This window comes from Phoenix dactylifera, chromosome 18 (genome assembly GCF_051530095.1).
Source record: "Phoenix dactylifera cultivar Ajwa chromosome 18, Ajwa_hap1_PhDact_Kaust_v1.1, whole genome shotgun sequence".
NCBI lineage: Eukaryota > Viridiplantae > Streptophyta > Magnoliopsida > Arecales > Arecaceae > Phoenix > Phoenix dactylifera.
The window spans coordinates 18,467,011-18,539,099 of NC_143207.1; the positions used below are offsets into that span (position 1 = coordinate 18,467,011).

General features: G+C 37.1%; 5 protein-coding genes and 1 pseudogene across 6 annotated transcripts; 2 read left to right on the forward strand and 4 right to left on the reverse strand.

Annotated features, from left to right (window-relative positions):
• The first annotated feature begins 1,495 nt into the window (after nucleotides 1–1,495).
• Nucleotides 1,496–3,551, forward strand: LOC103711946 (xyloglucan endotransglucosylase/hydrolase protein 22-like). Its single transcript, XM_008798277.6, has 3 exons — nucleotides 1,496–1,840; nucleotides 1,947–2,140; nucleotides 3,008–3,551. Exons 1-3 carry the CDS (start codon nucleotides 1,577–1,579, stop codon nucleotides 3,390–3,392), a joined length of 843 nt encoding a protein of 280 aa, XP_008796499.1. The 5' UTR covers nucleotides 1,496–1,576; the 3' UTR covers nucleotides 3,393–3,551.
• A 598-nt stretch (nucleotides 3,552–4,149) lies between these two features.
• On the reverse strand, nucleotides 4,150–16,373 carry LOC103711945 (putative carbohydrate esterase At4g34215). Its single transcript, XM_008798276.6, has 2 exons — nucleotides 11,290–16,373; nucleotides 4,150–4,638 (listed from the first exon to the last, which is right to left on the reverse strand). Exons 1-2 carry the CDS (start codon nucleotides 11,863–11,865, stop codon nucleotides 4,432–4,434), a joined length of 783 nt encoding a protein of 260 aa, XP_008796498.4. The 5' UTR covers nucleotides 11,866–16,373; the 3' UTR covers nucleotides 4,150–4,431.
• LOC149750970 (uncharacterized) lies at nucleotides 6,492–8,182 on the forward strand. The gene has a single exon (XM_089928571.1). The coding sequence runs from the start codon at nucleotides 6,831–6,833 to the stop codon at nucleotides 7,890–7,892; it is 1,062 nt and encodes a 353-aa protein (XP_089784697.1). The 5' UTR covers nucleotides 6,492–6,830; the 3' UTR covers nucleotides 7,893–8,182.
• Nucleotides 16,374–23,853: 7,480 nt separating the features above from the next.
• On the reverse strand, nucleotides 23,854–37,469 carry LOC148699551 (uncharacterized). The gene is made up of 2 exons (XM_089928572.1): nucleotides 30,305–37,469; nucleotides 23,854–28,044 (listed from the first exon to the last, which is right to left on the reverse strand). The coding sequence occupies exon 2, from the start codon at nucleotides 24,555–24,557 to the stop codon at nucleotides 24,132–24,134; it is 426 nt and encodes a 141-aa protein (XP_089784698.1). The 5' UTR covers nucleotides 24,558–28,044; nucleotides 30,305–37,469; the 3' UTR covers nucleotides 23,854–24,131.
• Nucleotides 37,470–46,233: 8,764 nt separating this feature from the next.
• LOC149750971 (uncharacterized) lies at nucleotides 46,234–49,997 on the reverse strand (annotated as a pseudogene). The gene has a single exon (XR_016398976.1). The product of XR_016398976.1 is annotated as an uncharacterized LOC149750971 (transcript).
• Nucleotides 49,998–66,873: 16,876 nt separating this feature from the next.
• LOC148699552 (uncharacterized) lies at nucleotides 66,874–67,577 on the reverse strand. Its single transcript, XM_089928431.1, has one exon. The coding sequence runs from the start codon at nucleotides 67,575–67,577 to the stop codon at nucleotides 67,152–67,154; it is 426 nt and encodes a 141-aa protein (XP_089784557.1). The 3' UTR covers nucleotides 66,874–67,151.
• Between the last annotated feature and the right edge of the window lie 4,512 nt (nucleotides 67,578–72,089).

A 72,089-nucleotide genomic window follows, 5' to 3' on the forward strand; every position in this document is an offset into this window, starting at 1 on the left:
CGCGATGGAGGATAAAAAAGTAATTTCAAAATTTTATTTTATTTTTAATTAAAATAAATATGGTTTTTATTAGCGGTGTTAGAAGAACCGTTATATTAGGGATATTTGTGCAAAAACAGTATTTTATGAGGATATAGAAATAAATATAAATTTTAAGAAAGTATTCATGTAAATTTAAATTTCTAGAAGAATATTCATGAAAAAAACCCTAATAATTATAATTTTTAAAGGATTCGCCTCATTGTTCTGTACCCTAGATTGAGTTACAAGTTGCTTAGGAAGGTTGAGTCATAGCATTTCATAATTTTCATCCTACGATTATTATCTTAGAAGGGGACTCTATCATGGTTGCTGCATGGATCAATACCTTTTATGATATTTGGCAACTTAAAGATTCTATTTCTTTTGAAGATTTTCATATTTTTTGAAAAGATAATCAGCCAATGCTAAGTATCACGAGAATCTGTTGCCATCTGGACTTTTTTTATTTTCCATATGCTAATATTTCCGGATGTATGTATCTGAGAAATAATAATTGAGTCTTGCCTCCCATCTACACAAAAACAAAGGGTACAATAATGAAATCAGAAAAATGTGTGCATTAAATCTCTAAGTAAAGTTATTTGGTTTTGATATGAAAGACATTTATTTGAATCTCAGTTGCTTGTACAACCCAAATTTGCTTCTCGCCTCAAGAGGCAGGAGGCAGTACCATCCGGACCACTGTTTGGTGATAATAGCCTTAAGAACCTACATTGCTTCTGAGAAAACTCCACCTTTTCAACTCATTCTGGGATATTCTTTTTCCCCCTCTCTCTGCTTTGGAGGGGAATGGCTCCGTAGGTGCCCACTCTCCCATCATAGCCATCCCCTGGACCCAATTGAAGGATACGTCGCATTCTCTTTATTGTAGTGGATTAACATTAATTAGAGGAGCCAAACCAAACGCTAAAAAAGAACTGGAGGACCCATCAACATAAGGGCCCACTTTATTCTCTGGCCACCTATTGATTCGTGAGATTCATAAACTGATTAAAAAGATAGAGTTTTTTCAAGCAGCATATATATATCGGAAGGCAAACATGGCTGTGGATTGAGCTCCCTCCTTTATTGCACGGCATTCTAAAGATTTTTCATGAACCATAATAGATATTATTCCTTCTAGCTTGTATCATTTTCTTTCTCTTAACTTGGATGACTATAGTCATGTAAGAGCTATATAACATGTCGTTTTCACCAAATAATAAAAAAAGTCCATATCTTTCAGGATAGTCTCGTATGGGGTCTATTACTCTGGCAGTGTCTCGTAGATCAAAAAGAAATAACTGTTTAGAGCGCTTTGAAATGTATTATTTTTTTTATCTTTTTGGATGTGTCCAGTATAAATCCTCCGTGTACTAAAAAAAAAAAAAAAATCTTTTTCCGAAACCACTGCAGCCAGATGCACCTAAAAAAAAAAAAAGTTTTCCCCCTATATATAGAGCCCCTCCTTCCACCCTCTTTCCAAAGCACCACTTTATCTTTCTCTCGCTGAAAGCCAAAGTCTTCGCCGCTTCCACTCCCACGACTTGGAAACATGAGAGAACCATCCCTACTGCACGCCTCCCTGATCCTCACGACCCTCGTCGTGGCCGCGTCGGCGAACTTCCTCGCCGACGTCGACCTGACATGGGGTAGTGGGAGGGGAAAAATATTGGAAAACGGCAACCTCCTTCAGCTCTCCCTCGACAAGGCATCCGGCTCTGGATTCCAATCCAAACAAGAGTATTTGTTTGCAAGGATGGACATGAGGATGAAGCTTGTCCCTGGAAACTCCGCCGGCACCGTCACCACCTTATATGTAACTTGACTTCAATGAATTCGACACTCAGCTTCACTTATGGCCCACTTTTTTTGATTGGTTTTTGATATATATTGATGGATTGGTTGGTGTTTCTTTTGCATAGCTATCCTCGCAAGGATCGACTCATGATGAGATTGACTTCGAGTTCCTCGGCAATCTTAGTGGGCAGCCATACACGCTTCACACCAATATATACACACAGGGGAAGGGGGACAGGGAGCAGCAGTTCCATCTGTGGTTTGATCCCAGGATGGATTTCCATACCTACTCCATTCTCTGGAATCCGCAGCAGATATTGTTAAGTTTCATCCCTTTATAGCTTTTTTTTTTAAAAAAAAAATTGATGGAAAGAGGGGGTCCCAAATCTGTTCTTATAAACCAGCATCTGATCTTTTTATATATATAAATAATTTTTGCTAACAACCAGTATTTGTTCTGTTAAAGGGAAAAAAACATTCAAATAGTAGAAAATAATAAAGAACTCCATAGAAGTATGTGCTGGACCCCAGGCGTTTCAAATTACACACCCGCACACACATTCCTATTTCCCTTCCACATATTTTTTAATTCAAGGTTTAGAATAATAACCAATAAAAATAGCATCATTATAGCCATTGTTTGTGTCTTAAATGGATAGAATTGTTTGACTTCCGCCCATAAGACTTTTTTTTTTCTTTTTAAAAAAATTGTACATCTGTGATAGTTGAAGAAACTATACACTATTGAAAAGGCTTGAATGAAAATAGTAGCATTTTAATGTCTTTTCATTTAATTTTTTATGATAATAGTTAATATCGACCATCATTTTTTTCACAATACAAACTATTAGAAAACTCTCTCGTGAGAGCTGTGTTATATAATTCTCTCTCAAGTACTACTATCGATCATCCATCAGATCACCGCTCAGCTCACCAGGCTAACATGGTAAATCGATTGTGCCCGTCAGACCTGGCCTATTGTCGGCCGATGATTAACTTAAGAATCAAGTGGTGATCTATTGGGTTTTTATCTCTAGCTTCTTCTTTTTTTTCCTTTTTTTCCCAAATTACTTTCTTTTTTCCACCTGATATTAAAGTTATATCCCAACTTCCCAAGGTGATACAAAACGGTGGCCACTCCGTCTTATCCAAGATCTTGACTATTTTTTGGCCCATATTTTTTCAGGTTCTACGTGGATGGAACACCAATCAGAGTGTTTAGGAACATGGAAGCGAAGGGTGTACCCTACCCCAAGAACCAGCCGATGCGGCTCTACTCCAGCCTCTGGAACGCCGACGACTGGGCCACCATGGGCGGGCGCGTCAAGACGGACTGGAGCCAGGCCCCCTTCGTGGCCTCCTACCGGGGCTTCAGCGCCGACGCCTGCGTGTGGGCCGGGGGGAAGTCCACCTGCTCGGCCTCTAAGGGGACCTGGTGGGCCCAGTCTCTGGACTCTCCAGGGGCCCAGAAGCTCAAGTGGGTCCGCCAGAAGTACATGATCTACGACTACTGCAAGGACCCCAAACGCTTCCCACAAGGCTTCCCCCCTGAGTGCTCTCCGTCTACTTAATTAGCAGAGAATTAATTGAGGTTAATGATGGCTGCATCATTACCAATATGTGAGAGGGCATCCTGTTGAGAGGTTGTGTTGAAAGACACTGGGTGAAGATGTAACATGATCAAAAAATAATGGCTAGTTCATAACATGTGCATGTTTTCAATTATTTAATTATTCTCTCCACTTCTTATCCATCCACCAGTTTTCACAAAACCAAATGATTTTTTTTTATATTATGCAGCTGATATGTGATCCTTCTGTTGTCTTGTCATGCAAAATAGCAATAGCAATCTTCAGAGCAATGCATGCACAACCCAGAAACTATTTCATGCCGTGGTAATGTATACGAATCCACTGTCTTGTTCTGGAAAATAGCAGTATGAAATTTGACATCAACCATCTAATTTTCCCAGCACGAGATTCGTGTCTAGTGTATGCACCTCGTAGCCATCTAACCCTCCAAACGCAGTGGCAAGAAGTTGAGGAGATAAGTTTGGGTACGGTTGTTGGGCCGGTAGCACTGCTCCTCATTTTCTCTGCTTTAACTAGTGATCGTAATGATAGCAATGTCTCATCCATAGCCAAGCATTACTGGAAACATAAGATTGGTGAAGAGAGAATTTTTCTGAATTTTGCTTACTTTGCGTGGGGCACTCAGAACAGCACCACATATGTCCTGATCATGGAAATTATAGTTCCTTTCAAACTTAGCCTCTAGACATCAACCATCAACGTCCCATGACACTTTTCTTTAGTGGACAGCAATTAATAGCCGGCAAGGTGGATGCATTGATCCATTAATTGACAGGCCATTTCTAACATAGATTCTTCTTTACACAGCCACCAGCATTGGTATCAAAAGATTAAACACAAATTCTTCATGTGCTCTACTAATCATGATGAAGCAACATACTAAACTATAGGATATGAATAAAATCAGATTTGGAGTTATACGAGGCCGAGTCGATAAGTATGGTACAAGATTCCAACAAATGGAATATTAACAACCAACAACCAATGGTGTAAGCCTTATTTGGACTTGGTATCTCATCTAATTATAAGGTGCCAGAAAGTGCTTGATATATGCTTGGGCCAGCATATTGCCAAGCAAGACTTGTGCGTCGGTGGACAGGTGCAAGTGGTCCTCATTAAGTGGTAACCCTTTAGCATCCACACAAACAACATTGGGCATATCAATCCCCAGTTGAGCCTCTCTCACCTTCTCAATGTGATGCCCATCTCCTGATGCAATAGCAACCTGCAAGGACACACACACACACTTTATTATTCTCAACATGCCTTTAATCCTTAAAGAGAACTAGATAGATTGTGGTTCTAAATTGGGGTGAGCGGGTGCTTTAATCTTTGTGTGACCTTGGGTGGTCTCACGGGGATTTTCTCGAACGGTAGGAGGGCGGGAGACATGGCGGAGCCGGTGGTGGGAAGGAAGACTGGGTCGGTGGACGGCGTATCTACCCGGCCCAATCGGAGTCACGTGGGGGAAGGGGCGAAGGGGCCGTCGTGGTCGGCGGTGGCTAGAGGTGCCCCGATGCGGCCGCATTGGACGAATCTTCGCATCCCTGCTGCGGAGCTGGAGGCGTTGCAGAGGCGATACGATGATGTGGTGGAAGTTGAGGAGGATAAGCTGGAGGAGACCAGGAAGCCATGGATGGATTCGGCAGTGCTGATTCGGAGCCTGGGAAGGGTCGTCCCTGCCGAATGGGTGGTTAAGGAGCTTAGACGGGTTCTGAAGCTCTCTGATATCCCCGAGATCTTCCCACTGCTGGAAGGCTTCTATGTGGTTCGGTTTTCCTGTGAGGAACACAGGGAGATGGCACTGAGTTGGGGGCCATGGATGGTGGCAGGGCAGCTTCATGCCATGGAATGGTAGAGGCCAAACTTCACTCCGGGTGTAGGTGGGTTGAGCAAGGTGGTTGTCTGGCTTCGGATGCCCGGGCTGCCGCTGGATTTCTGGGAGAAGTCCATCATTCTTCAGATGGCGGCGAAGGCTGGTAGGCCGCTGGCGGTGGATGAGGCAACGGAGCAAGGCAAGAAACTGGGCTTTGCTAGGGTCAAGATCGAGGTGGACCTCAAAAATCCTTTGAGAGGTGGTACCTTTGTGAAGGGGAAGACACAGAGGATGGAAGAGAGGGTTTGGCAAGCGTTCATCTTTGAGAACCTTCCAAATCCGTGCTGCCGGTGTGGCAGAGTGGGCCATGGGGAAGGTTCATGTGTGTCTAAACCGATCGAGATTCCAGGGGAAAGGTGTGGTAAGGCAGTGATGGAGGAGAATCGAACTTCGGAAGTCTCCTCACAGGGAGGGGTCAGTGGGAACGGCCCTTCGGAGACCCCGGGGTACGGGCCGTGGATGGTTACCCATAGAGTCCGGCAAGCGTGGACTGGGAAAGGGAGTGAGAAACCAAGGATGCAGATGGCGGTGGAGGGCGGTCCCAAACCAGTGGGTACGCCCATCCGTGCGGAGGCTTCTTCGGTGGGTGGGGAGACGATCCCCTCTGGCTCTCCGGTGGACCTGGATGGATGGCAGAAGCCGTCCAAGGTGGCACGGCGGAAGTCACCGGACAAGGACAAAGGGGAATGCTCCAATGGCAACTCGGGAGGAGGGGTGAGTCAACCCGGGAATGTGTTTGGCGCGTTGTCCGAGTTGACCAGCATCCCGGAGTTGGCTGATCGGGGCCCGCATGCAGGAGATCGGGCCGGTATCCAGGGCACTTCGCGGCCCAACTCCCCTATGGGTGGGCGGGCGGAGAACACAGGCTTTGGGCCGCTTAGTTCAAAGCCGGGGTCAGGTGGGCCTGGCGATGGGCCGGCCTCCATTAACCGAGGCTTACCCAAGACGGATTCGGGGCGCGGACCGGGTTTGAGTCCGCTGAAGCGCGCCCGCAGCCCGTCTAAAAGGGATCGGTGTGCCGACTTTGTGTGCCCAGCAGGAGGCGTCTGGCCGGCCATGGGTTTTCGGAGACCAGTGGTGGGAGGGTACCGGAGGAGCCGGAGTTCACCTCCGCCGACGGTACCGATGTGTTCCCGACCTCCTAGGGCAGCGGTGGCGGCCGGCGGTGGGCGGGAAGCTAGCGGCGGACGACCTGCCGGCTGGAGGCTCTCCCGTGCCACCTCGGTTGGGGACCTCTCGGCAGTCTGGTCGGCGGTGGAGGCGACGGCAGGGGCGGTGCAACAGCCGGAAGGTCTGGAGACGGCCTTTCAAGCAGTGGGTGGTGCCGGCTTGAAAGGCAGCTGCGGTAGGGAGGAAGGTGGGACTACTGTGGACTCTGTGTGCCATTTGGCACGGGGACACAGTGCCCACAACCAAGTTTTGTCTCAGGTCTTGGCAGCGGTGCAAAGGGATGTCGCTGAGCCAATTCCCAAGGAAGGAGTGAATGTGGACAGTGGGGTCGGCTCTGGGAGGGAGAGCAGGGCAAATGAACCTGGTTGTCAATGAAGCTAATCCTTTGGAATTGTTGGGGGGCCGGAAAACCTTCTTTCGCCCCGGCTTTTCGGAGGTTGGTGCAGGTGCACAACCCTGATATCTGTGTTTTATCTGAGGCCCGATTAGCCGGGAGGAGTATTGTGAGAGCTAGGAGGGCACTTCCGCGATCTTGGGGATTCTATGCTGTGGAATCTCAGGGGTTGTCGGGAGGTATTATTGTAACTTGGAAATTAGATTGTGGTAATGTGGACATCTTTAATGTCAGTAGCCAGGAAGTGATTATGGTGATATCAGAAGGGGAGGGGAGGCCATGGATTTTTGGAGCTGTATATGCTAGTACTGACTTTAGGGCTCGGAGGACATTGTGGGAGGAGGCTTCCAAGTTGGTGGATCAGGGGCACCCAGTGTTGATTGCAGGAGATTTTAACTGTATAGACGATCCACAGGAGAAGATGGGTGGGAGGCAATTCTCATATCAGAGGAAGGTGAAGGAATTTCAGGAGTTTATTTCTACAAATGGGCTGATAGATCTGGGTTTCACAGGGCCCAGATTCACATGGTGCAACAATCAACAGGGTCCGGCTAGAGTGTGGGAGAGGCTTGACAGGGCTTTTGCCACGGCTGGCTGGATTCAGGAGTTCCCAGACTATCATGTCAAACACCTTTCGCAGATAGCTTCAGATCACTGTCCGATACTGGTGAGTACTGATAGACCCATTCCTTTTCATTGCCCTTTCAGGTTTGAGAGGTTATGGCTGTGTTACCCTCGGTCTTGGGGTGTTGTGAGTGAGGCTTGGTGCAAGCCTGTCTGGGGGGATGCTATGTATCGGGTTTCTCGCAGACTTGAGTTGACAAGGAGATATCTTCGGAGGTGGAATAGGGTGGAAGTAGGGAACATATTCCGTAGAATTGAGGAGTTAGAGGAGGCAATTGCAAATCTACAATCACGAGAGGCTTCGGGGGGAGGTTTATCACATGAGGAGTTGTCGGAATTGAGATCTTTCTTATCTATGCATGACTCCCTACTTCACCAACAAGAGATCTTCTGGAGGCAGAAATCGAGGGTTTAGTGGATTCAGGAAGGGGACAGAAATACCAAGTTCTTTCATCAGTCGACATTGATCAGAAGACAGCGGAACAGGATCAGATCTATCAGGGGCGAGGATGGCCAGACCACAGAGGATCCAGATATGATATGCAGGGCGTTTGAGCAGTTCTTCAGGGCCAGGTGGACAGAGCGGACAGGTAGTGGGATACATACTGAGCTACCCTTCCATCTGAGGGGGTATCCGATGAGGATGCTTTAGCACTGATCAGACCGGTATCAGGGCGGGAGATTCAGGAGGCGGTGTGGTCCCTAGAGGGGGACAAAGCACCTGGGCCGGATGGCTTTCCACCCGTGTTCTTTCGTAGGTATTGGTCGATTGTTGGCCACGATGTTATTGAGGACATCCAGCAGTTTTTTAGTACGGCCATGATGAGTCCGGAGTGGCAGAGGACTTTTATTACATTGATCCCCAAGAGCCAGGATGCTACTGTGCCTGGCCACTTTAGGCCAATCAGCCTATGTTCTACCCTGTATAAGGTCACGGCAAAGATCTTGGCAATTAGACTGAGAGGGATCTTACCCAGGATTATCAGCCCAGAGCAGGGTGCTTTCATAGGGGGGAGGAGTATATCAGATAATGTCCTAATTACCCAGGAGTTCATGTTTGATCTGGAGAGAGCTCCTATGCGGCGTTGCCTCATGGGGGTCAAACTTGACATGGAGAGGGCATATGACAGGATGTGCTGGAAGTTTCTTCGATATTCTTTACAGAGCTTTGGCTTCCATGAGATGTGGATTAGGTGGGTTATGGGCTGTGTGATGGGCCCCTCCTTCTCCATTCTGGTAAATGGCACACCTTCTCACTTCTTTAATACATCTATTGGCCTTCGCCAGGGATGTCCATTGTCCCCATTGCTATTCATCATTTGTGCAGATGCATTGTCCAGAGCTCTTCGATCTGCAGTGGGTTCACAGACTCTGGAGGTTTATAGGCCGGTGCAGAGGGCTATGCCGATTTTCCACTTGCTATTCGCTGATGACTGTTTACTGTTGGCTAGGGCGACGAGGCAGATTGCACATTCGACCCGGAGGATCCTCTATGCCTACTGTACTGCTTCTGGTCAACGGATCAACTTGGATAAATCGTCTATTCTTTTCAGTCCGAAGACCAAGGCTCAGATAAAGGCCGCTATCATGGAGACCATGGGAGTTGGTAAGCAGGAGGGCATTTTGACATACCTGGGTGTGCCGATACTTGGGCGACGTCTGCGTAGTGGAGATATCCTTTCTCTTGAGCATAGCATCAGACACAGGTTGGAAGGATGGCAGATGCATACATTATCTATGATGGGTAGAGTCACATTGGCACGGTCAGTCCTCAGTGCTATTCCGATATATCTTGTATCCCATGCTGTCCTCCCCGTATCTTCGTTGAGGTCAGTTGAGCGGCTTATCAGAGACTTTATCTGGAGGAGGCGTGGTGACAGAGGCTGTGCACATCTAGTGGCTTGGGAGGTGGTTTGTCAGCCGGTTAGACATGGTGGCTTGGGAGTGCCGTCCTTGGTGGCGCGACGGGAGGCTTCGGTTATGCGGTTGGCAGCTAGCCTCATGCTGGAGCCCGAGAGCATATGGTCCTCCCTGATGAGGGCTAAGAACGGTGCATTGACGGTTGGTGTTAGGGCGGGGCGGCTCCACTCCCCTATCTGGAGGGAGACCAGTGCTAGGGCTACATTAGTGCTTCCGGCGATCCGGTGGGCTATCGGGGATGGTGTGTCGGTGGATGTCCTTGAGGATAGCTGGGTGACTGAGCTACCGATTAGCAGGCTACCGGCCATGGTGGATACGGGTAGGCTGATGGGACATCGAGTTAGTGATTTGCTGGTCCCAGGGGAGGGGAGATGGGATGAGGTGTTCGTTCGGGAGACTTTTGGGGAGCACCTGGCGGAGAGAATTTTGGCCTTACCGATCCCGCTCCGGGCGGAGCCTGACAGATTGGTCTGGATTCCGACAGGCCGGTCGAGGGTGCGTGCCAGGGACATCCATGCGTGGACCAGTAGGGAGTCGGTGAGGCGGATTGATGGCGGATGGATATGGAGGATGAGGGTGCATCCCCGGGTGGCACTTTTTCTACGGAAGGTGGCCTGGGGTTGCCTTCCGACCAGGAGTATGTTGGCCAGACGAGGGATGAGGATGGGATCACTATGCGAGGTATGCTTGGATGCTGAGGAGACCATTGGCCACGTACTCCTCTGATGCCCTATAGCTGTGCAGTGCTGGAGATCGGCCTCGACGCTGCTCCCTCCTATGTGGGAGTCGGTGGAGGATATGCTCCGGTATTTGCGAGAGGCTACTCGGAGGCCGAGGGATGCTGAGACAGGATCCATTGTGGCTTACCTAGCCTATCACATATGGCTGGCTAGGAATGACCGTCTCTTCGAGGGCGGGCGGTTGTCCCCACGGGCTGTGATGGAGAGAGCACTGCGGCATGCAGCGGAGACAGCTATGTTGGCCATGTCGGCTCCACCTGGGAGGACTAGGGATATCTGGGGTACCTGCACTGCTGGTTCAGCGTCCAGGTTTAGTTTCTTCTCTTGGGTATCCCCACCCCCTGGCTATCTTAAGATGAACTTCGACGATGGTATGGCGGAGGATGGCGCATCTGGGGGCGTGGGTTTCGTGATCAGGGACCACCGGGGTACATTTATCGCTGCTGGAGGACGGAGTATTTTTGGCTGTTCGGTGGTGGGAGCAGAGTTGCAGGCTGCTTGGGAGGGCGTTTTGTTTGCGAGACGTGTTCTGGGGGCCGACAGACTTGTTCTCGAGGGTGATTGCTCTACAGTGATTGACTGGATACGAGGAGTGGACACATATGGGGATGGTCACCCTTTGATACGGGACACTCGCAGTTTGGTGCGGGAGCTGACTTCCTGTCAGATTGCCCATGCCTATCGAGAGGCGAACAGTGCAGCAGACTGGGTCGCCTCTTATGTTGCCCGGCACTCTGGGGAGGCCTTCTGGTCTAGTTTAGATGGCGTCCCACACGCTTTATTTTGTTTACTTTTCTTTGATATGTCTGGTTGTATTCACGTTAGAGGTATATGAAATGAAATACCGTTTTGACCAAAAAAAAAAAAAAAAAGAGAACTAGATGCCCTTAAATTATTTTACGAGACGTTATATTTTCAGAAATTATTTTTTTGGAAAAAATAATTTAGTAAGAAGAAATTTTTTTTTGCGAACCAAACAAGTTTTTAATTTTTTTTTTTAACATATTAGTTGATTAAACTAAATGCTCATCTATTCCATCCTTAAAATCATGTACATGTACAAATATGAAAACCATCGTTGGTCTCAAATATGAACCAGGTCCGAATGGGGAATATATAATATAGTGGATTAGTTCTGATGGAAGGACTTGCCTGGATGAACGGCAGCGATGGAGACTGGAGATCGCATCGGACGTCCCGGATCAGCCTCTCCATATTAGCTTTGTACGCGTTAGCCAAGTCCTCCGAGGCCGCGTCGCTCTCCCCCTGGTACCACAGGACCGCCTTGATCTCCGCTCCGCCGCCGCCCTCCGCCGCCTCCTTCGCCCTCCTCACCATCTCGTCGTACAGCCTCGATCCCTTCTCCCACTTCCTTATCTCCGTGCCCCCCACGGCACACGGCACCAGCCCTATGACGACCCCCTCCGCCCCCTCCACGGCGGCGGCGGCGGCGGGGAGGACGGCATTGGCGAAGGCCATGCCGGGGCCGACGCCGCACGTCTTGGAGGTGTCGATGTCGGCGTGGAGGGGCTCGCGGGCCTCCTCCCATCGGGATCCGGCGGAGAAGCGGAGGATGGAGGGGTTTGGGCGGCACTCCGGCGGGACGACGCCGTCCCAATGGCGGCTCTTCACGCCGCCCCGTCCGGACATGTTGCTCTGCCCGGAGAGGATAAAAAGCTGCTTCTTCCTCTCCGCCGCCGCAGCCGCTGCCATCGTGGACTCCGCCATTCTGGATCTGGATCTCGATCGATCGGGTCTTCGTCTCGACTCGTTTTGGCATCAATCGGTGGGCTGTTCCTTTCGGGAGATGGAAATGTTTCTGCTTCGAGATGTATAGAGATTTCTATGCGGGACAGGATATGTTGGTTGGGATGGAAATGACGTACAAGATGGAGTTGTGATGGTAGAATGGATGGCAAGATCTACCTCCGCATGCAAATCTTTATGCGGTAGATAAAACCATGCAAATATGGACAGATGAAAAACCTAACACAGCATAAACCATGCAAATTCGACACTATTTTCTTCATCAGAACCAAGCATATAGCGATATCTGGTACCAACAGTAATTAATGCAAATATTATTACAAAAATCCATTAGATATTACAAGTAAGCTTCTGAAAGCATCCATGTTAGACAACCACAAAAATAAACAAATCCCTAATGGAGTCAAAAAAACAAAAGAATATATCAAGTATATAAAAAGACTTATCAAATGCTATCTTCTGAAGAAGTCAAGCATCACTTATGCAAAGCATGAAAATTACAAAAACTTAAATCCCACAAAACAAACATAAATTAAGCAATAGCAACCAAAACCTTGAAAACTCAAATATTAACAGTGGAAACAAAATTCAATCATGCAAGTTGCCGTGGCAGCTAAACATACCAAACGGTAGGAAGTATCTCGATTTTTCAACCAGAAAGATAACCTTGTAAAGCGCAATAATGTATTACAAGTTCAAAAATACCCTGACAATATAACATAGCAAACGGCCGACACTACCCAATATTAAACTATGATTGAAAAAACCCTTTAACCATACCATCTACTATAGACAACACTACAAAGAGAGACCTAATTGAAATCAAACCTACCTATTTCAATGATAGCCAAACACACCAGACAAACCTACTACCCAACAATAAATAAACTTTAATACATATTTCTTGGTCTGTGATTAAAATCAAGATTTCTGATTCACAAATCACAATCTATTGGTTTTTTCTTGTGGTTACCTTTGTCTAAATGAAGATGTTTTCATCCGGCTTATGTATAAATGCAACTATCGATGCAATTTTTTTGGATGATATTGATGCAGTCATTTTGGCTTTTTCAAATGATAGATTAGCAATTAAAGAAAGCCTATCCAATTTGTATTATTGCAGTCTCCCATGATTCTTTTGGTCCTCTTTGCTGTATCAATTTTTGTACAATGTGGTAAATTAAAAGAATAATCAGAGGCACTGATTTCCTTCTTTTTATGGTTTTGAGTGATTCTTTTTCACAGAGTCCACTTGAAGACAAAACTCACAACTCTATATGGAATTTGAAATCATCTGTAGCATATATTAGTACTCATTGTTTGTATTGTTTTATATCAAATTAAACTTGCGCCTAGTTTGTCTATGTTGCAAGTCATTGAAATTTTAATACATGCCAATATCTAACTTCCTTATGCAATCTTTTTCTCTAAGCTTCTCTTTTTCTTTCACCGTATTCATTTTAGTTTTCTTTGACATTTGTGAGAAGTGAGAAATCACCTACGCTTCTTATCTTGCTCTATTTATATTTTGTAGATAAGTTCTCCTTATTTTGAGTTCATCAGATCAGAATGGAGCCACAACTGTCATGTCCTATACCCTACTTCGGTTATCTTTGAATTTCTGTTAGAATCTAGTCACTACTTTTAATTGTAGTGGTAAGAATATTATTAGTATTATAACTTAGGCCTAAACTAGTTGCATGTCAGAGTGTGTCACGTGGATCTCCTTGTAAGTAATAAGCAAGACATTTATATTAGAACAATTACATTGTCTATAAACGGTTAGTAAAAATGTCGTATTGCATATAGTGCACTATGAAATGGACTTATAAGTAGTAGGTGCCATCTTGTGCATCCGACTTTGTTTGTGTTTGAAGTGATGGAATTCTTCTAAACATGAAACCAACGTCTCTTTTTTTGATTGCCGTTTTTATAAAGCAGAGGAATCCATTCACACAGAAACTTGCATTTTTCTTCAAATAAAATCAAACACTATATAATATTATGAAGTTAAAATCCCTAGGTTCTAGAGTTAAAAATCTCTGAGATAGTTTTTCTCTGTTTATCAGGAAAAAGAAATGGTACTTGCACTTCACGGCTAATACTTAATGAAGTTTGACAGTAGCTTCATTCAAAGTAGCATAGGTGACCCAATCTCATCATTGTAGCCGTCTATTTTGATAATCCAATGTCATATGAAAATGAATTTTAAGAATGCTATCAAAGACAACCTACCTTTTAGTAAGCTTAGTAAGCTAGTGTTTGAGAAAGCATCGACAACTAGCCTAGAGTTAGCACTTTGTCATTGTGTATAACAAACCTTCAGTCAAAAGCATTCCCCATGCAAGCCTTTATAATTTTTGGAGTTAAGGAAACCCTACATTCTTTTTCTAATCTCTTGCAATAGATTACTGCATCTAAAGCTTGACGCATGATTATTGAAATTTGGTTCCATTCTTTGAGTTTGTTGTCATTAATTAAGTCTTGTGATTGCTATATTTATTATCTGAACTTTTATTATTAGCTCATAAACTGGCAATTCTTAATTTATGAGCATGAATATTATTTGGTTCCTAAGTACAATATTCTTTCTAACTTAATTTGTCACATAATTTTTCTTTCCTTGTTTGTCACTTATGCATAAAAAGTGACATGTTCATACCTCATTTTATACTAAAGGTTTGTAAAGTTTATTAGATCTAAGTTCCAGTCATCATGGGACAATACATACCATGCCTGTGCCATATCAACACACAACATTGACACTATTTTGGCCATATGCCAGTACTTGCTGATGTGCAGTGCATGCCAAGCACTGGCCTTGTGTGAACCATGCAAGTGCCAATCAAGAAAGCCACTGACACAGAAAATTTCAACCCTTGGTTCAAAGTGATCTGTGTTCCAGATCTCTTGCCTTTCTTTGTGTGATATTGTTCATTTCTCCTTACAGGTTTGGAGGCTTGGTTTGCTTCTTGTACTTGTTTATTTAACCTAGTCACTTGAAGAAACATAACGTTTTTGGATTCACAAATCACAATCTGTTGGTTTTCTCTTGTGGCTATCTTTATCTAAATGCAAATGTTCTCATCCAGCTTGTGTAAATGCAGCTATCGATGCAATTTTTTGGATGATATTGAGGCAGTTATTTTGGCTTTTTCAAATGATAAATCAATAATTTAATAAAGCTTATCCAATTTGCATTATTGTGGTCTCCTGCAATTTTGTATGATATTGATGCAGCCCTTTTTGGCTTTTTCGAATGACAAATCAGTATTTAAAGCAAGCTTAATCCAATTTGCATTGTTGTGGTCTCCTTCGGTGGTTCACTTTGTTTAATTCAGATGTTCGATGTATTTTGTTTCTTCTCTCTTTAGAGTTTGATAGAGAACTTGGAAGATTTGCTGGTATATGAGTATTTTCCCTTTATATTCTCTTGCTTCTTTAAAATATCAAGATAATTCTTGATTTATCATTCATATCTGGCATTATATTGTAGTTTTGCCACTTCCTATTTTCTTGCTTCTTTTTTAGATTCTCCATAGGGTTCTTGATTTATACTTTTGGTTTGGGCGTTATATGTTGACATTTCTTTTATTGAGTAATCTGCTTTTTTACTTGCAAACCTGTGACAAACTTATTTACTAGAACTGAAAGATGTAGCGCGGTTTTCATTTGCTCTTGGTATTTCTTTTTGAACCATGTTGTTGATGTAGGTTCCAAGATCTTATAGCTTGCTTCAGTAATTCAGTTTATGTTAATTGACTGAAGTTCTATTAGTATAGTCAAACTGGTGGTAAAATTGTGCCGTGATATTTTTGGTACCTACGTGTTCTCCCTGCTTTAGATTATTGTAAATAGCGTCTTCCATTACTATTTCATAGAGGCTAGTTGAATGCTCTACACATGAAAACAATAGTAGAAGAGAAATATTAGAATTTGTTCAGAAGTGTGAAAGAATAAAATGTATATCTTATTAAGTAAAAGTTATATGCATTGCACCCAAAAAAACATTAGATTTTAGTGAAGAGAATTCTACAAAAAAAAACTAATTTAGAAAGATTATTTTTTGTGAACCTGAACTTAGCACATGTGATGCATGTTACTGATAAAGATTAAGTGAACATTAAGTTCTTCGCTCAAAGAACAAATGAATACGTCTTTTAGCTGTTGCTCTCTTTTCTGAGGGGAAGAAATAAGTTAAGTGCCACGCAAAATGAAAAAGGAAACCACCCATTTTCCACTCCATTTATCTTTCTTATCAAAATTCAATTTTTGCTCATGTCGAGCCCTACCACTCACCCTCCTGACAACCCTCCCAAAAAGTAAAGCATTTAACAACCACCGTTATGGATACCCTTGCTGGGGTAATTCAATTCAATCCTCTTTTACCAAACAATACGTATCAAGACTAGTAATAGTAGAAGAGTAGGAAGATGAAGACATGTATCTCTGATTTGTATCATCATTTTTTTTTTATATTTTGTTATATGTCCTACACCTTTCTACAGATATGCATTTTTTTCTATTTATTTTATCTTCTGTCTTTTTTCTGTTGTTTAGTTTCTTTTTGTTTTTATGTTTTATTTCAAATCATGGATCTTCTTATGTAGTCTATCTATTTTATACATTCTTCTTTGTGTTTTTTTGTGATATCATTTTTTTTCTATTAGTTTATAATATTCTCTTTTGTATGTTTACTTCAACTAATTCTAGTTTGTATTCTTGTTGTTAGTTTAGTTAGTTTTTCAATATTCAGTTTTTCTTTTCTCTTCTATCTTTTGCTACTTGTTTTATAATCTGGCTAACATTTTTGATTTTTTGTATCTGTATTCCATTTTTTTATTTTTGGAAAACTCTACTTGATATTTAGTCTTTTCTATATGATTTATTCTTGTTTTCTATTTATTTTCCATCTTAACGTTCACTTCCACAAATTCAATTTTGTATTTTTTTTGCTTTATTTATATTATCTGGTTTTTACATATTTGGCCTTTAATTTTATTTTAGTTCATTTTTCATATGTTTTGCGAGCTTTTCTTATATATTTAGTTTTGTACATTCTTTTGAAATTTAGTTTAGATTTATACTTTTTACTCTACTCATTTTACTTTATATTTGCTTTCCATCCTTATATAGCCCGAGTTTTATATTTTATTGTTCTAGTTTATTTTCTTTAATTTCTATTATGTGCTTTCACATATTCACCTTTTTAGGTTGCTTTAATTCATTGTTGTTATTTGACTTGGGATCTTCTATTTTATATTTTGTATTTGGCATACTTGTTTGGAGTTTGTGTTTCTATCTTTTTGCAAATTCTATTTTATTTTTTAGACTACTGCAACATTTCCCCAAGAATCTCCTGAGAAAAGATGGAAACTTGGGCTTTACTGCAAAGTGACAGAGTTTAGGTGATAATTTGGGGCCAAAATGCCAACTTTGTCTATAGCAGCTTATTGAAAAACCATGAGTTGCAGCCATTTCAGTGAGATTTTGGGAGAGAAGAAGCAACTTTCTATTTTTTATTTACTGTTCTTTATGTTATCTTTCAAAAATTCAGTTTTATTTTATTTTTTTGTTTTAGATTTTCTATTTCACTATCCTTTTTTCTTAAATTCAGTTACTCATTATATAGTATTTATTCTTCTTAGTTGGATCATAGCCTGATTTCAAAAATTTGCTTTCTGTATTTGTTTGGACTTTTATTTCTTTTCTCTTTTTTTGCAAATCCAATTTTATTTTTTAATTTTCTTCTATTTTATATTTATTTTCTGTTTTCACATTCATTTTTGCACATTCTTTTTTTTCTGTTTCTCGTTGTTTTGTTTGTTCCAATATCTATATCCATACAATTGGTGTTGTATATTTTGGAATTTCCATGTATTGTATTTTCTTGTAAATTCACTTTTATATTTTAATGTATTTTAATTCCTGTTTATTTTCCATGGCTATTTGCACTTTCATAAATCCATTTTTGTTTCTTTTCATCCTAATTGTTTTTATTTTTTGTTTGCTTGCCATCTTTTTGTTCACTTCATTTTTGTTTCTTTTCATCCTAATTGTTTTTATTTTTAATTTGTTTTCTTTATTTCTATTTTTTTAATTATATGGCTTCATATATTTAGTTATTTATTTTTTCAAATCCAAGTTTATATTCTCTTGCATTTCTGTTTTGTTTTACTTTTTGTTTCTTTCCATCTTTATACATCGAGTTTCACATTTTTGTTTTTATTTTCTTATCGTGTTTTTTATTTCTTGTATAGACAATTTTGTATTTTTTTTCATATGTCCAGTTTTATGAATTTTGTTCTTTTTAAGTATTTTTTATTCTACTATTTTCTTCATTGAGTAAATATTATTTCCTTTGGAGAATATTAGAAATTTCTAAGATGAAATGGAGCTGAAACCTATGAGCATCATCAAGATTTTTTTTCCATTTGTATAGGTTACTTGGTTGTTGATTGGGAAAGTAAAAGAAAGAAAGTTGCTTGTTCTCCTCCAATACCTCACTGAAATAGCTACAACCCATAGTTTTTCAATAAGCTGCTATAGACAAAGATGGCATTTTGGCCCCAAACCTAAACACCGTCACTTTGCACTAAAGCCCAGGTTTCCTTCCATTCCCACGAGATTCATAGAGAAATGTAGCAATAGCCTACAAAATAAAACAAAGTTTGCAAAAAGACAGAAACACAAACTTCAAACAAACATGCAAAATACAAAATATAAGGTAGAAGATCCGAAATCAGATAACAACAATGAATTAAAGCAACCTAAAAAAGGATATGTGAGAGCACATAATAGAAATAAAAGAAAATAAACTAGAACAATAAAATACAAAACTCGGCCTACATAAGGATGGAAAGTAAATATAAAGTAATATGAGTAGAGTAAAAAGTATAAATCTAAACTAAAATTCCAAACGAATGTACAAAACTAAATAGATAAGAAAAGCTTGCAAAGCATATGAAAAATGAACTAAAATAAAATTAAAGGCCAAATATGTAAAAACCAGATAATATAAATAAAGCAAAAAAAATACAAAACTGAATTTGTTAAAGTGAATGTAAAGATGGAAAATAAATATAAAACAAGAATAAATCATTAAGAAAAGAAAAATATAAAATCGAGTTTTCCAAAAATAAAAAAAATGAATACAAATACAAAAACCCAAAAATGTTAGCTAGATTATAAAAAAAATAGCAAACAATAGAATAGAAAAGAAAAACTGAATATTGAAAAACTAACTAAACTAACAACAAGCGGACAAAACAGAATTGATTGAAGTAAACATACAAAGAAGAATATTATAAACTAACAGAATAAAATAATATCACGAAAAAACACAAAGCAGAGTGTATAAAGAAGACAGAATATACAAGAAGATCCATGATTTAAAACAAAACATAAAAACAAAAAGAAACCAAACAACAGAAAAAAGGCAGAATATAAAATAAATAGAAAAAAATACATATATGTAGACAAGTATAGGAAAAATAACAAAATAAAAGAAAACAATGATATAAATCAATGATATGTCTCCATCTTCCTACTCTTCTACCATTACTGGTTCTAATGCATATTGTTTGGCAAAAGAGGACCGAATAGAATTACCCCAGCAGGGATATTTATAATAGTGGTTGTTAAACACTTTACTTTTTGGAAGGGTTGTTAGGAGGATGGTTGGTGGGGCTAGACATGAACAGAAATTGAATTTTGATAAGAAAGATAAGTGGAGAGTGGAAAATGGGTGGTTATTTTTTTCATTTTGCCAGACACTTAACTTATTTTTGCCCCTCAGAAAGAAGAGCAACAGCTAAAAGATGTATTCATTTGTTCTTCAAGCCAAGAACTTAATGTTCACTTATTCTTTATCAGTAACATGCATTACATGTCCTGAGTTCAAGTTCACAAAAATTAATTTTTCTAAATTAGTTCTTTTCTGTAGAATTTTCTTCACTAAAACCTAATGTATTTTTTGGGTGCAAGGCATATAACTTCTACTTAATAAGATATGCATCTTATTCTCACACTTCTAAACAAATTCTGATATCTCTCTTCTATTATTGTTTTCAAGTGTAGATCATTCAACTAACCTATGTGAAATTGTAATGGAAGACACTATTTACAATAATCTAAAGTAGAGAACACGCAGGTACCAAATATATCACGACACAATTTTATCACTAGTTTAACTATACTAAAAGAACTTCAGTCAATTAACATAAACCGATTACTGAAGCAAGCTATAAGATCTTGGAAACTACATCAACAACATGGTTCAAAGAAAATATAAAGAGTAAATAAAAACCACGCTACATCCTTCAATTCTAGTAAATAAGTTTGTCACAGGTTTGCAAGTAAAAAAGCATATTACCAATAAAAGGGATATCAACATAATAACGCCCAAACCAAAAGTATAAATCAAGAACCCTATGGAGAATCCAAAAAATAAGCAAGAAACTAGGAAGTGGCGAAACTACAATATAATGCAGGACATGAATGACAAATCAAGAACTATCTTGATATTTTTAAGAAAGCAAGAGAATACAAAGGGAAAAGATTCATATACCAGCAAATCTTCCAAGTTTTCTATCGAACTCCAAAGAGAGAAGAAAAAAACACATCGAACATCTGAATTAAACTAAGTGAACTACCGAAGGAGACTACAATAATGCAAATTGGATAAAGCTTGCTTTAAATACCGATTTGTCATTCGAAAAAGCCAAAAATGGATGCATTAATATCATACAAAATCGTAGGAGACCACAATAATGCAAATTGGATAAGATTGATTAAATTACTGATTTATCATTTGAAAAAGCCGAAATGACTGCCTCAATATTATCCAAAAAATCACATCGATAGCTGCATTTACACAAGCTGGATGAGAACATTTGCATTTAGATTAAGATAGCCACAAGAGAAAACCAATAGATTGTGATTTGTGAATCCAAAAAAGGTTATGTTTCTTCATATGACTAGGTTAAACAAACCAGGACAAGAAGCAAACCAAGCCTCCAAACCTATAAGGAGAATGAACAATATCACACAGAGAAAAGCAAGAGAACTGGAACACAGATCACTTTGAACCAAGGGTTGAAATATTCTGTGTCAGTGGCTTGCTTGATTGGCACTTGCATGGTTTATATGAGGCCAGTGCTTGGCATGCATTGAACATCAGCAAGTACTAGCATACGGCCAGCATAGTGTCAATGTTGTGTGCTGATATGGCACAGGCACGATATGTATTGTCCCATGATGACTGAAACTTAGATCTAATAAAGTTTCCAAACCTTTAGCATACAATGAGGTATGAACATGTCACTTTTTACGCATAAGTGACAAACAAGGAAAGAAAAACTATGTGACAAATTAAGTTAGAAAGAATATTGTACTTAGGAACCAAGATAATATTCATGCTCATAGATTAGGAATTGCCAGAGCTGATAATAAAAGTTCAGATAATAAATATAGCAATCACAAGACTTAATTAATGACAACAAACTCAAAGAATGGAACCCAAATTTCGATAATCATGTCTCAAGCTCTAGGTGTAGTAATCTATTGTGAGAGATTAGAAGAAGAATGTAGGGTTTCCTTAACTCCAAAAATTATAAAGGCTTGCATGCGGAATGCTTTTGACTGAAGGTTTGTTATACACCATGAAAGAGTGCTAACTCTAGGCTAGCTGTCGATACTTTCTCAAACACTAGCTTACTAAAAGGTAGGTTGTCTTTGATAGCATTCTTGAAATTCATTTCCATACGATATTGGATTATCAAAATAGATGGCTACAATGATGAGATTGGGTCACCTATGTTACTTTGAATGAAGCTACTGTCAAACTTCATTAAGCATTAGCCGTGAAGTACAAGTACCTTTTCTTTTTCCTGATAAACAGAGCAAAACTATCTCAGATATCTTTCACCCCATAACCTAGGGATTTTACTTTCATAATATTATCTAGTGTTTGATTTTATTTGAAGATAAATGCCAGTTCCTGTGTGAACAGATTTCTCTGCTTTATAAAAACGGCAACCAAAAAAAAAAGATGTCATCATGTTTAGAAGGATTTCATCACTTCAAACCCAAACCTAGTGGGATGCACGAGATGGTACGTACTACTTATAAATCCATTTTATTTTGCACTTTAAGCAATACGGCATTTTTACTAACCATTTATAGACAATGTAATTGTTCTAATATAAATATCTTGGTTATTACTTACAAAGAGATCTACATGAGACCACTTTGAGATGCAACTAGTTTAGGCCTAAGTTATAATACTAATATTCTTACCACTGCAACATAAAGTAGTGACTAGATTCTAACAGGAATTCAAAGATAACAGAAGTAGGGTACAGGACATTACAGCTAAGGCTGCAAATGGGTCGAGACAACCCGCGTCCCGACCCGACCCGATCCGACCCGCGTAGACCCGATCTGAATTTTAGGATCTGCGGGTCCGAGTCGGGTCCTAAAATTGAACCCAAACCATTTTCTGGGTTGAGTCTGGGTTTACAGAATCTGGACCCGGCCCGACCCATTATTTTTTTAGGTCTATTTCGGGTTTACTGAATCTGAACCCGATCCCGACCTGAATCGACCCAAAGAGCTGGCCCGAACCCGAAAATGATTCGGGTCCAATTTTCTGGTAAGCATACTCTTTTCTAGTAAGCTAGAACGATATTCGTTACGGGCTTAGGACCAGTTAAAATTGTTGCTGTTCAAATTTCCACGAGTTGCTATTCTCCAGAATTGATGTCGGTGTTCACTTTTGTCCTTTGCTGCCCAGGGACGTACATAACATTTTTAATTGTATTGTATTGTATTGTATATCATGTTTTATTATACGTTATCTTATAGCATATATTATATAAGATAGTGTTGTATTGTATTGCATTATTATTGTACTAGATTAAACAACCAAAAACAAAACTTGCAGATATAATTTTTAGATACAAGCAAACCAAATAGATATTTGCAAATAAAAATGCAATATTTTTAATTGTATCTGCATCTAGATGCAAGCATCTAGAAACTGAGGCGATCAAACAATTCTTTAGCCTCAAAGCCTGCACAACTTCACCATTCACTGACAGATTGTAGAAGGAAGTTAGATATTGGCATGTATTAAAATTTCAATGACTTGCAACATAGACAAACAAGGTGCAAGCTTAATTGGATTATAAAACAATACAAACAATGAGTACTAATATATGCTACAGATGATTTCAAATTTCATATAGAATTATGAGTTTTGTCTTCAAGTGGACTCTGTGAAAAAGAATCACCTCAAAACCATAAAAAGAAGGATATCAGTGCCCAAGGTCCGCCGTACCGGTACCGGTCGGCGTACCGGTGGCGGCCCGTACCGGTCCGAACCGGTGGCGTACCGATCCGAACCGGTACCGGATTCGACGTTAATCCGGTACCGGTACGTACCGGCCGGTACGGATCGGTACGGCAGACCATGTTAGTGCCTTTGAATATTCTTTCAAGTTACCACATTGTACAAAAATTGATACAACAAAGAGGACCAAAAGAATACAGCAGGCAACCATCTCTAATGCACTATTAATTCCATCACCACAAATAGAGGACAACAGAAAATAGCAAAATAAACCTGCTGACAGGAAGTCAAAATTGCTGCACTATAAAGAAAGCAAAATAGCTGCAGTTAAAGATAAGCAGCAACAGCGACAGTGGTATCAAAAGAAAAAAAAAAAAGATAAGCCAGTGCTATCAAAAAAAGGAGCAGCAACAGCATTATATCTAGAGAACTGAAGAATGTATATACATATATACCCAAAGACCTCAAATTAAAGAACCACAAAGCACTGGTATGCAGTCTACTGCAGAAGAGGAAAGAGTCTAGAATGAACTATGTTGCTACAATTCGTTAGACAAAAATGTAGGTATTTAGGACATCAAATAGTAATGGTAAAAGAGATAAAACAAGCTAAAGCAAACTTTATGCTTATAATTCTGCAGCCTACAGAAACTCCATTTAAGCTAAAGCAAATACCTTATAGCAGCTTTATGGTGTCAGTGAAAATTATAAAACAGCGTATTCAGACCGCCACCTCCCAGTTAAGTTCATTCATGGACAAAACGAGATAAAAAGCAAAATAGGAAGGAACATGGAAAAGAAAAGGTAGGCCACTAAGGACTTTGACCTGCGCGATATAGCTGGCAATAGGATGATGGAAAACCCAAAAGAGATACTATTGCAAATCTCGCTTGGACTCAACTCCTGCTTCAGCAGCCTGCCAAGGTTTGCTCTTTCGCTGGCTTTCATTTTGCCGAAAGCCGTTAGACCTAGTTGACTCCTCATTGTTGGATCTCACCCCAGTACCATTTTCCTCCAGGACTGATTCAGAATTTTCTTTTACTTGTGAATACCTCTTCCTCTTCTTCCCATTCTCAACTGTCGAGCCTTTTATATCTTTGCTCGAGGCAGAAGGTTTCACATCATCTCCTTCTTCTTCCTCAATCTTCTCAGTATCCTCTTTGTCCAAGTCTACTTTTAAAGGTTTTTGTGGCCTTCCCCTCCTCTTATATTTAGGAAGAACCTCTTCACCACCACTCCCTGGATCTTCATGACTTGTTACTACTGTTAAATTCCTCCCCTTCCCTCTGCCTCTACCCATTAATCCAAAAGCCGAATCCAATCTCTAACAAGATTTGAAAACTAATAAAAGATGCAAGAGAGAAACTGATAACATATTTTATATTTCAAAAAGAAAAAGAATTCACATAAAACTGGTAAGTTCCAGATAATCCGAAAAACAGACTATGATTAAGCATCCAGATTGCCTTTCAAAAAAAAAAAAATGTCAAATGCGATGTTTCTGAAGATACCACATGGCAGTAGATAATCCCAAAGAAACAGATGCTTCACTTATTTTCCAAATATTGATCCCAGGAAACTACACAGAAGGAACAAAAACTTCATCTTTTCATTAGCATCACCATAACCAAAACTGAAGAATCTACAAAAGGTCACCCTTGGAAGATCAAAGAAATCCCTCCTTTGAAAATTATTAAACATATTAAAAATTATTAAAAATTTCCCCATGATCAACCAGTCGGACATACAAGATGATCAAAATGCAAGAAAATCAAAAAATCACTTAAAGAAGATCCAGATCTAGAATCTGTCAAAACTAAAACCCTACAGATAATCTAGGCACAAAATAACAGGGAAATCAACCTATAGCATCAAATCCGGACCCAAAATCAAGAAACATATCTATAATCCAGAAAACTATCACCAAATAACACCAAAATCTTGAACTATAAATCAAGAACCACGAAGTATTCAAAGAACACGAACGAAAATAGGAATTGGAGAAAAATGTCAAATGCGATGATGTTTCTGAAGATATCACATGGCAGTAGATAATCCCAAAGAAACAGATGCTTCACTTATTTTCCAAATAATGATCCCAGGAAACTAAAGAGAAGGAACAAAAACTTCATCTTTTCATTAGCATCACCAAGAATCTACAAAAGGTCACCCCTGGAAGATCAAAGAAATCCCTCCTTTGAAAATTATTAACCATATTAAAAATTATTAAAAATTTCCCCATCATCAACCAGTCGGACATGCAAGATGATCAAAATGCAAGAAAATCAAAAAATCACTTAAAGCAAGATCCAGATCTAGAATCTGTCAAAACTAAAACCCTATAGATAATCTAGGCACAAAATAACAGGGAAATCAACCTATAACATCAAATCCAGACCCAAAATAAAGAAACATATCTATAATCCAGAAAACTATCACCAAATAACACCAAAATCTTGAACTATAAATCAAGAACAAGAACACGAACGAAAATAGGAATTGGAGAAAATCACGAATATAACGACAAAACCCAACTAGAAATCAAGAACCATCTCGAATCTAAAAGAGAAAGCAAGAAAATACAGAAGTGGGCATGGATCGCTTATCGGGTCTCCAGCGATGGCGCCTCCGCACCTTCTCGCCGTCATTCTCGTCATCTACGGTGCAGATATTGATGCACGAGGACGACCCAAAGAAGCCATGGACAAGGACGATGCCACGATCGTCACCACGCACGTCGTCGCCACGAAGAAGACCTACAGAAAGGGGAGAAACAAGACCAAGAGGACCTTGATTCCAAAAGGAAAGCAAGAAAATACAGAAGTGGGCATGGATCGCTTATCGGGTCTCCAGCAATGGCGCTTCCGCACCTTCTCGCCGTTGTTCTCGTCATCTACGGCGCTTGATGCACGAGGACGACCCAAGGACACCATGGACGAGGACGATGCCACGGACGAGGACGATGCCACGATCGTCACCACACTCGTCGTCGCCACGAAGAAAACAAGGGGGAGAAACCGAGACAAAGAGGACCCAAGTAACGGGAGAAAGGGGTGGGGCCTCTAATATGGGGAGGGAAGTTTAACCTCTAAGTCGGCAACCCTTACCGACTTGGTGATAAAATTACTTATTTATCACCTGTTGAGTCATAATTTCTTAGATATATTGGAAAATTGTTCTGAAGTCCCTCTTTAACATGTTGAATTATTTTTCGTGTTTACCATGAACATGGATTATAAGTTCATTAAGCTATAAACACCAAATCAAGCCAGCAATTACCGTCGGTTTGCTTTTTAGCAATAATTTTTTTTTTTCATGCTGCTTTCTACATACCTTCTCTTATTCTCAGTCCGAAAATATTAGTTAAAAGAGATCTATCAATTAATATATTTATTTATAAATTGCGAGGCTCAATTAATATACTGAAGAACCAAGAAATTATACTCAAGAAACTATTCAAAACAAAAATATTGATTTCTTATAGGAATCAAAGAAACCACAATAAGAAGGTGAAGAAAAGCACCAATTGAGCACACCCATATATGTTGTGACTTGCGGTTCCTTTCATCCACTGAAGTCCCTCAAATCAAATTTCTCCAACTCCCGGATCCTAACCATGTCATCCTTCTTAGCTAAGATCCCCACCCGTTGTCCTTATTGGCAAATGGTAAGGTACCCGAGGGGATGTATGAATAAATCTTTTTTGTCTTTATGACAAAGGTGCATGAGGCAGATTTTAGAATCGATCTCCTATAGAACTTCCAACTTCTTGAAGTTCTCTGGCCAAATAGCCTCAGGCACAGCATCATGATTGAATGCGAAGTACAAAGATGCAAAGAGTGCTTTAGTTTTAAGTGGGATTGAGCTCATAAATAATCTTGTTTCAATGGATAAGAGGCTTCGAACTAATTTAATGGATGAGACTGATCTTACTTTTTGTAAATAACAGAGATTTCTTTTTGATAGATATTTATTTATAATTCCAGCAGTACCTCATAAGGTGTTTATATTTTTAGAATATGAAAAGAGGGATATTCTAAGAATAATTAAAAATTCTGACTATTATAGGAGCACTTTGAGAATAACAAAAATTTGTTGGAAATACTGATCTAGCGCGCATCTAAATTGTTGCATCTGGCCTACTCTTGATGGTAGTCTAGTGCCTAATTGGACTGCCATAACTAATGCATATCATTGTCTGTCAATTTTTGCAGTTTTCTATGATGCATGATTTGTTTCCCCAAAAGGATTAAGACTCTAAAACTCTATTCTACATTAATGTTGGGTACTTGATTGTGATCAATCTTTTTCCTCTTTTTCAACAAAGATCAGCAGGGGCACTTGCAACTGATTGTACTGTATGTTTCCATCTTCTAAGGATGGCTATACACTCTACATATGCTGAAGGAAACCCCAGGATACACTCAAAAACTATTTTCAAGAAGAACCCAGAGGATTCGAAGATTTATAATGGCAACCGTACAAGGTCATCACTCTTAAGTAGAACAATTATGCGCATGTTAATTTACCTGATATCATAATTAGATCTCCACATTTTAATGCGGAAAGAGATGGTTTAATCTATCAACCAAGATGCATGCAACTTGCCTTGATAAAGGTGGGACATCTATAGCTACAAGAAGCCTGATCATCCTTCGGCTGCAGACATTGGCCACACCCAGCATGTAAAGATATCCTTGCAGGGATGCAACTGCTGCAACTTCTGTAATAGTGTAACCTTAAGGCCAATCGAACCCTCCAACCACCAAAGTCGAGGAAGCATCCATCTTGCTTAGATGCAGTTTGTCATTAAAAAAAAAAACATTAGACAACTTCGTCGGACAGCATGTATATATAATATCAAAAACAACGAAATGATGTAAGAAAGTAGGTATAGCTTGTGGCATGGGAAAGAACAAAATAGAATTCATTTAGGTTGCAGGAACAGGTTAACCAAGGTAAAAGAAAATTGAGTCACAGCAATTCGTAATATGTTCAATAAATACCTAGAAAATTACTTCAACTGACAGATCTTGATGGACAAGTAAATGTAGAGGATTAATAAACTTGAAAGCCCTAGGATTCCCCACATATAGGGGGGGAACCCTACACGCCCAAGATACCAAAATCTTTTGTGACATGTCGTTGCATTTGTTTTAAGAATTAAAGGAGAATAGTTCCTAACATCCCTGCCATGGTGTTTGGGTTTTTGGTAGAGGCACCATGTCGATGAGAATCTATTCATTAGAGATTGCATGCAATTGTAGGTCATCCAAAACTCTATATGACACCATGTGATATCTTAAAACTTCTTGAAAGCTCCAGTTACAAGCACCAGAAATCTCTCCTCAAGAGAACTTCAGAAAGTTTCTTGTTCATATATAAAGGTATGATAAACTTCCCATTTAGTGCCTATTTGGATATATTCCAGAAGGAATTGGATTTGTTGGCCTGCCCAGCCTGTAGTTTTCTAAGGGCCCACCCAAGTCCTAGCCTAGATCCTAGCCTGTGGGCCTATTGGTCTGCAGGAAGGAGAGAAAGACCCATGGAGGTCTTTCTTCCTCTCATAGGATTCAGGCTGTGGGGATGTTGGGTTGACATGGACCATACCTATTTAGGCTGCCAATCCATAAATCCATCAGTAAATCCAGCTCAATCTTACTGGATTTCCCAAACACGGCCTTACTAGAGAAAATAATTACCTAGAAAACAAGAAGAAGAAAATAGAATTCAAATATTAACAAAGGGGCTTACATAAGTATCCTTCGAGAGTGCCAGCATCTAGGAAGGAATTGCTTCATGAAATTTTATGGAATATGTAACAATTCATTTGCTAAAAAATTATTAAAGAACCGATTTTGTTTCCATAAAAGTAAATGTAGTTAGAAGTTGAAAACAATTTAAAGGCACAATGTTTTTGCTAATTGCATATTAAAATCATGGAGCAAATGTCAGAATAAACATTCTTTAGAGCTCATTATTTCTTATGCATCAATAGGCAACACTACAGAATCTTACAAAAGTGAATTACCAAAAGAATATTATATTCGTTCACCAACAACTCTACCTTCAAAATGTGTCCATTTCCAAAAATCCAGCAGTTTGTCTTGGAATGCTAAAATATTGAGATTAAAAGTTTTTCTTGGCATCTTTAGAGTATCCCATGAAACAGGTAATATTGCTGGTTTACAAATTGAAGCAATAGAATAGAGTGCACTGGCTTATTAGAAACCAAAGTTATAGAGAATGGTCTGAAAAAGATTTACCGACAAACTTGAAACAAATTGGAACATATAATTGACTAGGATAGTTTTAGCAAAAGAATATTTTGATTTTAGGAGGGTTTGTCTAAGTGACAGTCAATTTTTATAAGCATCCTCAAATAAATTTACAGTATATAGGTTAGGCACAGCCACTATTAAATTCCAATGCTGTGAGATCCATTTTATCCTTTGAGATAAAGGAGAACAAGGCTTTGATTTTTGAGGCCAGGAATAGACAAAGTAGTCATAAGGATGGGTCTAAGGCAGCCAATTGACAAATTGAGTGCTTCACAATAACACAAATCATGACAACCATTCAAAAACATATAATACAAGGCACCGATGTTTAGATCCTGGCAAGACGGGGGGGCATCCCATCCTATTCCTGAGAGAAAATGGGAGTAGGACAGGACCTCAAAACCCATTCATGTGAGGAAAGAAGAAGAAAGGAAAGAAAGAAACGAAAGAAGAAGACAAGGAAAAAAGAAAGGAAAGAAAGAAAGGAGGAAAAAAGAAAAGAAACAAACAAAAAAATAAACGAAAGAATAATAATAATAATACCATGATATTGACAAAATGAAAATGGAATTATGAGATTCTATTATCCATCTAAAGTAAATCATAGCATAAGAGAACCACTGCTCAAGCAAAAATATACAAATAAACAAACTTGCCAATCGATATCTCATATTTAGTTGTTAAAGAAGGCATTTTTCAATCATGCAGCACTTTCAAACCGACGTCCAGATCTATTAGATTATAGTGCTAGAACCTAGAAGCATACCAACTTTAAGGGAGGCATCAGCCTGAGCAATGTTTCGGGCCATGGCAGCGAGCAGAGCAATCCCATGCTTGGCAGCCGCAACCGTGTTAGCCGTGGGGGCATTCACAACAAGACACCCATGCTCGGTGGCGGTGGCAAGATCCTCGGGGTAGAGGTTATAGGAGCAAGATCTACCTCCGCATGCAAATCTTTATGCAGTAGATAAAAACCATGCAAATATGGACAGATGAAAAACCTAACACAGCATAAACCATGCAAATTCGACACTATTTTCTTCATCAGAACCAAGCATATAGCGATATCTGGTACCAACAGTAATTAATGCAAATATTAGTAGAAAAATCTATTAGATATTACAAATAAGCTTCTGAAAGCATCCATGTTAGACAACCACAAAAATAAACAAATCCCTAATGGAGTCAAAAAAACAAAAGAATATATCAAGTATATAAAAAGATTTATCAAATGCTATCTTCTGAAGAGTCAAGAATCACTTATGCAAAGCCTGAAAATTACAAGAACTTAAATCGCACAAAACAAACATAAATTAAGCAATAGCAACCAAAACCTTGAAAACTCAAATATTAACAGCGGAAACAAAATTCAATCATACAAGTTGCCGTGGCAACTAAACATACCAAACTGGAGAAAGTGTCTCAATTTTTCAACCAGAAAGATAACCTTGTAAAGCGCAACAATGTACCACAAGTTCAAAAATACCCAAACAATATAACATAGCAAACGGCCGACACTACCCAACATTAAACTACGATTGAAAAAACCCTTCAACCATACATCTACTATAGACAACACTACAAAGAGAGACCTAATTGAAATCAAACCTACCTATTTCATTGATAGCCAAACACACCGGACAAACCTACTACCCAACAATAAACAAACTTTAATACAGATTTCTTGGTCTGTGATTAAAATCAAGATTTCTGATTTACAAATCACAATCTATTGGTTTTTTCTTGTGGTTTGGTTTTTTATTGTGGTTGCCTTTGTCTAAATGAAGATGTTTTCATCCGGCATATGTGTAAATGCAGCTATCGATGCGATTTTTTGGATGATATTGACGCAGTCATTTTGGCTTTTTCAAATGATAGATCAGCAATTAAAGAAAGCCTATCCAATTTGTATTATTGCGGTCTCCCATGATTCTTTTGGTCCTCTTTGCTGTATCAATTTTTGTACAATGTGGTAGCTTGAAAGAATAATCAGAGGCACTGATTCCCTTCTTTTTATGGTTTTGAGGTGATTCTTTTTCACAGAGTCCACTTGAAGACAAAACTCAACTCTATATGGAATTTGTAAACATCTGTAGCATATATTAGTACTCATTGTTTGTATTGTTTTATATCCAATTAAGCTTGCGCCTTGTTTGTCTATGTTGCAAGTCATTGATATTTTAATGCATGCCAATATCAAACTTCCTTCCACAATCTTTTTCTCGAAGCTTCTCTTTTTCTTTCACTATATTCATTTTAGTTTTCTTTGACATTTATGAGAAGTAAGCAATCACCTACGCTGCTTATTTTGCTCTATTTATATTTTGTAGATAAGTTCTACTTAGTTTGAGTTCATCAGATCAGAATGGAGCCACAACTGTAATTTCCTATACCCTACTTCTGTTATCTTTGAATTTCTGTTAGAATCAAGTCACTACTTTCAGTTGTAGTGGTCAAAATATTAGTATTATAACTTAGGCCTAAATCAGTTGCATGTCAGAGTGTGTCACGTGGATCTCCTTGTAAGTAATAAGCAAGATATTTATATTAGAACAATTATATTGTCTATAAACGGTTAGTAAAAATGTCGTATTGCTTATAGTGCAAAATGAAATGGATTTATAAGTAGCAGGTGCCATCTTGTGCATCCCACTTTGTTTGGGTTTGAAGTGATGGAATTCTTCTAAACATGATAACGGCATCTCTTTTTTTGATCGCCATTTTTATAAAGCAGAGGAATCTGTTCACACAGAAACTGGCATTTTTCTTCAAATAAAATCAAACACTAGATAATATTATGAAATTAAAATTCCCGGGTTCTGGAGTTAAAAATCTTTGAGATAAGTTTTCTCTGTTTATCAAGAAAAAGAAAAGGTACTTACTCTTCACGGCTAATACTTAATGGAGTTTGACAGTAGCTTCATTCAAAGTAACATAGGTGACCCAATCTCATCATTGTAGCCATCTATTTTGATAATCCAATATCATATGAAAATGAATTTCAAGAATGCTATCAAAGACAGCCTACCTTTTAGTAAGCTTAGTAAGCTAGTGTTTGAGAATGTTTCGACAACTAGCCTAGAGTTAGCACTCTGTCATGGTGTATAACAAAACTTCAGTCAAAAGCATTCCCCATGCAAGCCTTTATAATTTTTGGACTTAAGGAAACCCTACATTCTTTTCCTAATCTCTTGCAATAGATTACTGCATCTAACGCTTGACACATGATTATTGAAATTTGGGTTCCATTCTTTGAGTTTGCTGTCATTAATTAAGTCTTGTGATTGCTATATTTATTATCTGAACTTTTATTATCATCTCATAAACTGGCAATTCCTAATCTATGAGCATGAATATTATTTGGTTCCTAAGTACAATATTCTTTCTAACTTAATTTGTCACACAATTTTTCTTTCCTTGTTTGTAACTTATGCATAAAAAGTGACATGTTCACACCTCAATTTATGCTAAAGGTTTGTAAACTTTATTAGATCTAAGTTCCAGTCATCATGGGACAATACATACCGTGCATGTGCCATATCAACACACAACATTGACACTAGTCTGGCCGTATGCCAGTACTTGCTGATGTCACTGGCCTCGTATAAACCATGCAAGTGCCAATCAAGCAAGCCACTGACACAGGAAATTTCAATCTTTGGTTCAAAGTGATCTGTGTTCCAGATCTCTTGCTTTTCTCTGTGTGATATTGTTCATTTCTCCTTACAGGTTTGGAGGCTAGGCTTTTTCTTGTACTTGTTTAACCTAGTCACTTGAAGAAACATAACTTTTTTTGGATTCACAAATCACAATCTATTGGTTTTCTCTTGTGGCTATCTTTATCTAAATGCAAATGTTCTCATCCAGCTTGTGTAAATGCTGCTATCGATGCAATTTTTTGGATGATATTGAGGCAGTTATTTTGGCTTTTTCAAATGGTAAATCAGTAATTTAATAAAGCTTATCCAATTTGCATTATTGTGGTCTCCTGCGATTTTGTATGATATTGATGCAGCCCTTTTTGGCTTTTTCGAATGACAAATCAGTATTTAAAGAAAGCTTAATCCAATTTGCAATATTGTGGTCTCCTTCGGTGGTTCACTTTGTTTAATCCAGATGTTCGATGTGTTTTTTTTTCTCCCTTTGGAGTTCGATAGAGAACTTGGAAGATTTGCCAGTATATGAGTATTTTCCCTTCGTATTCTCTTGCTTCTTTAAAATATCAAGATAGTTCTTGATTTATCATTCATATCTGGCATTATATTGTAGTTTTGCCACTTCCTATTTTCTTGCTTCTTTTTTAGATTCTCCATAGGGTTCTTGATTTATACTTTTGGTTTGGGCGTTATATGTTGACATTTCTTTTATTGAGTAATCTGCTTTTTTACTTGCAAACCTGTGACAAACCTATTTACTAGAACTGAAAGATGTAGCGCGGTTTTCATTTGCTCTTGGTATTTCTTTTTGAACCATGTTGTTGATGTAGGTTCCAAGATCTTATAGCTTGCTTCAGTAATTCAGTTTATGTTAATTGACTGAAGTTCTTTTAGTATAGTCAAACTGCTTGTAAAATTGTGTCGTGATATTTTTGGTACCTACGTGTTCTCCCTGCTTTAGATTATTGTAAATAGCGTCTTCCATTACTATTTCACAGAGGCTAGTTGAATACTCTACACATGAAAACAATAGTAGAAGAGAAATATCAGAATTTGTTAAGAAGTGTGAAAGAATAAAATGCATATCTTATTAAGTAAAAGTTATATGAATTGCGCCCAAAAAAAATATTAGATTTTAGTGAAGAAAATCCTACAGAAAAGAACTAATTTAGAAAGATTAGTTTTTGTGAACCTGAACTCAGCACATGTGATGTATGTTACTGATAAAGATTAAGTGAACATTAAGTTCTTGGCTCAAAGAACAAATGAATACGTCTTTTAGCTGTTGCTCTCTTTTCTGAGGGTTATAAATAAGTTAAGTGTCTGGCAAAATAAAAAAGGTAACCACCTATTTTCCACTCCATTTATCTTTCTTATCAAAATTCAATTTCTGTTCATGTCAAGCCCTACCACCCACCCTCCTGACAACCCTCCCAAAAAGTAAAGCGTTTAACAACCACTGTTATGGATACCCTTGCTGGGGTAATTCAATTCAATCCACTTTTACCAAACAATACGTATCAGGACTAGTAATAGTAGAAGAGTAGGAAGATGGAGACATGTATCTCTGATTTGTATCATTGTTTTTTTTTCTATTTGTTATATTTCCTACACCTTTCTACAGATATGCATTTTTTTCTGTTTATTTTATCTTCTGTCTTTTTTTTGTTTTTCGGTTTCTTTTTGTTTTTATGTTTTATTTCAAATCATGGATCTTCTTGTGTATTCTGTCATTTTTTATGCATTCTTCTTTGTGTTTTTTTGTGATATCATTTTTTTTCTATTAGTTTATAATATTCTTTTTTGTATGTTTACTTCAACTAATTCTAGTTTGTACTCTTGTTGTTAGTTTAGTTAGTTTTTCAATATTCAGTTTTTCTTTTCTCTTCTATCTTTTGCTACTTGTTTTATAACCTAGCTAACATTTTTAATTTTTTGTATTTGCATTCCATTTTTTTATTTTTGGAAAACTTAACTTGATATTTAGTCTTTTCTATATGATTTATTCTTGTTTTCTATGTATTTTCCATCTTTACGTTCACTTTCACAAATTCAATTTTGTATTTTTTTTGTTTTATTTATATTATCTGGTTTTTACATATTTGGCGTTTAATTTTTTTTAGTTCATTTTTCATATGCTTTGCGAGCTTTTCTTATATATTTAGTTTTGTACATTCTTTTGAAATTTAGTTTAGATTTATACTTTTTACTCTACTCATTTTACTTTATATATGCCTTCCATCCTTATATAGCCTGAGTTTTATATTTTATTGTTCTAGTTTATTTTCTTTAATTTCTATTATGTGCTTTCACATGTTCCCCTTTTTAGGTTGCTTTAATTCATTGTTGTTATTTGACTTGGGATCTTCTATCTTATATTTTGTGTTTGGCATACTTGTTTGGAGTTTGTGTTTCTATCTTTTTGCAAATTCTGTTTTATTTTTTAGACTACTGTAACATTTCCCCAAGAATCTCCTGAGAAAGGATGGAAACTTGGGCTTTACTGCAAAGTGACGGAGTTTAGGTGATAATTTGGGGCCAAAATGCCAACTTTGTCTACAGCAGCTCATTGAAAAACCATGAGTTGCGGCCATTTCAGTGAGGTTTTGGGGGAGAAGAAGCAACTTTCTATCTTTTATTTGCCATTTGTGCCTTTATGTTATCTTTCAAAAATTCAGTTTTATTTTTTTTTTTGTTTTAGATTTTCTGTTTCACTATCCTTTTTTTTTAAAATTCGGTTACTCATTATATTGTATTTATTCTTCTTAGTTGGATCATAGCCCGATTTCAAAAATTTGCTTTCTGTATTTTTTTGGACTTTTATTTCCTCTCCTTTTTTGCAAATCCAATTTTACTTTTTAATTTTGTTCTATTTTATATTTATTTTCTGTTTTCACATTCATTTTTGCACATTCTTTTTTTCTGTTTCTAGTTGTTTTGTTTGTTCCATTATCTATATCCATACAATTGGTTTTGTATGTTTTGGAATTTCCATGTATTTTATTTTCTTGTAAATTCACTTTTATATTTTAATGTATTTTAATTTCTGTTAATTTTCCACTGTTATTTACAGTTTCATAAATCCATTATTGTTTCTTTTCATCCTAATTGTTTTTATTTTTTGTTTGCTTGTCATCTTTTTGTTCACTTCATTTTTGTTTCTTTTCATCCTAATTGTTTTTATTTTTAATTTGTTTTCTTTATTTCTATTTTTGTTCATTATATGGCTTCATATATTTAGTTATTTGTTTTTTCAAATCCAGGTTTATATTCTCTTGCATTTCTGTTTTGTTTTACTTTTTGTTTCTTTCCATCTTTATATATCGAGTTTCACATTTTTGTTTTTATTTTCTTATTGTGTTTTTAATTTCTTGTATAGACATTTTGGTATTTTTTTCTAATGTCCAGTTTCATGAATTTTGTTCTTTTTAGGTATTTTTTATTCTACTATTTTCTTCATTGAGTAAATATTATTTCCTTTGGAGAATATTAGAAATTTCTAAGATGAAATGGAGCTGAAACCCTATGAGCATTATCAAGATTTTTTTCCCATTTGTATAGGTTACTTGGTTGTTGATTGGGAAAATAAAAGAAAGAAAGTTGCTTGTTCTCCTCCAATACCTCACTGAAATAGCTACAACCCATGGTTTTTCAATAAGCTGCTATAGACAAAGATGACATTTTGGCCCCAAACCTAAACTCCGTCACTTTGCACTAAAGCCCAGATTTCGATCCTTTCCCACGAGATTCATCGAGAAATGTAGCAGTAGTCTACAAAATAAAACAAAGTTTGCAAAAAGACAGAAACACAAACTCCAAACAAGCATGCAAAACACAAAATATAAGATAGAAGATCCCAAATCAGATAACAACAATGAATTAAAGCAACCTTAAAAAGGATATGTAAGAGCACATAATAGAAATAAAAGAAAATAAACCAGAACAATAAAATACAAAACTCGGCCTACATAAGGATGGAGGTAAATATAAAGTAATATGAGTAGAGTAAAAAGTATAAATCTAAACTAAATTTCAAAACGAATGTACAAAACTAAATAGATAAGAAAAGCTCGCAAAGCATATGAGACATGAACTAAAATAAAATTAAAGGCCAAATATGTAAAAAATAGATAATATAAATAAAGCAAAAAAAACACAACTGAATTTGTTAAAGTGAATGTAAAGATGAAAAATAAATAGAAAACAAGAATAAATCATTTAGAAAAGAAAAATATAAAACTGAGTTTTTCAAAAATAAAAAAATGAATACAAATACAAAAACCCAAAAATGTTAGCCAGATTATAAAAGAAAAACTGAATATTGAAAAACTAACTATACTAACAACAAGCGTACAAAACAGAATTGGTTGAAGTAAACATACAAAGAAGAATATTATAAACTAATAAAAAAAATAATATCACAAAAAAAGCACAAAGCAGAGTGTATAAAAAAGACAGAATATACAAGAAGATCCATGATTTAAAACAAAACATAAAAGCAAAAAGAAACCAAACAACAGAAAAAAGGCAGAATATAAAATAAATAGAAAAAATACATATATGTAGAAAAGTATAGGAAAAATAACAAAAGAGAAAAAAACAATGATATAAATCAATGATACATGTCTCCTTCTTCCTACTCTTCTACCATTACTAGTCCTAATGCATATTGTTTGGTAAAAGAGGACCGAATGGAATTACCCCAGCAGGGATATTTATAATAGTGGTTGTTAAACACTTTACTTTTTAGAAGGGCTGTCAGGAGGGTGGTCGGTGGGGCTCGACATGAACAGAAATTGGATTTTGTTAAGAAAGATAAGTGGAGAGTGGAAAATGGGTGGTTACCTTATTTTTGCCCCTCAGAAAGGAGAGCAACAGCTAAAAGATGTATTCATTCATTCTTCGAGCCAAGAACTTAATGTTCACTTATTCTTTATCAGTAACATGCATTACATGTGCTGAGTTCAAGTTCACAAAAATTAATCTTTCTAAATTAGTTTTTTTCTGTAGAATTTTCTTCACTAAAACCTAATGTATTTTTTGGGTGCAATGCATATAACTTTTACTTAATAAGATATGCATCTTATTCTCACACTTCTAAACAAATTCTGATATCGCTCTTCTATTATTGTTTTCAAGTGTAGATCATTCAACTAGCCTATGTGAAATTGTAATGGAAGACACTATTTACAATAATCTAAAGTGGAGAACACGCAGGTACCAAATATATCACGACACAATTTTATCACCAGTTTAACTATACTAAAACAACTCCAATCAATTAACATAAACCGACTTACTGAAGCAAGCAATAAGATCTTGGAAACTACATCAACAACATGGTTCAAAGAAAATACAAAGAGTAAATAAAAACCACGCTACATCCTTCAGTTCTAGTAAATAAGTTTGTCACAGGTTTGCAAGTAAAAAAGCAGATTACTCAATAAAAGGGATATCAACATAATAACGCCCAAACCAAAAGTAAAAATCAAGAACCCTATGGAGAATCCAAAAAATAAGCAAGAAACTAGAAAGTGGCGAAACTACAATATAATGCAGGATATGAATGATGAATCAAGAACCATCTCGATATTTTAAAGAAAGCAAGAGAATACAAAGGGAAAAGATTCATATACCAGCAAATCTTCCAAGTTCTCTATTGAACTCCAAAGGGAGAAGAAAAAACACATCGAACATCTGAATTAAACTAAGTGAACCATTGAAGGAGACTACAATAATGCAAATTGGATAAAGCTTGCTTAAAATACTGATTTATCATTCGAAAAAGCCAAAAATGGATGCATTAATATCATACAAAATCGCAGGAGACCACAATAATGCAAATTGGATAAGCTTTCTTTAATTACTGATTTATCATTTGAAAAAGGCCAAAATGACTGCATCAATATCATCCAAAAAATCGCTTCGATAGCTGCATTTACACATAAGCTAGATGAGAACATCTGCATTTAGACAAAGATAACCACAAGAGAAAACCAATAGATTGTGATTTGTGAATCCAAAAGAAGTGGTGTTTCTTCACGTGACTAGGTTAAACAAACAAGTACAAGAAGCAAACCAAGCCTCCAAACCTGTAAGGAGAAATGAATAATATCATAGAGAGAAAAGCAAGAGAACTGAAACACAGATCACTTTGAACCAAGGGTTGAAATTTTCTGTGTCAGTGGCTTGCCTGATTGGCACTTGCATGGTTTATACGAGGCCAGTGCTTGGCATGCACTGCACATCAATAAGTACTGGCATACAGCCAGCATAGTGTCAATGTTGTGTGCTGATATGGCACAAGCACGGTATGTATTGTCCCATGATGACTGGAACTTAGATCTAATAAAGTTTACAGACCTTTGGCATAAAATGAGGTATGAACATGTCACTTTTTATGCACAAGTGACAAACAAGGAAAGAAAAACTATGTGACAAATTAAGTTAGAAAGAATATTGTACTTAGGAACCAAGATAATAGTCATGCTCATAGATTAGGAATTGCCAGTTTATGAGCTGATAATAAAAGTTCAGATAATAAATATAGCAATCACAAGACTTAATTAATGACAACAAACTCAAAGAATGGAACCCAAATTTCAATAATCATATGTCAAGCTTCAGATGCAGTAATCTATTGCAAGCGATTAGGAAAAGAATGTAGGGTTTCCTTAACTCCAAAAATTATAAAGGCTTGCATGGGAATGCTTTTGACTAAAGGTTTGTTATACACCACGAGAGAGTGCTAACTCTAGACTAGTTGCTGATACTTTCTCAAACACTAGCTTACTAAGCTTACTACAAAGTAGGTTGTCTTTGATATTATTCTTGAAATTCATTTCCATATGATATTGGATTAACAAAATAGATGGCTACAGTGATGAGATTGGGTCACCCATGTTACTTTGAATGAAGCTACTATCAAACTTCATTAAGGATTAGCCGTGAAGTGCAAGTACTTTTTCTTTTTCCTGATAAATAGAGCAAAACTATCTCAGAGATCTTTAACTCCAGAACCTAGGGATTTTAATTTCATAATATTATCTAGTGTTTGATTTTATTTGAAGAAAAATGCCAGTTTCTATGTGAACAGATTCCTCTGTTTTATAAAAACGGCAATCAAAAAAAAAAGATGATGTTATCATGTTTAGAAGGATTCCATCATTTCAAACCCAAACAAAGTGGGATGCACGAGATGGCACCTGCTACTTATAAATCCATTTCATTTTGCACTATAAGCAATACGACATTTTTACTAACCGTTTATAGACAATGTAATTGTTCTAATATAAATGTCTTGCTTATAACTTACAAGGAGATCCACGTGACACACTCTGACATGCAACTAGTTTAGGCCTAAGTTATAATACTAATATTCTTATCACTACAACTGAAAGTAGTGACTAGAGTCTAACAAGAATTCAAAGATAGCAGAAGTAGGGTATAGGACATTACAGCTGTGGCTCTATACTAATCTGATGAACTCAATATAAGTAGAACTTATCTACAAAATATAAATAGAGCAAGATAAGCAAAGTAGGTGATTGCTCACTTCTCATAAATGTCAAAGAAAACTAGACGAATGTTAATAGGATCTGTAGGATCTACATGTCCTATTTACATATGGTTTCCATAGCAAATCTAATTACCTTTATTTCCACAATCTACTCATTTCCTTTGTTATTTCTATTAACTATGTATAGCTTAGTCAATTTGACATGGTATCAGAGCCTATGTTCTGAATCTGGTCATTAACGCTTTCTCATTTCGGTTTTCTCTAGTTTTTAGTCCAAGGGGCTCTCCGTGTTCTAGATTTTTCTGAGTCTCGGTACAGCCTTATGTTTTCTAGATTCTGAATTCTTGGTAAAGTTCTCTAGTTTTCTGGTTTCTAGCTTTCTTGGAGTTCTCTTTCTGGTGTTCTTTCTTTTGGTCATAATGTCTACAGAAGCCTTTTGTGTTTGTTTCACTGGGAAGAACTACTCTGCTTGGGAGTTTCAGTTCAAGATGTTTATCAAAGGCAGAGAGCTTTGGGATCATATTGATGGCTCTTCTAAAGCACCAACTGATGCTAAGGAATTTGCTCAATGGGAGACCAAGGATGCTCGGATTATTTCTTGGATTTGGGGTCCATTGAGCCGCATATGATGAACAATCTGCGGTCCTTTAGCACCGCCAAGGAGATGTGGGATTATTTGAAGCGCGAAGCGCATCTACAACCAAGACAACAATGCAAGGCGGTTTCAGTTGGAGTTGGAGATTGCAAATTACAGCCAAGGTAATATTTCCATTCAGGAGTATTATTCTGGTTTTCTTAATCTGTGGAACGAGTATTCCGGAATCATTCATGCTAAGGTGCCAAAAGAAGCCTTGTCCGCTATTCAAGAGGTTCATGCAACCAGCAAACATGATCAATTTTTGATGAAACTTAGGCCAGAATTTGAAGTTACTAGGGCTGCGCTATTAAACAGAGATCTTGTTCCCTCTTTGGATGTGTCTTGGTGAATTGCTTCGTGAGGAGCAACGGACTCTTACCCAGACTGTTATGGCACAAGAGAAGCTGTCCTCAGATGTTGTGAATGTTGCATATGCTGCTCAAGGGAAGGGAAAGGGCAAGGACAAGGTCCAGTGCTATTGCTGCAAGGAATTCGGCCATATTGCTCGCAACTGCAATAAGAAATTCTGCACTTACTGTAAGCAGTCCGGGCACATCATTAAGGAGTGTCCTACGCGACCTCAGAATCGCCGAGCCAATGCTTTTCAAGCTGCGGTCAGTTCTTCTGCTTCTGTGGATCAGTCCGCAAGAATCGCATATGCTGCAGACACATCAGCAGGTCCTAACCAAGTTGTTCTTACTCCAAAGATGGTGCAACAGATGATTATCTCGGCCTTTTCAGCACTGGGACTTCAAGGTAATGGTAAGACAATTTCTCATCCTTGGTTTGTTGATTCTGGAGCATCAAATCACATGACTGGCTGTTCTGATTTTCTGCACGATGTTCGGTCCTATAACGGTACACAACACATTCAAATTGCTAATTGAAGTAATCTTCCTATTACTGCTATTGGAGATCTTAGTTCACCTTTCCGCAATGTGTTTGTGTCACCTGGACTCTCTACTAGTTTGATTTCAGTTGGTCAATTGGTTGATAACAACTGTGATGTGCATTTTTCTCGAAATGGTTGTCAGGTTCAGGATCAAGTGTCGGGGAAAATGATCGCGAAGGGGCCTAAAGTTGGAAGATTGTTTCCTCTGCATTTTACTCTTCCAAGTCTATTGTCTTTGGCTTGTACTGCTGCAACAAATCAGAGTGAGGTTTGGCATAAACGCCTAGGCCATCCTAACTCTCTTGTTTTGTCTCATTTAGTGAAGCATGGTTTTTTGGGCAATAAAGATCAGTTCTCTTCTTACAGCATGTCTTTTGATTGTACTGCTTGTAAACTTGGAAAAAGCAAAACTCTATCTTTTCCTAATCATGGTAGTCGAGCTGAAAAATGCTTCGATATTATTCATAGTGATGTTTGGGGCATTACTCCTATAACTTCTCATACCGGATATAAATATTTTGTGACGTTCATTGATGATTATAGTCGTTTCACTTGGGTGTATTTTCTCCGCTCCAAATCCGAAGTATTTTCTATTTTTCAGACCTTTGTGGCTTATGTTGAGACTCAATTCTCAACCTGTATTAAAGTATTAAGGTCTGACTCAGGCGGAGAATATATGTCTCATGACTTTCAGGGGTTCTTGCATCAAAAAGGTATAATTTCTCAGCGATCTTGTCCTTATACACCTCAGCAAAATGGTGTTGCTGAACGTAAGAATCGCCATCTGTTGGATGTTGTTCGCACCTTGTTGCTTGAATCCTTTGTTCCTCCTAAATTTTGGGTTGAAGCTTTGTCTACTGCAGTTTATTTGATTAATCGACTGCCTTCTCAAATTTTGGACTTTGATTCCTCTTATTATCGTCTCTATGGCAAGCATCCTGGTTATAATCAGTTTCATACTTTTGGATGTGTTTACTTTGTTCACTTACCTGCTAATGAACGTCACAAACTTGCTGCCCAGTCGGTTCAGTGTGCCTTTATGGGTTATGGTATTGCTCAAAAGGGTTTTGTGTGTTATGATACTGCTACTAAACGACTTTGTGTCTCTAGAAATGTAGTTTTCTTTGACAATCAATATTTCTTTCAGTCCAATGTTGCCTCATCTTCTGATCTTGCCATGCTTCCTAGCTTTGATGATATATATCATTCTATTGAGCGCTTCAAACCAAATATTGTGTATAAGAGACGTCAGCCACCTCAGCCCCTTTCCGATACTGATCCACCACCTGAGCCTGCAGTCCCTGCGCCTCGGAGGTCCACCAGAGCCTCCCATCCACCAGATAGGTATGGATTCTCCCATACATCACTCAATGTGACTCTGTCTACTATCACGATTCCTACTTGTTATTCCCAGGCAATTAAGCAGGAATGTTGGGTGAAGGCCATGCAAGATGAGCTTCAAGCTCTATAAGAGAATCACACTTGGGATATTGTTCCATGTCCTTCTGATGTTAAATCCATTGGTTGTAAATGGGTGTATTCTATGAAGCTACGTCCTGATGGGACTGTGGAAAGATATAAGGCTCGGTTGGTTGCTCTTGGTAATAGACAGGAATATGGAGTAGATTATGATGAGACTTTTGCTCCGGTGGCTAAGATGACTACAATACGGACAGTTCTTGCCATTGTTGCTTCTAAAGGTTGGGCCCTACGACAAATGGATGTTAAGAATGCTTTTCTGCATGGTGATCTCAAGGAGGAAATTTCTATGACACCTCCACTAGATTTATTCACTACACCATCTTCTGATGTGTGCAAGCTGAAGCGCTCTCTCTATGGCTTGAAGCAGGCACCTCGTGCCTGGTTTGATAAGTTTCGCTCCTCATTACTTGGTTTTTCCTTTGTCCAAAGTCAGTATGACACTTCCTTGTTTCTCCGCAAGACTGAGAATGGAATTGTTCTTCTCCTGGTTTATGTCGATGATATAGTTATTACAGGGATAGATTCTGTGTTGATTCAGCAGCTTCAACAACACCTACAGGCTTCATTTCACATGAAGGATCTTGGTTCTCTTCAATATTTTTTGGGCCTTGAGTTGAAGTCTGGACCTGCAGGTACTTTCTTGCACCAACATAAGTATACACAAGATTTGATTGCTTTGGCGGGACTTCAAGATGCTTCTTCTGTTGACACACTTTTGGAGGTGAATGTAAAGTATCATCGTGAGGAGGGCGAGCTTCTTTCTGATCCCTCACTGTACCGACAGTTGGTTGGAAGTCTGAACTATTTGACCATAACTCGGCCTGATATTTCCTTCGCTGTTCAGCAAGTTAGTCAGTTTATGCAGACTCCTCGACACCTTCATTTGGCTGCCATCTGTCGTATCATTCGCTATCTGAGAAGCACTCTAGATCGCGGCTTATTCTTTCCTGCTGGTTCACCTATTCAGATGAGGGCATACAGTGATGCTGATTGGGTTGGCTGTCCAGATACGCGTCGCTCAGTTACAGGCTGATGTATGTTTCTTGGCAATGCACTCATTTCATGGAAGAGTAAGAAATTGGACCGTGTTTCTAAGTCTTCAACGGAGTCTGAGTATCGAGCCATGTCCTCTGCATGCTCTGAGATTATTTGGCTTCGTGGATTGTTGGCTGAGCTTGGGTTCCCTCAACTTGAGCCCACTTCTCTTCATGCAGATAACACTAGTGCAATTCAGATTGCGGCTAATCCTGTCTTTCATGAGCACACCAAGCATATTGAGGTGGATTGTCACTCTATTTGTGAGGCTTATGATCGACGTGTTATCACTCTTCCTCATATCACCACGGATTTTCAGATTGCTGATGTGTTTACCAAGGCTATGACTCGTCGACGCCATAAGTTTCTAGTTGGCAAATTGATGCTTCTTGATCAGCCAGCATCAATTTGAGGAGGGATGTTAATAGGATCTGCAGGATCTACATGTCCTATTTATATATGGTTTCCATAGCAAATTTAATTACCTTTATTTCCGCAATCTACTCATTTTCTTTGTTATTTCTATTAACTATGTATAGCTTAGTCAAATTGACAACGAATACAGTGAAAGCAAAATAAATGCTTAGAAAAAAAGATTGTAGAAGGAAGTTAGATATTGGCATGTATTAAAATTTCAATGACTTGCAACATAGACAAACTAGGTGCAAGCTTAATTGGATTATAAAACAATACAAACAATGAGTACTAATATATGCTACAGATGATTTCAAATTCCATATAGAATTGTGAGTTTTGTCTTCAAGTGGACTCTGTGAAAAAGAATCACCTCAGAACCATAAAAAGAAGGGTATCAGTGCCCAAGGTCCGCCGTACCGGTGGCGGCCCGTACCGGTCCGAACCAGTGGCGTACCGGTCCGAACCGGTCCCGTACCGATTCTTCAACAATAAACTACCGGTACCGGATTCGACGCTGATCCGGTACCGGTCCCCGGCCGAACCGGCCCGTACCGTCCGGTATGGACTGGTACGGCAGACCATGTCAATGCCTTTGAATATTCTTTCAAGTTACCACGTTGTACAAAAATTGATACAACAAAGAGGACCAAAAGAATACAGCAGGCAACCATCTCTAATGCACTATTAATTCCATCACCACAAATAGAGGACAACAGAAAATAGCAAAATAAACTTGCTGACAGGAAGTCAAAATTGCTGCACTATAAAGAAAGCAAAATAGCTGCAGTTAAAGATAAGCAGCAACAGCGACAGTGGTATCAAAAGAAAAAAAAAAAAAGATAAGCCAGTGCTATCAAAAAAAGGAGCAGCAACAGCATTATATCTAGAGAACTGAAGAATATATATACATATATACCCAAAGACCTCAAATTAAAGAACCACAAAGCACTGGTATGCAGTCTACTGCAGAAGAGGAAAGAGTCTAGAATGAACTATGTTGCTACAATTCGTTAGACAAAAATGTAGGTATTTAGGACATCAAATAGTAATGGTAAAAGAGATAAAACAAGCTAAAGCAAACTTTATGCTTATAATTCTGCAGCCTACAGAAACTCCATTTAAGCTAAAGCAAATACCTTATAGCAGCTTTATGGTGTCAGTGAAAATTATAAAACAGCGTATTCAGACCGCCACCTCCCAGTTAAGTTCATTCATGGACAAAACGAGATAAAAAGCAAAATAGGAAGGAACATGGAAAAGAAAAGGTAGGCCACTAAGGACTTTGACCTGCGCGATATAGCTGGCAATAGGATGATGGAAAACCCAAAAGAGATACTATTGCAAATCTCGCTTGGACCCAACTCCTGCTTCAGCAGCCTGCCAAGGTTTGCTCTTTCGCTGGCTTCCATTTTGCCAAAAGCCGTTAGACCTAGTTGACTCCTCATTGTTGGATCTCACCCCGTACCATTTTCCTCCAAGACTGATTCAGAATTTTCTTTTACTTGTGAATACCTCTTCCTCTTCTTCCCATTCTCAACTGTCGAGCCTTTTATATCTTTGCTCGAGGCAGAAGGTTTCACATCATCTCCTTCTTCTTCCTCAATCTTCTCAGTATCCTCTTTGTCCAAGTCTACTTTTAAAGGTTTTTGTGGCCTTCCCCTCCTCTTATATTTAGGAAGAACCTCTTCACCGCCACTCCCTGGATCTTCATGACTTGTTACTACTGTTAACTTCCTCCCCTTCCCTCTGCCTCTACCCATTAATCCAAAAGCCGAATCCAATCTCTAACAAGATTTGAAAACTAATAAAAGATGCAAGAGAGAAACTGATAACATATTTTATATTTCAAAAAGAAAAAGAATTCACATAGAACTGGTAAGTTCCAGATAAATCCGAAAAACAGACTATGATTAAGCATCCAGATTGCTTTTCAAAAAAAAAAAAATGTCAAATGCGATGTTTCTGAAGATACCACATGGCAGTAGATAATCCCAAAGAAACAGATGCTTCACTTATTTTCCAAATATTGATCCCAGGAAACTACACAGAAGGAACAAAAACTTCATCTTTTCATTAGCATCACCATAACCAAAACTGAAGAATCTACAAAAGGTCACCCTTGGAAGATCAAAGAAATCCCTCCTTGAAAATTATTAAACATATTAAAAATTATTAAAAATTTCCCCATCATCAACCAGTCGGACATACAAGATGATCAAAATGCAAGAAAATCAAAAAATCACTAAAGAAGATCCCGATCTAGAATCTGTCAAAACTAAAATCCTACAGATAATCTAGGCACAAAATAACAGGGAAATCAACCTATAACATCAAATCCGGACCCAAAATCAAGAAACATATCTATAATCCATAAAACTATCACCAAATAACACCAAAATCTTGAACTATAAATCAAGAACCACGAAGTATTCAAAGAACACGAACGAAAATAGGAATTGGAGAAAAATGTCAAATGCGATGATGTTTCTGAAGATATCACATGGCAGTAGATAATCCCAAAGAAACAGATGCTTCACTTATTTTCCAAATAATGATCCCAGGAAACTAAAGAGAAGGAACAAAAACTTCATCTTTTCGTTAGCATCACCAAGAATCTACAAAAGGTCACCCCTGGAAGATCAAAGAAATCCCTCCTTTGAAAATTATTAACCATATTAAAAATTATTAAAAATTTCCCCATCATCAACCAGTCGGACATGCAAGATGATCAAAATGCAAGAAAATCAAAAAATCACTTAAAGCAAGATCCAGATCTAGAATCTGACAAAACTAAAATCCTACAGATAATCTAGGCACAAAATAACAGGGAAATCAACCTATAACATCAAATCCGGACCCAAAATCAAGAAACATATCTATAATCCAGAAAACTATCACCAAATAACACCAAAATCTTGAACTATAAATCAAGAACCACGAAGTATTCAAAGAACACGAACGAAAGTAGGAATTGGAGAAAATGTCAAATGCGATGTTTCTGAAGATATCACATGGCAGTAGATAATCCCAAAGAAACAGATGCTTCACTCATTTTCCAAATATTGATCCCAGGAAACTACAGAGAAGGAACAAAAACTTCATCTTTTCATTAGCATCACCAAGAATCCACAAAAGGTCACCCTTGGAAGATCAAAGAAAGCCCTCCTTTAAAAATTATTAACCATATTAAAAATTTCCCCATCATCAACCAGTCGGACATACAAGATGATCAAAATGCAAGAAAATCAAAAAATCACTTAAAGCAAGATCCAGATCTAGAATCTGTCAAAACTAAAACCCTACAGATAATCTAGGCACAAAATAACAGGGAAATCAACCTTTAACATCAAATCCAGACCCAAAATCAAGAAACATATCTATAATCCAGAAAACTATCACCAAATAACACCAAAATCTTGAACTATAAATCAAGAACCACGAAGTATTCAAAGAACTGCTGCAACCTCTGTAATAGTGTAACCTTAAGGCCAATCGAACCCTCCAACCACCAAAGTCGAGGAAGCATCCATCTTACTTAGATGCAGTTTGTCATTAAAAAAAAAAACATTAGACAACTTCGTCGGACAGCATGTATATATAATATCAAAAACAACGAAATGATGTAAGAAAGTAGGTATAGCTTGTGGCATGGGAAAGAACAAAATAGAATTCATTTAGGTTGCAGGAACAGGTTAACCAAGGTAAAAGAAAATTGAGTCACAGCAATTCGTAATATGTTCAATAAATACCTAGAAAATTACTTCAACTGACAGATCTTGATGGACAAGTAAATGTAGAGGATTAATAAACTTGAAAGCCCTAGGATTCCCCACATATAGGGGGGGAACCCCCTACACGCCCAAGATACCAAAATCTTTTGTGACATGTCGTTGCATTTGTTTTAAGAATTAAAGGAGAATAGTTCCTAACATCCCTGCCATGGTGTTTGGGTTTTTGGTAGAGGCACCATGTCGATGAGAATCTATTCATTAGAGATTGCATGCAATTGTAGGTCATCCAAAACTCTATATGACACCATGTGATATCTTAAAACTTCTTGAAAGCTCCAGTTACAAGCACCAGAAATCTCTCCTCAAGAGAACTTCAGAAAGTTTCTTGTTCATATATAAAGGTATGATAAACTTCCCATTTAGTGCCTATTTGGATATATTCCAGAAGGAATTGGATTTGTTGGCCTGCCCAGCCTGTAGTTTTCTAAGGGCCCACCCAAGTCCTAGCCTAGATCCTAGCCTGTGGGCCTATTGGTCTGCAGGAAGGAGAGAAAGACCCATGGAGGTCTTTCTTCCTCTCATAGGATTCAGGCTGTGGGGATGTTGGGTTGACATGGACCATACCTATTTAGGCTGCCAATCCATAAATCTATCAGTAAATCCAGCTCAATCTTACTGGATTTCCCAAACACGGCCTTACTAGAGAAAATAATTACCTAGAAAACAAGAAGAAGAAAATAGAATTCAAATATTAACAAAGGGGCTTACATAAGTATCCTTCGAGAGTGCCAGCATCTAGGAAGGAATTGCTTCATGAAATTTTATGGAATATGTAACAATTCATTTGCTAAAAAATTATTAAAGAACCGATTTTGTTTCCATAAAAGTAAATGTAGTTAGAAGTTGAAAACAATTTAAAGGCACAATGTTTTTGCTAATTGCATATTAAAATCATGGAGCAAATGTCAGAATAAACATTCTTTAGAGCTCATTATTTCTTATGCATCAATAGGCAACACTACAGAATCTTACAAAAGTGAATTACCAAAAGAATATTATATTCGTTCACCAACAACTCTACCTTCAAAATGTGTCCATTTCCAAAATCCAGCAGTTTGTCTTGGAATGCTAAAATATTGAGATTAAAAGTTTTTCTTGGCATCTTTAGAGTATCCCATGAAACAGTTAATATTGCTGGTTTACAAATTGAAGCAATAGAATAGAGTGCACTGGCTTATTAGAAACCAAAGTTATAGAGAATGGTCTGAAAAAGATTTACCGACAAACTTGAAACAAATTGGAACATATAATTGACTAGGATAGTTTAAGCAAAAGAATATTTTGATTTTAGGAGGGTTTGTCTAAGTGACAGTCAATTTTTATAAGCATCCTCAAATAAATTTACAGTATATAGGTTAGGCACAGCCACTATTAAATTCCAATGCTGTGAGATCCATTTTATCCTTTGAGATAAAGGAGAACAAGGCTTTGATTTTTGAGGCCAGGAATAGACAAAGTAGTCATAAGGATGGGTCTAAGGCAGCCAATTGACAAATTGAGTGCTTCACAATAACACAAATCATGACAACCATTCAAAAACATATAATACAAGGCTCCGATGTTTAGATCCTGGCAAGACGGGGGGGCATCCCATCCTATTCCTGAGAGAAAATGGGAGTAGGACAGGACCTCAAAACCCATTCATGTGAGGAAAGAAGAAGAAAGGAAAGAAAGAAACGAAAGAAGAAGACAAGGAAAAAAGAAAGGAAAGAAAGAAAGGAGGAAAAAAGAAAAGAAACAAACAAAAAAATAAACGAAAGAATAATAATAATAATACCATGATATTGACAAAATGAAAATGGAATTATGAGATTCTATTATCCATCTAAAGTAAATCATAGAATAAGAGAACCACTGCTCAAGCAAAAATATACAAATAAACAAACTTGCCAATCGATATCTCATATTTGGTTGTTAAAGAAGGCATTTTTCAATCATGCAGCACTTTCAAACCGACGTCCAGATCTATTAGATTATAGTGCTAGAAGCATACCAATTTTAAGGGAGGCATCAGCCTGAGCAATGTTTCGGGCCATGGCAGCGAGCAGAGCAATCCCATGCTTGGCAGCCGCAACCGTGTTAGCCGTGGGGGCATTCACAACAAGACACCCATGCTCGGTGGCGGTGGCAAGATCCTCGGGGTAGAGGTTATAGGAGCAAGATCTACCTCCGCATGCAAATCTTTATGCAGTAGATAAAAACCATGCAAATATGGACAGATGAAAAACCTAACACAGCATAAACCATGCAAATTCGACACTATTTTCTTCATCAGAACCAAGCATATAGCGATATCTGGTACCAACAGTAATTAATGCAAATATTAGTAGAAAAATCTATTAGATATTACAAATAAGCTTCTGAAAGCATCCATGTTAGACAACCACAAAAATAAACAAATCCCTAATGGAGTCAAAAAAACAAAAGAATATATCAAGTATATAAAAAGATTTATCAAATGCTATCTTCTGAAGAGTCAAGAATCACTTATGCAAAGCCTGAAAATTACAAGAACTTAAATCGCACAAAACAAACATAAATTAAGCAATAGCAACCAAAACCTTGAAAACTCAAATATTAACAGCGGAAACAAAATTCAATCATACAAGTTGCCGTGGCAACTAAACATACCAAACTGGAGAAAGTGTCTCAATTTTTCAACCAGAAAGATAACCTTGTAAAGCGCAACAATGTACCACAAGTTCAAAAATACCCAAACAATATAACATAGCAAACGGCCGACACTACCCAACATTAAACTACGATTGAAAAAACCCTTCAACCATACATCTACTATAGGCAACACTACAAAGAACCTACCTATTTCATTGATAGCCAAACACACCGGACAAACCTACTAGCCAACAATAAACAAACTTTAATACAGATTTCTTGGTCTGTGATTAAAATCAAGATTTCTGATTTACAAATCACAATCTATTGGTTTTTTCTTGTGGTTTGGTTTTTTATTGTGGTTGCCTTTGTCTAAATGAAGATGTTTTCATCCGGCATATGTGTAAATGCAGCTATCGATGCGATTTTTTGGATGATATTGACGCAGTCATTTTGGCTTTTTCAAATGATAGATCAGCAATTAAAGAAAGCCTATCCAATTTGTATTATTGCGGTCTCCATGATTCTTTTGGTCCTCTTTGCTGTATCAATTTTTGTACAATGTGGTAGCTTGAAAGAATAATCAGAGGCACTGATTCCCTTCTTTTTATGGTTTTGAGGTGATTCTTTTTCACAAGAGTCCACTTGAAGACAAAACTCACAACTCTATATGGAATTTGTAAACATCTGTAGCATATATTAGTACTCATTGTTTGTATTGTTTTATATCCAATTAAGCTTGCGCCTTGTTTGTCTATGTTGCAAGTCATTGATATTTTAATGCATGCCAATATCAAACTTCCTTCCACAATCTTTTTCTCGAAGCTTCTCTTTTTCTTTCACTATATTCATTTTAGTTTTCTTTGACATTTATGAGAAGTAAGCAATCACCTACGCTGCTTATTTTGCTCTATTTATATTTTGTAGATAAGTTCTACTTAGTTTGAGTTCATCAGATCAGAATGGAGCCACAACTGTAATTTCCTATACCCTACTTCTGTTATCTTTGAATTTCTATTAGAATCAAGTCACTACTTTCAGTTGTAGTGGTCAAAATATTAGTATTATAACTTAGGCCTAAACCAGTTGCATGTCAGAGTGTGTCACGTGGATCTCCTTGTAAGTAATAAGCAAGATATTTATATTAGAACAATTATATTGTCTATAAACGGTTAGTAAAAATGTCGTATTGCTTATAGTGCAAAATGAAATGGATTTATAAGTAGCAGGTGCCATCTTGTGCATCCCACTTTGTTTGGGTTTGAAGTGATGGAATTCTTCTAAACATGATAACGGCATCTCTTTTTTTGATCGCCATTTTTATAAAGCAGAGGAATCTGTTCACACAGAAACTGGCATTTTTCTTCAAATAAAATCAAACACTAGATAATATTATGAAATTAAAATTCCCGGGTTCTGGAGTTAAAAATCTTTGAGATAAGTTTTCTCTGTTTATCAAGAAAAAGAAAAGGTACTTACTCTTCACGGCTAATACTTAATGGAGTTTGACAGTAGCTTCATTCAAAGTAACATAGGTGACCCAATCTCATCATTGTAGCCATCTATTTTGATAATCCAATATCATATGAAAATGAATTTCAAGAATGCTATCAAAGACAGCCTACCTTTTAGTAAGCTAGTGTTTGAGAATGTATCGACAACTAGCCTAGAGTTAGCACTCTGTCATGGTGTATAACAAAACTTCAGTCAAAAGCATTCCCCATGCAAGCCTTTATAATTTTTGGACTTAAGGAAACCCTACATTCTTTTCCTAATCTCTTGCAATAGATTACTGCATCTAAAGCTTGACACATGATTATTGAAATTTGGGTTCCATTCTTTGAGTTTGCTGTCATTAATTAAGTCTTTGCTATATTTATTATCTGAACTTTTATTATCATCTCATAAACTGGCAATTCCTAATCTATGAGCATGAATATTATTTGGTTCCTAAGTACAATATTCTTTCTAACTTAATTTGTCACACAATTTTTCTTTCCTTGTTTGTAACTTATGCATAAAAAGTGACATGTTCACACCTCATTTTATGCTAAAGGTTTGTAAACTTTATTAGATCTAAGTTCCAGTCATCATGGGACAATACATACCGTGCATGTGCCATATCAACACACAACATTGACACTAGTCTGGCCGTATGCCAGTACTTGCTGATGTCACTGGCCTCGTATAAACCATGCAAGTGCCAATCAAGCAAGCCACTGACACAGGAAATTTCAACCTTTGGTTCAAAGTGATCTGTGTTCCAGATCTCTTGCTTTTCTCTGTGTGATATTGTTCATTTCTCCTTACAGGTTTGGAGGCTAGGCTTCTTCTTGTACTTGTTTAACCTAGTCACTTGAAGAAACATAACTTTTTTTGGATTCACAAATCACAATCTATTGGTTTTCTCTTGTGGCTATCTTTATCTAAATGCAAATGTTCTCATCCAGCTTGTGTAAATGCTGCTATCGATGCAATTTTTTGGATGATATTGAGGCAGTTATTTTGGCTTTTTCAAATGGTAAATCAGTAATTTAATAAAGCTTATCCAATTTGCATTATTGTGGTCTCCTGCAATTTTGTATGATATTGATGCAGCCCTTTTTGGCTTTTTCGAATGACAAATCAGTATTTAAAGCAAGCTTAATCCAATTTGCAATATTGTGGTCTCCGTCGGTGGTTCACTTTGTTTAATCCAGATGTTCGATGTGTTTTTTTCTTCTCCCTTTGGAGTTCGATAGAGAACTTGGAAGATTTGCCAGTATATGAGTATTTTCCCTTCGTATTTTCTTGCTTCTTTAAAATATCAAGATAGTTCTTGATTTATCATTCATATCTGGCATTATATTGTAGTTTTGCCACTTCCTATTTTCTTGCTTCTTTTTTAGATTCTCCATAGGGTTCTTGATTTATACTTTTGGTTTGGGCGTTATATGTTGACATTTCTTTTATTGAGTAATCTGCTTTTTTACTTGCAAACCTGTGACAAACTTATTTACTAGAACTGAAAGATGTATCGCGGTTTTCATTTGCTCTTGGTATTTCTTTTTGAACCATGTTGTTGATGTAGGTTCCAAGATCTTATAGCTTGCTTCAGTAATTCAGTTTATGTTAATTGACTGAAGTTCTTTTAGTATAGTCAAACTGCTTGTAAAATTGTGTCGTGATATTTTTGGTACCTACGTGTTCTCCCTGCTTTAGATTATTGTAAATAGCGTCTTCCATTACTATTTCACAGAGGCTAGTTGAATGCTCTACACATGAAAACAATAGTAGAAGAGAAATATCAGAATTTGTTAAGAAGTGTGAAAGAATAAAATGCATATCTTATTAAGTAAAAGTTATATGAATTGCACCCAAAAAAAATATTAGATTTTAGTGAAGAAAATCCTACAGAAAAGAACTAATTTAGAAAGATTAGTTTTTGTGAACCTGAACTCAGCACATGTGATGTATGTTACTGATAAAGATTAAGTGAACATTAAGTTCTTGGCTCAAAGAACAAATGAATACGTCTTTTAGCTGTTGCTCTCTTTTCTGAGGGGCATAAATAAGTTAAGTGTCTGGCAAAATAAAAAAGGTAACCACCTATTTTCCACTCCATTTATCTTTCTTATCAAAATTCAATTTCTGTTCATGTCAAGCCCTACCACCCACCCTCCTGACAACCCTCCCAAAAAGTAAAGCGTTTAACAACCACTGTTATGGATACCCTTGCTGGGGTAATTCAATTCAATCCACTTTTACCAAACAATACGTATCAGGACGAGTAATAGTAGAAGAGTAGGAAGATGGAGACATGTATCTCTGATTTGTATCATTGTTTTTTTTTCTATTTTGTTATATTTCCTACACCTTTCTACAGATATGCATTTTTTTCTGTTTATTTTATCTTCTGTCTTTTTTTTGTTTTTCGGTTTCTTTTTGTTTTTATGTTTTATTTCAAATCATGGATCTTCTTGTGTATTCTGTCATTTTTTATGCATTCTTCTTTGTGTTTTTTTTGTGATATCATTGTTTTCTATTAGTTTATAATATTCTTTTTTGTATGTTTACTTCAACTAATTCTAGTTTGTACTCTTGTTGTTAGTTTAGTTAGTTTTTCAATATTCAGTTTTTCTTTTCTCTTCTATCTTTTGCTACTTGTTTTATAACCTAGCTAACATTTTTGATTTTTTGTATTTGCATTCCATTTTTTTATTTTTGGAAAACTCAACTTGATATTTAGTCTTTTCTATATGATTTATTCTTGTTTTCTATTTATTTTCCATCTTTACGTAAACTTTCACAAATTCAATTTTGTATTTTTTTTTGCTTTATTTATATTATCTGGTTTTTACGTATTTGGCCTTTAATTTTTTTTAGTTCATTTTTCATATGCTTTGCGAGCTTTTCTTATATATTTAGTTTTGTACATTCTTTTGAAATTTAGTTTAGATTTATACTTTGTACTCTACTCATTTTACTTTATATATGCCTTCCATCCTTATATAGCCCGAGTTTTATATTTTATTCTTCTAATTTATTTTCTTTAATTTCTATTATGTGCTTTCACATGTTCCCCTTTTTAGGTTGCTCTAATTCATTGTTGTTATTTGACTTGGGATCTTCTATCTTATATTTTGTGTTTGGCATACTTGTTTGGAGTTTGTGTTTCTATCTTTTTGCAAATTCTGTTTTATTTTTTAGACTACTGCAACATTTCCCCAAGAATCTCCTGAGAAAGGATGGAAACTTGGGCTTTACTGCAAAGTGACGGAGTTTAGGTGATAATTTGGGGCCAAAATGCCAACTTTGTCTACAGCAGCTCATTGAAAAACCATGAGTTGCAGCCATTTCAGTGAGGTTTTGGGGGAGAAGAAGCAACTTTCTATCTTTTATTTGCCATTTGTGTCTTTATGTTATCTTTCAAAAATTCAGTTTTATTTTTTTTTTGTTTTAGATTTCTATTTCACTATCCTTTTTTTTTTTAATTCGGTTACTCATTATATTGTATTTATTCTTCTTAGTTGGATCATAGCCCGATTTCAAAAATTTGCTTTCTGTATTTGTTTGGACTTTTATTTCCTCTCTTTTTTTGCAAATCCAATTTTACTTTTTAATTTTGTTCTATTTTATATTTATTTTCTGTTTTCACATTCATTTTTGCGCATTCTTTTTTTCTGTTTCTAGTTGTTTTGTTTGTTCCATTATCTATATCCATACAATTGGTTTTGTATATTTTGGAATTTCCATGTATTTTATTTTCTTGTAAATTCACTTTTATATTTTAATGTATTTTAATTCCTGTTAATTTTCCACTGCTATTTACACTTTCATAAATCCATTATTGTTTCTTTTCATCCTAATTGTTTTTATTTTTTGTTTGCTTGTCATCTTTTGGTTCACTTCATTTTTGTTTCTTTTCATCCTAATTGTTTTTATTTTCAATTTGTTTTCTTTATTTCTATTTTTGTTCATTATATGGCTTCATATATTTAGTTATTTGTTTTTTCAAATCCAGGTTTATATTCTCTTGCATTTCTGTTTTGTTTTACTTTTTGTTTCTTTCCATCTTTATATATCGAGTTTCACATTTTTGTTTTTATTTTCTTATTGTGTTTTTAATTTCTTGTATAGACAATTTTGTATTTTTTTCACATGTCCAGTTTCATGAATTTTGTTCTTTTTAGGTATTTTTTATTCTACTATTTTCTTCATTGAGTAAATATTATTTCCTTTGGAGAATATTAGAAATTTCTAAGATGAAATGGAGCTGAAACCCTATGAGCATTATCAAGATTTTTTTCCCATTTGTATAGGTTACTTGGTTGTTGATTGGGAAAATAAAAGAAAGAAAGTTGCTTGTTCTCCTCCAATACCTCACTGAAATAGCTACAACCCATGGTTTTTCAATAAGCTGCTATAGACAAAGATGACATTTTGGCCCCAAACCTAAACTCCGTCACTTTGCACTAAAGCCCAGATTTCGATCCTTTCCCACAAGATTCATCGAGAAATGTAGCAGTAGTCTACAAAATAAAACAAAGTTTGCAAAAAGACAGAAACACAAACTCCAAACAAGCATGCAAAACACAAAATATAAGATAGAAGATCCCAAATCAGATAACAACAATGAATTAAAGCAACCTGAAAAAGGATATGTAAGAGCACATAATAGAAATAAAAGAAAATAAACCAGAACAATAAAATACAAAACTCGGCCTACATAAGGATGGAGGTAAATATAAAGTAATATGAGTAGAGTAAAAAGTATAAATCTAAACTAAATTTCAAAACGAATGTACAAAACTAAATAGATAAGAAAAGCTCGCAAAGCATATGAAACATGAACTAAAATAAAATTAAAGGCCAAATATGTAAAAAAACAGATAATATAAATAAAGCAAAAAAAACACAAAACTGAATTTGTTAAAGTGAATGTAAAGATGAAAAATAAATAGAAAACAAGAATAAATCATTTAGAAAAGAAAAATATAAAACTGAGTTTTCCAAAAATAAAAAAAATGAATACAAATACAAAAACCCAAAAATGTTAGCCAGATTATAAAACAAATAGCAAACAATAGAATAGAAAAGAAAAACTGAATATTGAAAAACTAACTATACTAACAACAAGCGTACAAAACAGAATTGGTTGAAGTAAACATACAAAGAAGAATATTATAAACTAATAAAAAAAATAATATCACAAAAAAAACACAAAGCAGAGTGTATAAAAAAGACAGAATATACAAGAAGATCGATGATTTAAAACAAAACATAAAAGCAAAAAGAAACCAAACAACAGAAAAAAGGCAGAATATAAAATAAATAGAAAAAAATACATATCTGTAGAAAAGTATAGGAAAAATAACAAAATAGAAAAAAACAATGATATAAATCAATGATACATGTCTCCTTCCTACTCTTCTACCATTACTAGTCCTAATGCATATTGTTTGGTAAAAGAGGACCGAATGGAATTACCCCAGCAGGGATATTTATAATAGTGGTTGTTAAACACTTTACTTTTTTAGAAGGATTGTCAGGAGGGTGGTTGGTGGGGCTCGACATGAACAGAAATTGGATTTTGTTAAGAAAGATAAGTGGAGAGTGGAAAATGGGTGGTTACCTTATTTTTGCCCCTCAGAAAGGAGAGCAACAGCTAAAAGATGTATTCATTCGTTCTTCGAGCCAAGAACTTAATGTTCACTTATTCTTTATCAGTAACATGCATTACATGTGCTGAGTTCAAGTTCACAAAAATTAATCTTTCTAAATTAGTTCTTTTCTGTAGAATTTTCTTCACTAAAACCTAATGTATTTTTTGGGTGCAATGCATATAACTTTTACTTAATAAGATATGCATCTTATTCTCACACTTCTAAACAAATTCTGATATCGCTCTTCTATTATTGTTTTCAAGTGTAGATCATTCAACTAGCCTATGTGAAATTGTAATGGAAGACACTATTTACAATAATCTAAAGTGGAGAATACGCAGGTACCAAATATATCACGACACAATTTTATCACCAGTTTAACTATACTAAAACAACTCCAATCAATTAACATAAACCGACTTACTGAAGCAAGCAATAAGATCTTGAAAACTACATCAACAACATGGTTCAAAGAAAATACAAAGAGTAAATAAAAACCACGCTACATCCTTCAGTTCTAGTAAATAAGTTTGTCACGGGTTTGCAAGTAAAAAAGCAGATTACTCAATAAAAGGGATATCAACATAATAACGCCCAAACCAAAAGTAAAAATCAAGAACCCTATGGAGAATCCAAAAAATAAGCAAGAAACTAGAAAGTGGCGAAACTACAATATAATGCAGGATATGAATGACGAATCAAGAACCATCTCGATATTTTAAAGAAAGCAAGAGAATACAAAGGGAAAAGATTCATATACCAGCAAATCTTCCAAGTTCTCTATTGAACTCCAAAGGGAGAAGAAAAAACACATCGAACATCTGAATTAAACTAAGTGAACCACTGAAGGAGACTACAATAATGCAAATTGGATAAAGCTTGCTTAAAATACTGATTTATCATTCGAAAAAGCCAAAAATGGATGCATTAATATCATACAAAATCGCAGGAGACCACAATAATGCAAATTGGATAAGCTTTCTTTAATTACTGATTTATCATTTGAAAAAGGCCAAAATGACTGCATCAATATCATCCAAAAAATCGCTTCGATAGCTGCATTTACACATAAGCTAGATGAGAACATCTGCATTTAGACAAAGATAACCACAAGAGAAAACCAATAGATTGTGATTTGTGAATCCAAAAGAAGTGGTGTTTCTTCACGTGACTAGGTTAAACAAACAAGTACAAGAAGCAAACCAAGCCTCCAAACCTGTAAGGAGAAATGAATAATATCATAGAGAGAAAAGCAAGAGAACTGAAACACAGATCACTTTGAACCAAGGGTTGAAATTGTCTGTGTCAGTGGCTTGCCTGATTGGCACTTGCATGGTTTATACGAGGCCAGTGCTTGGCATGCACTGCACATCAATAAGTACTGGCATACGGCCAGCATAGTGTCAATGTTGTGTGCTGATATGGCACAAGCACGGTATGTATTGTCCCATGATGACTGCAACTTAGATCTAATAAAGTTTACAGACCTTTGGCATAAAATGAGGTATGAACATGTCACTTTTTATGCATAAGTGACAAACAAGGAAAGAAAAACTATGTGACAAATTAAGTTAGAAAGAATATTGTACTTAGGAACCAAGATAATAGTCATGCTCATAGATTAGGAATTGCCAGTTTATGAGCTAATAATAAAAGTTCAGATAATAAATATAGCAATCACAAGACTTAATTAATGACAACAAACTCAAAGAATGGAACCCAAATTTCAATAATCATATGTCAAGCTTTAGATGCAGTAATCTATTGCAAGCGATTAGGAAAAGAATGTAGGGTTTCCTTAACTCCAAAAATTATAAAGGCTTGCATGGGGAATGCTTTTGACTAAAGGTTTGTTATACACCACGAGAGAGTGCTAACTCTAGACTAGTTGCTGATACTTTCTCAAACACTAGCTTACTAAGCTTACTAAAAAGTAGGTTGTCTTTGATATTATTCTTGAAATTCATTTCCATATGATATTAGATTAACAAAATAGATGGCTACAGTGATGAGATTGGGTCACCCATGTTACTTTGAATGAAGCTACTATCAAACTTCATTAAGCATTAGCCGTGAAGTGCAAGTACTTTTTCTTTTTCTTGATAAACAGAGCAAAACTATCTCAGAGATCTTTAACTCTAGAACCTAGGGATTTTAATTTCATAATATTATCTAGTGTTTGATTTTATTTGAAGAAAAATGTCAGTTTCTATGTGAACAGATTCCTCTGTTTTATAAAAACGGCAATCAAAAAAAAAAGATGATGTTATCATGTTTAGAAGGATTCCATCATTTCAAACCCAAACAAAGTGGGATGCACGAGATGGCACCTGCTACTTATAAATCCATTTCATTTTGCACTATAAGCAATACGACATTTTTACTAACCATTTATAGACAATGTAATTGTTCTAATATAAATGTCTTGCTTATGACTTACAAGGAGATCCATGTGACACACTCTGACATGCAACTAGTTTAGGCCTAAGTTATAATACTAATATTCTTATCACTACAACTGAAAGTAGTGACTAGAGTCTAACAAGAATTCAAAGATAGCAGAAGTAGGGTATAGGACATTACAGCTGTGGCTCTATACTAATCTGATGAACTCAATATAAGTAGAACTTATCTACAAAATATAAATAGAGCAAGATAAGCAGAGTAGGTGATTGCTCACTTCTCATAAATGTCAAAGAAAACTAGACGAATGTTAATAGGATCTGTAGGATCTACATGTCCTATTTACATATGGTTTCCATAGCAAATCTAATTACCTTTATTTCCACAATCTACTCATTTCCTTTGTTATTTCTATTAACTATGTATAGCTTAGTCAATTTGACATGGTATCAGAGCCTATGTTCTGAATCTGGTCATTAACGCTTTCTCATTTCGGTTTTCTCTAGTTTTTAGTCCAAGGTGCTCTCGGTGTTCTAGATTTCTGAGTCTCGGTACAGCCTTATGTTTTCTAGATTCTGAATTCTTGGTAAAGTTCTCTAGTTTTCTGGTTTCTAGCTTTCTTGGAGTTCTCTTTCTGGTGTTCTTTCTTTTGGTCATAATGTCTACAGAAGCCTTTTGTGTTTGTTTCACTGGGAAGAACTACTCTGCTTGGGAGTTTCAGTTCAAGATGTTTATCAAAGGCAGAGAGCTTTGGGATCATATTGATGGCTCTTCTAAAGCACCAACTGATGCTAAGGAATTTGCTCAATGGGAGACCAAGGATGCTCGGATTATTTCTTGGATTTTGGGGTCCATTGAGCCGCATATGATGAACAATCTGCGGTCCTTTAGCACCGCCAAGGAGATGTGGGATTATTTGAAGCGCATCTACAACCAAGACAACAATGCAAGGCGGTTTCAGTTGGAGTTGGAGATTGCAAATTACAGCCAAGGTAATATTTCCATTCAGGAGTATTATTCTGGTTTTCTTAATCTGTGGAACGAGTATTCCGGAATCATTCATGCTAAGGTGCCAAAAGAAGCCTTGTCCGCTATTCAAGAGGTTCATGCAACCAGCAAACATGATCAATTTTTGATGAAACTTAGGCCAGAATTGAAGTTACTAGGGCTGCGCTATTAAACAGAGATCTTGTTCCCTCTTTGGATGTGTCTTGGTGAATTGCTTCGTGAGGAGCAACGGACTCTTACCCAGGCTGTTATGGCACAAGAGAAGCTGTCCTCAGATGTTGTGAATGTTGCATATGCTGCTCAAGGGAAGGGAAAGGGCAAGGACAAGGTCCAGTGCTATTGCTGCAAGGAATTCGGCCATATTGCTCGCAACTGCAATAAGAAATTCTGCACTTACTGTAAGCAGTCCGGGCACATCATTAAGGAGTGTCCTACGCGACCTCAGAATCGCCGAGCCAATGCTTTTCAAGCTGCGGTCAGTTCTTCTGCTTCTGTGGATCAGTCCGCAAGAATCGCATATGCTGCAGACACATCAGCAGGTCCTAACCAAGTTGTTCTTACTCCAAAGATGGTGCAACAGATGATTATCTCGGCCTTTTCAGCACTGGGACTTCAAGGTAATGGTAAGACAATTTCTCATCCTTGGTTTGTTGATTCTGGAGCATCAAATCACATGACTGGCTGTTCTGATTTTCTGCACGATGTTCGGTCCTATAACGGTACACAACACATTCAAATTGCTAATTGAAGTAATCTTCCTATTACTGCTATTGGAGATCTTAGTTCACCTTTCCGCAATGTGTTTGTGTCACCTGGACTCTCTACTAGTTTGATTTCAGTTGGTCAATTGGTTGATAACAACTGTGATGTGCATTTTTCTCGAAATGGTTGTCAGGTTCAGGATCAAGTGTCGGGGAAAATGATCGCGAAGGGGCCTAAAGTTGGAAGATTGTTTCCTCTGCATTTTACTCTTCCAAGTCTATTGTCTTTGGCTTGTACTGCTGCAACAAATCAGAGTGAGGTTTGGCATAAACGCCTAGGCCATCCTAACTCTCTTGTTTTGTCTCATTTAGTGAAGCATGGTTTTTTGGGCAATAAAGATCAGTTCTCTTCTTACAGCATGTCTTTTGATTGTACTGCTTGTAAACTTGGAAAAAGCAAAACTCTATCTTTTCCTAATCATGGTAGTCGAGCTGAAAAATGCTTCGATATTATTCATAGTGATGTTTGGGAAATTACTCCTATAACATCTCATACCGGATATAAATATTTTGTGACGTTCATTGATGATTATAGTCGTTTCACTTGGGTGTATTTTCTCCGCTCCAAATCCGAAGTATTTTCTATTTTTCAGACCTTTGTGGCTTATGTTGAGACTCAATTCTCAACCTGTATTAAAGTATTAAGGTCTGACTCAGGCAGAGAATATATGTCTCATGACTTTCAGGGGTTCTTGCATCAAAAAGGTATAATTTTTCAGCGATCTTGTCCTTATACACCTCAGCAAAATGGTGTTGCTGAACGTAAGAATCGCCATCTGTTGGATGTTGTTCGCACCTTGTTGCTTGAATCCTCTGTTCCTCCTAAATTTTGGGTTGAAGCTTTGTCTACTGCAGTTTATTTGATTAATCGACTGCCTTCTCAAATTTTGGACTTTGATTCCTCTTATTATCGTCTCTATGGCAAGCATCCTGGTTATAATCAGTTTCATACTTTTGGATGTGTTTACTTTGTTCACTTACCTGCTAATGAACATCACAAACTTGCTGCCCAGTCGGTTCAGTGTGCCTTTATGGGTTATGGTATTGCTCAAAAGGGTTTTGTGTGTTATGATGCTGCTACTAAACGACTTTGTGTCTCTAGAAATGTAGTTTTCTTTGACAATCAATATTTCTTTCAGTCCAATGTTGCCTCATCTTCTGATCTTGCCATGCTTCCTAGCTTTGATGATATATATCATTCTATTGAGCGCTTCAAACCAAATATTGTGTATAAGAGACGTCAGCCACCTCAGCCCCTTTCCGATACTGATCCACCACCTGAGCCTGCAGTCCCTGCGCCTCGGAGGTCCACCAGAGCCTCCCATCCACCAGATAGGTATGGATTCTCCCATACATCACTCAATGTGACTGTCTACTATCACGATTCCTACTTGTTATTCCCAGGCAATTAAGCAGGAATGTTGGGTGAAGGCCATGCAAGATGAGCTTCAAGCTCTATAAGAGAATCACACTTGGGATATTGTTCCATGTCCTTCTGATGTTAAATCCATTGGTTGTAAATGGGTGTATTCTATGAAGCTACGTCCTGATGGGACTGTGGAAAGATATAAGGCTCGGTTGGTTGCTCTTGGTAATAGACAGGAATATGGAGTAGATTATGATGAGACTTTTGCTCCGGTGGCTAAGATGACTACAATACGGACAGTTCTTGCCATTGTTGCTTCTAAAGGTTGGGCCCTACGACAAATGGATGTTAAGAATGCTTTTCTGCATGGTGATCTCAAGGAGGAGATTTTTATCACACCTCCACTAGATTTATTCACTACACCATCTTCTGATGTGTGCAAGCTGAAGCGCTCTCTCTATGGCTTGAAGCAGGCACCTCGTGCCTGGTTTGATAAGTTTCGCTCCTCATTACTTGGTTTTTCCTTTGTCCAAAGTCAGTATGACTCTTCCTTGTTTCTCCGCAAGACTGAGAATGGAATTGTTCTCCTGATTTATGTCGATGATATAGTTACTACAGGGATAGATTCTGTGTTGATTCAGCAGCTTCAACAACACCTACAGGCTTCATTTCACATGAAGGATCTTGGTTCTCTTCAATATTTTTTGGGCCTTGAGTTGAAGTCTGGACCTGCAGGTACTTTCTTGCACCAACATAAGTATACACAAGATTTGATTGCTTTGGCTGGACTTCAAGATGCTTCTTCTGTTGACACACTTTTGGAGGTGAATGTAAAGTATCATTGTGAGGAGGGCGAGCTTCTTTCTGATCCCTCACTGTACCGACAGTTGGTTGGAAGTTTGAACTATTTGACCATAACTCGGCCTGATATTTCCTTCGCTGTTCAGCAAGTTAGTCAGTTTATGCAGACTCCTCGACACCTTCATTTGGCTGCCATCTGTCGTATCATTCGCTATCTGAGAAGCACTCTAGATCGCGGCTTATTCTTTCCTGCTGGTTCACCTATTCAGTTGAGGGCATACAGTGATGCTGATTGGGCTGGCTGTCCAGATACGCGTCGCTCAGTTACGGGCTGATGTATGATTCTTGGCAATGCACTCATTTCATGGAAGAGTAAGAAATTGGACCGTGTTTCTAAGTCTTCAATGGAGTCTGAGTATCGAGCCATGTCCTCTGCATGTTCTGAGATTATTTGGCTTCGTGGATTGTTGGCTGAGCTTGGGTTCCCTCAACTTGAGCCCACTTCTCTTCATGCAGATAACACTAGTGCAATTCAGATTGCGGCTAATCCTGTCTTTCATGAGCACACCAAGCATATTGAGGTGGATTGTCACTCTATTCGTGAGGCTTATGATCGACGTGTTATCACTCTTCCTCATATCACCACGGATTTTCAGATTGCTGATGTGTTTACCAAGGCTATGACTCGTCGACGCCATAAGTTTCTAGTTGGCAAATTGATGCTTCTTGATCAGCCAGCATCAATTTGAGGAGGGATGTTAATAGGATCTGCAGGATCTACATGTCCTATTTACATATGGTTTCCATAGCAAATTTAATTACCTTTATTTCCGCAATCTACTCATTTTCTTTGTTATTTCTATTAACTATGTATAGCTTAGTCAAATTGACAACGAATACAGTGAAAGCAAAAGAAATGCTTAGAAAAAAAGATTGTAGAAGGAAGTTAGATATTGGCATGTATTAAAATTTCAATGACTTGCAACATAGACAAACTAGGTGCAAGCTTAATTGGATTATAAAACAATACAAACAATGAGTACTAATATATGCTACAGATGATTCCAAATTCCATATAGAATTGTGAGTTTTGTCTTCAAGTGGACTCTGTGAAAAAGAATCACCCCAAAACCATAAAAAGAAGGGTATCAGTGCCCAAGGTCCGCCGTACCGGTGGCGGCCCGTACCGGTCCGAACCCGTGGCGTACCGGTCCGAACCGGTCCCGTACCAGTTCTTCAACAATAAACTACCGGTACCGGATTCAACGCTGATCCGGTACCGGTCCCCGGCCGAACCGGCCCGTACCGTCCGGTATGGACTGGTACGGCAGACCATGTCAGTGCCTTTGAATGTTCTTTCAAGTTACCACATTGTACAAAAATTGATACAACAAAGAGGACCAAAAGAATACAGCAGGCAACCATCTCTAATGCACTATTAATTCCATCACCACAAATAGAGGACAACAGAAAATAGCAAAATAAACCTGCTGACAGGAAGTCAAAATTGCTGCACTATAAAGAAAGCAAAATAGCTGCAGTTAAAGATAAGCAGCAACAGCGACAGTGGTATCAAAAGAAAAAAAAAAAGATAAGCCAGTGCTATCAAAAAAAGGAGCAGCAACAGCATTATACCTAGAGAACTGAAGAATATATATACATATATACCCAAAGACCTCAAATTAAAGAACCACAAAGCACTGGTATGCAGTCTACTGCAGAAGAGGAAAGAGTCTAGAATGAACTATGTTGCTACAATTCGTTAGACAAAAATGTAGGTATTTAGGACATCAAATAGTAATGGTAAAAGAGATAAAACAAGCTAAAGCAAACTTTATGCTTATAATTCTGCAGCCTACAGAAACTCCATTTAAGCTAAAGCAAATACCTTATAGCAGCTTTATGGTGTCAGTGAAAATTATAAAACAGCGTATTCAGACCGCCACCTCCCAGTTAAGTTCATTCATGGACAAAACGAGATAAAAAGCAAAATAGGAAGGAACATGGAAAAGAAAAGGTAGGCCACTAAGGATTTTGACCTGCGCGATATAGCTGGCAATAGGATGATGGAAAACCCAAAAGAGATACTATTGCAAATCTCGCTTGGACCCAACTCCTGCTTCAGCAGCCTGCCAAGGTTTGCTCTTTCGCTGGCTTCCATTTTGCCAAAAGCCGTTAGACCTAGTTGACTCCTCATTGTTGGATCTCACCCCAGTACCATTTTCCTCCAGGACTGATTCAGAATTTTCTTTTACTTGTGAATACCTCTTCCTCTTCTTCCCATTCTCAACTGTCGAGCCTTTTATATCTTTGCTCGAGGCAGAAGGTTTCACATCATCTCCTTCTTCTTCCTCAATCTTCTCAGTATCCTCTTTGTCCAAGTCTACTTTTAAAGGTTTTTGTGGCCTTTCCCTCCTCTTATATTTAGGAAGAACCTCTTCACCACCACTCCCTGGATCTTCATGACTTGTTACTACTGTTAACTTCCTCCCCTTCCCTCTGCCTCTACCCATTAATCCAAAAGCCGAATCCAATCTCTAACAAGATTTGAAAACTAATAAAAGATGCAAGAGAGAAACTGATAACATATTTTATATTTCAAAAAGAAAAAGAATTCACATAGAACTGGTAAGTTCCAGATAATCCGAAAAACAGACTATGATTAAGCATCCAGATTGCTTTTCAAAAAAAAAAAATGTCAAATGCGATGTTTCTGAAGATACCACATGGCAGTAGATAATCCCAAAGAAACAGATGCTTCACTTATTTTCCAAATATTGATCCCAGGAAACTACACAGAAGGAACAAAAACTTCATCTTTTCATTAGCATCACCATAACCAAAACTGAAGAATCTACAAAAGGTCACCCTTGGAAGATCAAAGAAATCCCTCCTTTGAAAATTATTAAACATATTAAAAATTATTAAAAATTTCCCCATCATCAACCAGTCGGACATACAAGATGATCAAAATGCAAGAAAATCAAAAAATCACTAAAGAAGATCCCGATCTAGAATCTGTCAAAACTAAAATCCTACAGATAATCTAGGCACAAAATAACAGGGAAATCAACCTATAACATCAAATCCGGACCCAAAATCAAGAAACATATCTATAATCCATAAAACTATCACCAAATAACACCAAAATCTTGAACTATAAATCAAGAACCACGAAGTATTCAAAGAACACGAACGAAAATAGGAATTGGAGAAAAATGTCAAATGCGATGATGTTTCTGAAGATATCACATGGCAGTAGATAATCCCAAAGAAACAGATGCTTCACTTATTTTCCAAATAATGATCCCAGGAAACTAAAGAGAAGGAACAAAAACTTCATCTTTTCATTAGCATCACCAAGAATCTACAAAAGGTCACCCCTGGAAGATCAAAGAAATCCCTCCTTTGAAAATTATTAACCATATTAAAAATTATTAAAAATTTCCCCATCATCAACCAGTCGGACATGCAAGATGATTAAAATGCAAGAAAATCAAAAAATCACTTAAAGCAAGATCCAGATCCAGAATCTGACAAAACTAAAATCCTACAGATAATCTAGGCACAAAATAACAGGGAAATCAACCTATAACATCAAATCCGGACCCAAAATCAGAAACATATCTATAATCCAGAAAACTACCACCAAATAACACCAAAATCTTGAACTATAAATCAAGAACCACGAAGTATTCAAAGAACACGAACGAAAGTAGGAATTGGAGAAAATGTCAAATGCGATGTTTCTGAAGATATCACATGGCAGTAGATAATCCCAAAGAAACAGATGCTTCACTCATTTTCCAAATATTGATCCCAGGAAACTACAGAGAAGGAACAAAAACTTCATCTTTTCATTAGCATCACCAAGAATCCACAAAAGGTCACCCTTGGAAGATCAAAGAAAGCCCTCCTTTAAAAATTATTAACCATATTAAAAATTTCCCCATCATCAACCAGTCGGACATACAAGATGATCAAAATGCAAGAAAAATCAAAAAATCACTTAAAGCAAGATCCAGATCTAGAATCTGTCAAAACTAAAACCCTACAGATAATCTAGGCACAAAATAACAGGGAAATCAACCTTTAACATCAAATCCAGACCCAAAATCAAGAAACATATCTATAATCCAGAAAACTATCACCAAATAACACCAAAATCTTGAACTATAAATCAAGAACCACGAAGTATTCAAAGAACTGCTGCAACCTCTGTAATAGTGTAACCTTAAGGCCAATCGAACCCTCCAACCACCAAAGTCGAGGAAGCATCCATCTTAGATGCAGTTTGTCATTAAAAAAAAAAACATTAGACAACTTTGTCGGACAGCATGTATATATAATATCAAAAACAACGAAATGATGTAAGAAAGTAGGTATAGCTTGTGGCATGGGAAAGAACAAAATAGAATTCATTTAGGTTGCAGGAACAGGTTAACCAAGGTAAAAGAAAATTGAGTCACAGCAATTCGTAATATGTTCAATAAATACCTAGAAAATTACTTCAACTGACAGATCTTGATGGACAAGTAAATGTAGAGGATTAATAAACTTGAAAGCCCTAGGATTCCCCACATATAGGGGGGGAACCCCCTACACGCCCAAGATACCAAAATCTTTTGTGACATGTCGTTGCATTTGTTTTAAGAATTAAAGGAGAATAGTGCCTAACATCCCTGCCATGGTGTTTGGGTTTTTGGTAGAGGCACCATGTCGATGAGAATCTATTCATTAGAGATTGCATGCAATTGTAGGTCATCCAAAACTCTATATCACACCATGTGATATCTTAAAACTTCTTGAAAGCTCCAGTTACAAGCACCAGAAATCTCTCCTCAAGAGAACTTCAGAAAGTTTCTTGTTCATATATAAAGGTATGATAAACTTCCCATTTAGTGCCTATTTGGATATATTCCAGAAGGAATTGGATTTGTTGGCCTGCCCAGCCTGTAGTTTTCTAAGGGCCCACCCAAGTCCTAGCCTAGATCCTAGCCTGTGGGCCTATTGGTCTGCAGGAAGGAGAGAAAGACCCATGGAGGTCTTTCTTCCTCTCATAGGATTCAGGCTGTGGGGATGTTGGGTTGACATGGACCATACCTATTTAGGCTGCCAATCCATAAATCCATCAGTAAATCCAGCTCAATCTTACTGGATTTCCCAAACACGGCCTTACTAGAGAAAATAATTACCTAGAAAACAAGAAGAAGAAAATAGAATTCAAATATTAACAAAGGGGCTTACATAAGTATCCTTCGAGAGTGCCAGCATCTAGGAAGGAATTGCTTCATGAAATTTTATGGAATATGTAACAATTCATTTGCTAAAAAATTATTAAAGAACCGATTTTGTTTCCATAAAAGTAAATGTAGTTAGAAGTTGAAAACAATTTAAAGGCACAATGTTTTTGCTAATTGCATATTAAAATCATGGAGCAAATGTCAGAATAAACATTCTTTAGAGCTCATTATTTCTTATGCATCAATAGGCAACACTACAGAATCTTACAAAAGTGAATTACCAAAAGAATATTATATTCGTTCACCAACAACTCTACCTTCAAAATGTGTCCATTTCCAAAAATCCAGCAGTTTGTCTTGGAATGCTAAAATATTGAGATTAAAAGTTTTTCTTGGCATCTTTAGAGTATCCCATGAAACAGTTAATATTGCTGGTTTACAAATTGAAGCAATAGAATAGAGTGCACTGGCTTATTAGAAACCAAAGTTATAGAGAATGGTCTGAAAAAGATTTACCGACAAACTTGAAACAAATTGGAACATATAATTGACTAGGATAGTTTTAGCAAAAGAATATTTTGATTTTAGGAGGGTTTGTCTAAGTGACAGTCAATTTTTATAAGCATCCTCAAATAAATTTACAGTATATAGGTTAGGCACAGCCACTATTAAATTCCAATGCTGTGAGATCCATTTTATCCTTTGAGATAAAGGAGAACAAGGCTTTGATTTTTGAGGCCAGGAATAGACAAAGTAGTCATAAGGATGGGTCTAAGGCAGCCAATTGACAAATTGAGTGCTTCACAATAACACAAATCATGACAACCATTCAAAAACATATAATACAAGGCACTGATGTTTAGATCCTGGCAAGACGGGGGGGCATCCCATCCTATTCCTGAGAGAAAATGGGAGTAGGACAGGACCTCAAAACCCATTCATGTGAGGAAAGAAGAAGAAAGGAAAGAAAGAAACGAAAGAAGAAGACAAGGAAAAAAGAAAGGAAAGAAAGAAAGGAGGAAAAAAGAAAAGAAACAAACAAAAAAATAAACGAAAGAATAATAATAATAATACCATGATATTGACAAAATGAAAATGGAATTATGAGATTCTATTATCCATCTAAAGTAAATCATAGCATAAGAGAACCACTGCTCAAGCAAAAATATACAAATAAACAAACTTGCCAATCGATATCTCATATTTGGTTGTTAAAGAAGACATTTTTCAATCATTGCAGCACTTTCAAACCGACGTCCAGATCTATTAGATTATAGTGCTAGAAGCATACCAACTTTAAGGGAGGCATCAGCCTGAGCAATGTTTCGGGCCATGGCAGCGAGCAGAGCAATCCCATGCTTGGCAGCCGCAACCGTGTTAGCCGTGGGGGCATTCACAACAAGACACCCATGCTCGGTGGCGGTGGCAAGATCCTCGGGGTAGAGGTTATAGGAGCAAGATCTACCTCCGCATGCAAATCTTTATGCAGTAGATAAAAACCATGCAAATATGGACAGATGAAAAACCTAACACAGCATAAACCATGCAAATTCGACACTATTTTCTTCATCAGAACCAAGCATATAGCGATATCTGGTACCAACAGTAATTAATGCAAATACTAGTAGAAAAATCTATTAGATATTACAAATAAGCTTCTGAAAGCATCCATGTTAGACAACCACAAAAATAAACAAATCCCTAATGGAGTCAAAAAAACAAAAGAATATATCAAGTATATAAAAAGATTTATCAAATGCTATCTTCTGAAGAGTCAAGAAT

Bases quoted from the DNA above. Each gene is read 5' to 3' on its own strand.
- LOC148699552 (XM_089928431.1), bottom strand. From the start codon at position 67,577: ATGGGTAGAGGCAGAGGGAAGGGGAGGAAGTTAACAGTAGTAACAAGT.
- LOC148699551 (XM_089928572.1), bottom strand. From the start codon at position 24,557: ATGGGTAGAGGCAGAGGGAAGGGGAGGAATTTAACAGTAGTAACAAGT.
- LOC103711945 (XM_008798276.6), bottom strand. From the start codon at position 11,865: ATGGCGGAGTCCACGATGGCAGCGGCTGCGGCGGCGGAGAGGAAGAAG. The intron at 4,639-11,289 runs GCAAGTCCTTCC...GTGTCCTTGCAG, and splicing joins CATCGCTGCCGTTCATCCAG to GTTGCTATTGCATCAGGAGA.
- LOC103711946 (XM_008798277.6), top strand. From the start codon at position 1,577: ATGAGAGAACCATCCCTACTGCACGCCTCCCTGATCCTCACGACCCTC. The intron at 1,841-1,946 runs GTAACTTGACTT...TCTTTTGCATAG, and splicing joins GCACCGTCACCACCTTATAT to CTATCCTCGCAAGGATCGAC. The intron at 2,141-3,007 runs GTTAAGTTTCAT...ATATTTTTTCAG, and splicing joins TGGAATCCGCAGCAGATATT to GTTCTACGTGGATGGAACAC.
- LOC149750970 (XM_089928571.1), top strand. From the start codon at position 6,831: ATGAAGCTAATCCTTTGGAATTGTTGGGGGGCCGGAAAACCTTCTTTC.